General features: G+C 45.2%; 12 protein-coding genes across 15 annotated transcripts; 8 read left to right on the plus strand and 4 right to left on the minus strand.

Annotated features, from left to right (window-relative positions):
- Positions 4,883 to 6,401, minus strand: LOC8055468 (peroxidase 57). 2 transcript variants are annotated; one of them, XM_002448780.2, is made up of 2 exons: positions 6,089 to 6,401; positions 4,883 to 5,977 (listed from the first exon to the last, which is right to left on the minus strand). In XM_002448780.2, exons 1-2 carry the CDS (start codon positions 6,335 to 6,337, stop codon positions 5,186 to 5,188), a joined length of 1,041 nt encoding a protein of 346 aa, XP_002448825.1. In that variant the 5' UTR covers positions 6,338 to 6,401; the 3' UTR covers positions 4,883 to 5,185. The 2 variants fall into 2 exon arrangements, with proteins under 2 accessions (XP_002448825.1, XP_021318444.1); XM_021462769.1 differs by having other exon boundaries at positions 4,883 to 5,914; positions 6,089 to 6,394.
- On the minus strand, positions 9,696 to 11,843 carry LOC8055469 (PI-PLC X domain-containing protein At5g67130). Of its 3 annotated transcripts, none has more exons than XM_021462714.1 (4): positions 11,688 to 11,843; positions 10,567 to 11,504; positions 10,234 to 10,457; positions 9,696 to 10,168 (listed from the first exon to the last, which is right to left on the minus strand). In XM_021462714.1, exons 2-4 carry the CDS (start codon positions 11,363 to 11,365, stop codon positions 9,917 to 9,919), a joined length of 1,275 nt encoding a protein of 424 aa, XP_021318389.1. In that variant the 5' UTR covers positions 11,366 to 11,504; positions 11,688 to 11,843; the 3' UTR covers positions 9,696 to 9,916. The 3 variants fall into 3 exon arrangements, with proteins under 3 accessions (XP_021318389.1, XP_021318390.1, XP_002448826.1); XM_021462715.1 differs by having other exon boundaries at positions 10,567 to 11,500; positions 11,688 to 11,793; XM_002448781.2 differs by lacking the exon at positions 11,688 to 11,843 and having other exon boundaries at positions 10,567 to 11,631.
- Positions 14,086 to 19,579, plus strand: LOC8055470 (probable receptor-like protein kinase At1g49730). Its single transcript, XM_021462746.1, has 9 exons — positions 14,086 to 14,346; positions 14,771 to 15,322; positions 15,410 to 15,688; positions 16,065 to 16,326; positions 16,405 to 16,457; positions 16,544 to 16,611; positions 17,764 to 17,853; positions 17,935 to 18,019; positions 18,283 to 19,579. The coding sequence occupies exons 1-9, from the start codon at positions 14,226 to 14,228 to the stop codon at positions 18,813 to 18,815; spliced, it is 2,043 nt and encodes a 680-aa protein (XP_021318421.1). The 5' UTR covers positions 14,086 to 14,225; the 3' UTR covers positions 18,816 to 19,579.
- Positions 19,974 to 21,892, plus strand: LOC110436242. Its single transcript, XM_021462747.1, has 2 exons — positions 19,974 to 21,117; positions 21,217 to 21,892. The coding sequence occupies exons 1-2, from the start codon at positions 20,428 to 20,430 to the stop codon at positions 21,529 to 21,531; spliced, it is 1,005 nt and encodes a 334-aa protein (XP_021318422.1). The 5' UTR covers positions 19,974 to 20,427; the 3' UTR covers positions 21,532 to 21,892.
- LOC8076511 lies at positions 25,366 to 28,831 on the plus strand. The gene is made up of 3 exons (XM_002447326.2): positions 25,366 to 25,572; positions 27,086 to 27,552; positions 28,381 to 28,831. The coding sequence occupies exons 2-3, from the start codon at positions 27,097 to 27,099 to the stop codon at positions 28,528 to 28,530; spliced, it is 606 nt and encodes a 201-aa protein (XP_002447371.1). The 5' UTR covers positions 25,366 to 25,572; positions 27,086 to 27,096; the 3' UTR covers positions 28,531 to 28,831.
- On the plus strand, positions 29,842 to 33,460 carry LOC8076512 (pathogenesis-related protein 5). The gene is made up of 4 exons (XM_002447327.2): positions 29,842 to 30,026; positions 30,096 to 30,200; positions 30,864 to 31,530; positions 32,123 to 33,460. Exons 1-4 carry the CDS (start codon positions 30,002 to 30,004, stop codon positions 32,253 to 32,255), a joined length of 930 nt encoding a protein of 309 aa, XP_002447372.2. The 5' UTR covers positions 29,842 to 30,001; the 3' UTR covers positions 32,256 to 33,460.
- On the plus strand, positions 36,952 to 39,900 carry LOC8076513. The gene is made up of 2 exons (XM_002447328.2): positions 36,952 to 38,184; positions 38,934 to 39,900. The coding sequence occupies exons 1-2, from the start codon at positions 37,410 to 37,412 to the stop codon at positions 39,644 to 39,646; spliced, it is 1,488 nt and encodes a 495-aa protein (XP_002447373.1). The 5' UTR covers positions 36,952 to 37,409; the 3' UTR covers positions 39,647 to 39,900.
- LOC8076514 (GMP synthase [glutamine-hydrolyzing]) lies at positions 40,374 to 44,176 on the minus strand. Its single transcript, XM_002448782.2, has 6 exons — positions 43,519 to 44,176; positions 42,881 to 43,131; positions 42,406 to 42,781; positions 42,138 to 42,269; positions 41,878 to 42,053; positions 40,374 to 41,289 (listed from the first exon to the last, which is right to left on the minus strand). The coding sequence occupies exons 1-6, from the start codon at positions 44,095 to 44,097 to the stop codon at positions 41,166 to 41,168; spliced, it is 1,638 nt and encodes a 545-aa protein (XP_002448827.1). The 5' UTR covers positions 44,098 to 44,176; the 3' UTR covers positions 40,374 to 41,165.
- LOC8055471 lies at positions 44,445 to 45,733 on the plus strand. Its single transcript, XM_002447329.2, has one exon. It carries the CDS (start codon positions 44,534 to 44,536, stop codon positions 45,620 to 45,622), a length of 1,089 nt encoding a protein of 362 aa, XP_002447374.2. The 5' UTR covers positions 44,445 to 44,533; the 3' UTR covers positions 45,623 to 45,733.
- On the plus strand, positions 46,411 to 51,947 carry LOC110436309 (small glutamine-rich tetratricopeptide repeat-containing protein). Its single transcript, XM_021463027.1, has 11 exons — positions 46,411 to 46,615; positions 47,284 to 47,543; positions 47,826 to 47,859; positions 47,978 to 48,114; positions 48,500 to 48,566; positions 48,801 to 48,900; positions 49,501 to 49,664; positions 50,167 to 50,213; positions 50,317 to 50,364; positions 50,586 to 51,081; positions 51,561 to 51,947. The coding sequence occupies exons 1-11, from the start codon at positions 46,540 to 46,542 to the stop codon at positions 51,569 to 51,571; spliced, it is 1,440 nt and encodes a 479-aa protein (XP_021318702.1). The 5' UTR covers positions 46,411 to 46,539; the 3' UTR covers positions 51,572 to 51,947.
- On the plus strand, positions 53,923 to 55,580 carry LOC8076515. Its single transcript, XM_002447330.2, has 3 exons — positions 53,923 to 54,170; positions 54,254 to 54,642; positions 54,895 to 55,580. Exons 1-3 carry the CDS (start codon positions 53,941 to 53,943, stop codon positions 55,293 to 55,295), a joined length of 1,020 nt encoding a protein of 339 aa, XP_002447375.2. The 5' UTR covers positions 53,923 to 53,940; the 3' UTR covers positions 55,296 to 55,580.
- LOC8076516 (auxin response factor 13) lies at positions 56,718 to 60,533 on the minus strand. Its single transcript, XM_002448783.2, has 3 exons — positions 59,261 to 60,533; positions 57,655 to 58,191; positions 56,718 to 57,202 (listed from the first exon to the last, which is right to left on the minus strand). The coding sequence occupies exons 1-2, from the start codon at positions 60,287 to 60,289 to the stop codon at positions 57,664 to 57,666; spliced, it is 1,557 nt and encodes a 518-aa protein (XP_002448828.1). The 5' UTR covers positions 60,290 to 60,533; the 3' UTR covers positions 56,718 to 57,202; positions 57,655 to 57,663.

A 61,763-nucleotide genomic window follows, 5' to 3' on the forward strand; every position in this document is an offset into this window, starting at 1 on the left:
GAGGATCTTGGAAATGTCACTCGACAGGTGCCACGTCCCACCCAACCTTGTAGAATCCTATTAGACATGCAATATGTAGATGCTAGTGCTTTACTTTTATGCAAATGAATTGAGAAAGGTTGCATGGTAGAAATGCTTGTGAGCCATTGCCTTGTTGCAACCTATAACCCTCGCACACCCGCTGTTAGGTTAGACGCTTGCAAACTACTTGCTACTGCTTCTACTACGCATTATATCTGTGATGTGATGCATTGTGGAGGATTGGATGTGAGTGGATCAGGCACGTGGTGCCGATAACTGGTTAAGAAATGGATAATGGATTTGGGGAGATCTTGGCGTGTGTCTTGGGTGTGTGGTGAGGGTCGAGTCGACCGAGCAGGATCTACGACGAGTCTTGGGACAAGTCTTGCCGGAGGACGCTACCTGGGCGTTCTCCACGAGAGATACCTGTGGCGGGTACATGTGACAGGGAGAGGTCCCGGAGTGGAGTGTCTTCGTGGGACGAAGCACCGGGATGGGAGGTGCTGTTTAGCACGGGGTAATCGGATGTCCCGTCGAGCGGGGCATCGGTTGGCCCCTCGTGAAGATGTCCTGTTCGGTCACCCTAAGGACTGAGATGTTCTGAGAACCGGTTCGTAGGAAGCCTTGCACCCCACTCGCTCTTATGGGGAGGAGACGGATGTACGACCAGTTAGGGCGGTGCCACTACTACTAGGTTGTTGGTAGACAGTGTAGGGAGGTACGGGCATGAGGACCCACACCCTCCTAAGACAGTGTAGTGACCTTTGGGGGCCCGGTACTACGCCTCACTGTCTCAGCGTACCGGTGGTACTCCGGTATGGTCTCAGTTCTGAGTGGTAGGGTGGCATCGTACTTAGTTGGAAGGCAGCCCGGCATCAGCCTAGGTGGGGCGCACCACCGATGATGGTGATCTTGTGGTTAGTGCAAACCTCTGCAGAGTTTCTGGTTGATCGATCGATATATATGCCGTTTACGGCTATGGACCTTTCCTATGTTTCCGCTTCATTTGACTAGAGAGAGGAGTCTCTTCTACCTTCCCCTGGGTTTGTGTTGGATCCGGCGTTGGCCGTTGAGGCAAGGCACGAGTGGGAGTCGTACTTGCCGCCTAGAGAGTGAGAGTGTGGTGAGATGTGTGTGATGGGATGGATGGATGGATGTGTGGATGAGATGGAATAAAACTTGATGAATTATTATTATAAAATATTGATGAACTTGCATAGGAAAAACTACAGCTATACATAGGCCTCTTGATATACCCTTTGCATTTCCACCTACCACAAAGCTACGCAAAAGCATAGGGTGGGAGCCAGTGGCCAGTATAAATCGTACTGAAAATTGTTTAGCAGGTGTTGAACGAGGTCTATGACGATAACTAAGGTGAATAGAAGGATTAGGTGGTCTCGTTCCTGCGCTCAAGTTTGGTTCGGAGATGAAGGCTACGCCCGCTGACAAACTACGCCGACTCTGATGATTGCACGTGAAGGAGGAGCCTTCACCGGATACGCGCTACATCGACTCTGATAAAGACCCGTGTGTGTTTCCGCTAGAAAGACGATGTAATAGGTTTGTTGACCAAGAGTTGTAAAGTAAATGTGTTGTAATTTTGTTTCTAACGATGTATGACTATGATAAACAGCTGATATATGATAATGAGATGGTTCAATTTTTGAATTATTACATTATAATTCGAATCTGTGGATTTTTCTCTTTTTGGAAAAATCTAGGTCGTTTCATATATGCTCTTGCCCTAGCTGAGGTGGAGATAACATTGGACTAGTGGTTCTCGGTTTGGCATGGAGCTAGGGCTGGGTGCATCAGTTACAATGTTATTAACGTCAAGTAGTCTTAAACCTTGTTTAGTTCGCGAAAAATTTTGGGTTTCGCTACTGTAGCACTTTCGGTTTTATTTGATAATTATTATTTAATTATAGACTAGCTAGGCTTAAAAGATTCGTCTTACAAATTACAACTAAACTGTGTAATTAGTTATCTTTTTTATTTATATTTAATGCTTCATGCATATGCCGTAAGATTTGATGTGACGAAGAATCTTGAAAATTTTTAGGAACTAAGGGGGTGTTTGGGACTACTCCACAAACTCCACTATGGAGCAGCTCCATAAAAAACTGGAGTTTGTGGAGTACCTCTTTAGGTGCTCTCACAACTCCACCCTTTTTTCTCGAACTGAGTGCGTGAAGCTGAAACCGTTTAGCTAAAAAACGTGGAGCAGAGCTGAAAACTGTGGAGCAGAGCAGTCCCAAACACCCCCTAAACAAGGCCTTACTTCTTGTGAGAAACATCAAGTAGTCTTAGCTCCATTACATTTTATAGCACTATTATTACCTATCGACTGAATAAGCTAGCCCCTATGCATGCATGCATGCATGTTGGAGTGAGCTAGCTTGTGGTCAAGTAGTAAATTTAAATTGATTGGTTTGGGTAAAACTCCCTATTTGATACGGCTCCATTTCACTAATAAAGCTGTTTTTGGGACTTCGGTCTCATGAACAGCTCTATCAGTGGAGCTGGAAACGTTTTGATAAATTGTCTGACAAAATAGCTTCACATATAGAGTTTTTTAAAATATGCTCTCAAGATGTCATGTTGTATGAGGTGAAGTCGGAAGAAACCACTATTTTTTTGCTCCTTCCCACTTCAAAGCTTTGTGAGAGCATATTTTTAGAGGTTTTGTTGATGGAGTTATTTTATTTTACTCTGTTTGGCAGAAGATGGCTCTAAACGGCTCCTAAAGCTATTGGAGAAACTCTGTCAAAGAAGGCCTATGTAATATTAATCTGGCCCATAATGAGAAGTTAAAGACTGGCCCCTACCCCAGTACTGTATGTAGTCCTAGAAGACTTGAAAAGTCGCACACTTGGGTGGTTGCAATTGCAGATAAGCACCGGATAGGATCAGACTTTGTTGGTGCAAGTCAAGTCAGCGGACCAAACGCCTATTGGAGTGTCAGTACAAGAAACAAGACTAATAGTTAAAGGCCCAATGGCACAACATGCATGTGCACACGCATGCATGTTGAGGGACTTGGCATTTGTGGGCCCTGTTTAGTTTCCCACCCAAAATTTTTTCATCCATCCCATCGAATCTTTGGACACATGCATAGAACACTAAATGTAGATAAAAAAATAAACTAATTACACAGTTTAGTTGAGAATCACGAGACGAATCTTTTAAGCCTAGTTACTCCATGATTAGCCTTAAGTGCTACAGTAACACACATATGCTAATGGCAGATTAATTATGTTTAATAAATTTGTCTTGCAGTTTCCTGACGAGCTATGTAATTTATTTTTTTATTAGTTTCTAAAAACCCCTCCCGACATCCTTCCGACACATTCGATGTGACATCCAAAAAATTTTCATCCTCAATCTAAACAGGCCCTAAGAAGAATTCATTTTTTTCCAGCAATTCGAGGAGGTATGTACGGTATGGATTCCCAGCCTTTTCTTTTGTCGTTACCCAAAACTTGTGTTGGGGGAACAGAGCGGCGGCTAACAAAGGCGCCGGCCACCCAAAGAGATGATGCCTGTCAATAATTATTTGGTCAGTAGAGAAACGATCGAGATTAAGCACAGGAATTACATTCAGGAGTGCCACGAGAGGCGAGGAGTTAAGAGGCCGAAATGATCGTTTTAAATTCTTAGAAATTAAAATATTATTTTAAATAAAAAAGTTGTCAACGGCTCCTGTGAACTATAAGATTTACTTTAAGATTCATGCCCACAAGAAAAGACTATAAACATGAATCTCAGAGTAAATCTTATGATTCAAAGCTCTTAGGGAAAAAAAACTAGGTTCCTCGATATACATGATATCATCTGCCACTGTCCGGACAAAACTACTCCAGCCAGTTTTTTTTTCTTTGGAATAACCGGCTGACTAGTTAATTGGTTGGAGGTGTTAAAATTTAATGGCTGTAGTTTTTTTTGTTTTATTTGACAATTAGTATCTAATCATAGACTAACTAGACTTAAAAGATTCGTCTTGCATATTATATTTAGCTGTATTTTTAGTTTTGTAAATAGTCTATATTTAGTACTTCATACATATGTCTTTTTTTATTTTATTTGACAATTAGTATCTAATCATATACTAATTAGACTTAAAGATTCGTCTCACATATTATCTTTAGTTATATTTTTAGTTTCATAAATAATCTATATTTAGTATTTTATACATATGTCAAAACATTTAATGTGATAGATGTTAAAAAAACAGAACCAACCAAATTAAACAGGACCTTAACAACGTGACAGATTCACTGCGCATGCATACTGCGCTGCATGTGGTACTACTGCGCTCCATAGTCTAGTATACCAAACCTGCCACTTGATTATGTGTTGTCTCTGGCCAATGCAATTCATGGACCCTCGCTCGCTCTCATCAGCTAGCGTTTCAACTTTAGTTTCAAAGAACGTGCCATTGCATGCATGCGTTGCTGCTCGAGTCGCTTTTCACATTTCTATATGAATAGTTATAGTATGCGAGTGGATCAAAATGAAATGACGCCGGGCGGTTAGTGGTATGCTTACCTTTAGCTTAAAAAACTGAGGCCATTTGGGCTGCTTAATTGGTTACACGTACGTTCTGGTCATGCATGGTCCCGCCACAAAATTCTTTACTTTCTTGCTGTGGGTCGGAGTTCTGAGTGCGATAACATGCACGCTAGCACGGGTACAGCGTTTTTAATGTTCCGTTCTGAGTAGTTGATAAAGCCGCCGCACACACACACACACTTCTATCCAGTATTAATTATCACTTTGTTCTAAATTATAAAATTAAAGTCGCTTTGATTTTTTTTATTTATCTATTTTGTTATGTATCTTAGATATAAAGACAAACTTATTTATAATAATAACGTGATGCATGCATGAAGCATCTGGTCTGGCTGGGCATGCATTCACATGATCGATGATCCATCAAACTACTAGCGTTAAAACACGTATGCATGCATATTGGAGTACATCATGCATGCTACAACCTGCCGAGTGCTAACACTGCACTGGCATTATTACAGTACCGATCTCGTCCATCCATCGATTCAGCTACCTTCTACCTTACTGATGGCTCACGGAAAGCAAACTTAGCATGAAATAATTAAGAACGTAGTACATGGATGCCAGACCATGCATGCATGTCTTATCATTAAGCAGAGGCTGCAAAGCCCTCGTCGCTGGTAGCGACGGCGGCGGCATCATCACCGGTGAGAGTGAGAGCACTGACGTCGTCGAAGCTGACGCGGCCGTTAGGCCTGAAGCAGTTGCGGCGTATCTCGCCGGCGGCGGTTGCCTTGATGCTGCCCAGCTTGACCATGGACTTGGCGAACTGGTTGAAGAAGGCGGCCTGGTTGCTGGCGAAGGCGGTGACGAAGCGGGCCGTGCGCCGGTCGCCGGCGAGGCCCTGGTCAGAGAGCAGTACCCCCTGGGTGCTCCTCAGCGCGACGAAGTACCTGTTGTCGAAGGCGTCGGGCGTGATGACGTCCAGGCTCTGCTTCCCGGTGCGACCGGCGGAGCAGTTCGCGGCGAGCCTCCGGGAGAAGTCGTCGTTCCCCCTGATGAAGCCGCAGCTGGCCTTCCCCACGGTGTGGCCGCCGGAGAGCGCGACGAGGTCGGCGGGGTCGGCGAGGCCCCTGCGGCTGAAGGTGCCGAGGAGCGTGCTCACGTCGGAGAAGGGCGACGGGAGGGTGTTTACCTCGGCGTTGGTGGCCGGCCTGAGGCTGTCGGTGCGGCCCTGGGGCATCGCGATGGACGGTCCTCCGGCCAGGCTGACGGCGTCGCGGGTGGCGAGCGCGATGATGTCGGCGCAGGAGACCGTGGCGCCGCACACGGCGTGCACCTTGGCGCGGATGCTCTCGATGAGCTGCAGCGCCCGTGGCTGTAGAGAAGCATTGGGACCAAAGGCCTTCTCGCCGTCCAGAAGGATGGACGCGTCGCACCCCTATAGTTTTATATATATATATATATATATATATATATATATATATATATATATCGTTACATATATAGTACTGTACATGCATGATACATGCATACAGAAGATATGAGGTACCTGCGGGAGGCAGTCATGGAAGAAGATGCGGAGGAGGCCGGCGGTGACTTGGACGTCCTGGCCTCGCTCGGCCTGCACGGCGGCGCGCACGATGCCCTCCAGCTGCGGGCACGACGCCGCGTGGAAGTCCAGCGACAAACCACCGTCAGTGTCAATCACCAGCTGAAGATGATCATGATGAGGCGGCACTACTGCGCCGACGACGGCGCCGGCCAACAGCAGGCCAATGGCCATGACAGCAGCAGCCATCTCTCTCGTCTTCTACTATAGCTACTAGCTAGGCTAGGCGCTGCTGCTACTCCAAGAGTGTGTGCCTACCTCGCGTCAACCAGCTCCCTTTTTTATAGCCAACTCATGCCGACCACCAGACCATTGCTAGAGGTTTTTTTTTTTTTTTTGGTACTGATGATGCCCCCTCCTACTAGCTGCTTCCACCGTTTCAAAATGTAAGGACTTTGGGTGTGTTTAAATTTAGTCCTTAATCTATAGCAGCCATGTTCTCATCATCCCCTGTTCTAGAACGAGAACTCAGAGTATCGTTTTATAACGTAAACGATAGCATTCGCGTTTTTGGAACGTACGTCTCTGGGAGGCTGCTAAGCCTTGATCTCGATGTTTGTTTGAGGGGCAACCATCGGCTAACTAACCATGTTGTATTGATTATGCCATCTTAAACTTCGTGCTTGATTGAAGACTGAGCTATGTTTTTTTTAAATACTCCCTTCGTACCTATAAAGAAAGTCATTAAGGACAATGATACGGTTTTAAAGCCTAACTTTGACTCTTTATTTCTATAAAAAATATCTATTAACAAATGGTATGTGTATATTTTTACAAAAGTATTTTTCATGATAAATATATTCATATAGTTTTCACATTTTTAAACTTAACAACTAAAAAATTATTCATGATTTATATTCACAATGCTTGGCTCAAACCTTGTCCAAAATAACTTTCTTTATGGGTATGGAGGGAGTATTCCCTTTGTCTAAAAATAAATATAATTTCTAGATATGAACTGGACAAGTCTTTATTCAGATTCATACTTAAAATTTACATTGTACTCGTATTCTTTTTGAAACCGAAAGTAATTAAATAGACCAGCATTACTATGTCACGCCATATATAACCTTGGTGATCACTGATCGAGTAGTTGGGTTTCGTGTGGCTAAAGAGTATCATTGTGGTTGTTGCGACAACTCAAGTATGCTGAAATATAAATGCATTGCCTTATACTTTAGCATTTTGATGAGCTTGGTCAGTTTATCTAATTAACTCAGTATGGTATGGTATTATAGAGCCAAAAGGTCTCAATTGTATTAAAAAAATAGTATAGCTTTATAAATGTGTCTCTTTCCCTCTCATGGTCATGCTGGTCCCTGCATGGCGGTAAATAAAGTACAGTATATGCAAAACCAGACAGGGTGGAGTTCCAAACAGATCAGAGCACTCCCAATGCAGAAACCATCATAGTTTCTATAGACATTAATTATGGTGTCACCTAAGCATTTTGCTGATGTAGCAAGGTAGTTATTAAAGAGAGAGAGCAAAAATCATAGAAACTGGATTTAACTTAGAAACCATGTCTACGCGAGATCTAAGACATGAAGTGATATGATTGGTTCAGAATGGAGAGGAGTAGTAACGATAGTAAAATGGCCACTAGCTGTCCAGTACATTATCCAGGCACGTGCATACACAGGGCGCGCATTTCTCGGCTAGCTCATGAACGACAAAGCATATTCATATGCAAATCAATTTGGCTATAGCTAGTGCCATGCTTGGACAATGGTTTCATCGATCGATATTATATTATCAGTGGATAAAGCAAAGCTTAGCTAGTGTAGTTAGGCAGTGAGTGAGTTGGGCTGGCGTTCCATCGAGATCGGATCGATCGATAAAAGGTGCCCAGCACCATATGCATGCATCATACATATACATACACATTTCGAGGCATGCAGTCGATCATGGATATGATGCTTGGCTGCCTGCGCGCACTCTACTCAAATTCCAAACGATATACAGCATACGCGAACAAGCTAAGGGAAGGTAGAGTGGATCATATATAATATCGATCATATTACTGTACCAACTACGAATTGAATCTAAAAGTCCTAGACCTAATCTTATTTAAGAAAAGGTTTCCCGCTTTATTATTGAAACAACAAAGCGTAAATTGTAGGCATGCCCGTGAAACTATTGGAAGTTCCCCTTACAGTAGTTCAAAATATTAATTTAAAAGATCCCGTGTTATTGAAGCTGCCACCCATCTATCACCATCCTCCTTGACCCTAAGATAATTCTTAATGGAAGTTTCATGACTCAGTTTCCAACACAACCATATTATTTTGAAAATATAGGACTTTTATGGGATGAAACTCTTTCTACTTCCATGAAACTCTTATCATCTCTCTCTTTATTACTACAGCGCCATCAACATATTTAACATGCATGAAACTCTCATAAAACCCATTAAGACTGGCCTAATCACTGCTGCCATCATATATATCATCTGCACCAACGAGGTCAAGGAAAGCCTCCACTTTCGGTCTAGGGATCCACCACTCAACGTTAAGAGTTGGGGTGGGTGGGGGGAGAGGGGAATCAAAGTATAATTGGTGGGCAAAACATCCATGCCTCCTCAAATTCATCATCTATATCATGGCAATATATGCACTGCTAGCGCTCCCACCATCCTTTTTCGACCCATCGTCGTCATATCATCCGTGACGACAAGGTTAAGGCCAAGCAGCCCCTACTTTCGGCATGCATGGGAGCCGCCGCTTAGCATGGGGCGAGCCAAAGCACGGTCAGTGGCAAAGCCCTGTTGTCTTGAATTCGCTTAGCGTGAAGAGAGGTAGGGTGGGGAGAGGTGGCGGTAAGAGTGGAGACGGTGCTCTAAACGAATACCCGCAGTTCTTTAGGACCCGGCCACTAGCATAATGAAATTCCATCGGACATAAGTTCGACGGTATTATTTATTGTTGTTGCAACACACAGGCACAATCCTAATATACATAAAAGTATAACACACTATTTGTATGCATGCATATGGAGGGGAAGCAAAACTGAGCCCTTGACGACTACTACAGCGATGGATATATTATGATGAGGTGTGAATGAAATATTCCTAGGATATATCACTTGACAATTTATTAGCTACTGCGTCATGTGACGCTCACGTGTGAACCCATGTATTTGAATTTGAATTCGTATTGATTGACCGAATGTTAATTGCATGTTATATATATACAGCCTATTATTACCAGAGAGCGCCAGCAGAGCATGGCAATGCAATGCATTATGCAATGGATATTGTGCTGTGTACACAAGTGCGCCGCGCTACGTGTGCTAGCTACCTGTTCCAACTCCCATATTTTCAAAGCTTGCGTTACTGTACGTTTCGATCGTACGTGCATATGGCTTATTTTCAAAGCTTATTAAGTGCACTCCGAGATCTATTAATCCACTTGAATTTATCAACATTATTTTTTTAGTTATAAAATATTTTTTATCTTACAATAAATCAGTATTAGCAGCAATTATTTTTTTCTGCTAGGTGAACAGAACAAAAACCCCTAGGTCAGAGCGACACGAGAAGAGATAGTGATAACAATGGAGAGCAATATACATAATTAAGCTCTGCACCATCACTGTTATGGCAAAATTCCTCTATATAATATGCTTGGTGTACCATCACTCTTATATATATACACAAAACTTGACAATGTAATTTATCATGAGCAGTGAGTAGCAGGCCTCTCTCATGAATATTTTCAGGCCAGGCCCAGCTGAGGCCCATATCTGCCGCGTCGGCTTCCCTTCCTTTTAACTATAACTAGTAGAGTAGTAATAGCTATTAGCAGGCCCAGGTGCCGGCCCAGGAGACGAAGAAATGGTTGGAGAAGCGGCGGCAGCGAAATCCGGTCCCGGGGCCGGAGACGGTGAAGAAGCCGAAGCGGGTGCCGGTGCCGGTGCCGGAGCAGAAGACTGCTTGCAGTAGGTGATGCCGTCGCGGCCACACTGGAGGCGGCCGTTGGCGACGTCGGTGGCCAGGGGAGCGCCGCCGCCGTTGCTCCTCTAATCATAGTTAGTGTACGGTTAATCGATTGATGATGATATTATTAGTAGTAGTATTAGCATACCATGTAGAAATCGACGGCGATGTAGTTTGGCCATCGGTTGGCGGATGCTTGGTAGCAGGCGTTGAGCCTGCTGATGAGCGGCGCGGAGTTGTTGCTGCACGCCCAGCTCTGGCTCGGGTTGCTGGTGAAGAAGTTGAGCAGCACCAGCGACTGGGCCTTGGAGTTCATCGGCCTCGACTCCGACCGCTTCGGGCAACCGCCATCCGACATGCCCTCGCTGCCATCTGCATTATTCGCATTGCATTTGCATGCATGCATGGTTTCCGAATCCTTCCCAATTTTCTATCTAAACCACCACCACCACAACAACAACAACAACAACAAGGTACTTACATTGTGTCTCCACGACGTAGTCCCACAGGTAGGCGAGCCCCTCCGTCCCCTGCTTCCCTCTCTTGGACGTGAAGACGACGAGTCGGTGGTTGTCGGCGATCATGTCCTTGAGCAGCGGCCAGTCGCCGCCGCCCTTGCTGGGGCTGGGCATCATGGACTCCGGGAACCAGTACTTGGACAGCCCGGCGGCGTTGAAGACGTTGCTGAGGGAGCCCGGCGCGGCGTAGTCCTCGAGGAAGATGGTGACCACCTCGGACGGGTTGGCGTCGAGGAACACCCGGACCTCCGTGAGCACGCTCAGCGCGGGGACGTAGGCCGTGAATGGCAGGCACTTGCCGTGGAAGGAGTGGCAGAACCAGACGGCGTCGTTGAAGTCGTAGGCGTCCAGCATCAGGCCCCGCACGCCGTTGCTCAGCTGGCTCGTCACCGAGTCCTCCTGGTTCGGCGGCGAGATGATGGCCGACCCCAGCGGCGACTTGGTGCCCACCACCGCGAACGAGTTGTGCGTCGTCAGCCACGCGTACCTGTTGAAGGGGAGCCCCGTGCCGTGCGTCTTGGGGTCCACGGGCGTCGTCCGCGCGCACGCCGCCGGCCCGGTCCCCGGCGGAGGCACGCAGGTCGTGCATCGCAGACCCTTGCCGCAGGATGACGACGACGACGACGACGACGACGCCTTGCACGAGTCGCCCACCAGCGCCGCGCCGGACGCCGCGCCCAACAAGGAGGCGGCGGCAATGGCCGTTCCCAGCACAACGACGACCAAGCAACGCCGCCGCTGCCGGACCGTGGCCACGGCCATGATTGCAAGGGGCGAAGCAAGTGTCCGGCACGTACGGCCGTGGACAAGGCCGGCTAGCTAGGGCAGCCTGGCATGGCACGTACAGCGTGTGTTCAACTGGAGGACGCCCGCGATCCATGCAGTGCAGCTGCAGCGCTGCCTGCCAAGAATAGATAGATTTACCTGAAATGAAATATACTTATTCTGTCTAATAGAACCCAGCAGCCCCTTGCTCATCATGACGATTTGTCGTCAATGTGATTTTGCTTCCTGATCTGATCCTCAGAGACAAACACAGTGGATCGGAGCTAGCATTCACCCAGGCCTTTAATAAAATTATTACCTTCTGCATGCTGTTACTGATGACTTGCTGTCCATCTCCCAGCTGCCATGCATTTTACCGGCTGGCTGAGAATGCTTGGTTATCCCTAGCTCCCCCTGTCGTTCCAACGAGAAATTTGTGTAGATTCAGAGGATGCATGTACAATATATGTGATCAGATTCAGGGCCCCGGGTTCATTCCAGATTCTATTATTCAGTTCAGGGTAGCCAGAGGGAAATAAACGACAACAACAACAAATCAACAAACATATACTAGTGGCGTGGTAGGGTGTTGGGTAGGGGCGGCATGCTGCTGCTTTGGCAATGCATGGCAATTAAGGCCTTGTTTAGTTGGCAAAATTTTTTTGTTTTTCGGTACCGTAGAATTTCGTTTTTATTTGATAAACATTGTCCAATCACGGAGTAACTAAGCTCAAAAGATTCATCTCACAAATTACAGGTAAACTGTGCAGTTAGTTTTTATTTTCGTTTCTATTTAATGCTCCATGCATACGACCAAAGATTCGATGTGACGGAGAATTTTGAAAATTTTTGCGAACTAAACAATGCCTAAGCCCCAGCTACCTCTCTCCAATCCCCATCGACCACGACCATATCATATCGCTCAGATTATTCTCTCAAGTGGACGGACGGGTGCCATACATGTGCAGCGCTGATATATAGGAGTATATATCTATATCTGAACAAGAAGAAGCTTACAAGCAGCAGGCACCTCGATCCCTGTCATTCTAATCTCACCGTCCTTTAATTCAGCAAATCTCTCGCGGTATATATGTAGTTACCTGCCTGTTACAGATTGTAGTAGTAAAGAAGCAAGCAGTTTGTGGATTGGAACATGTGAAAACCTAGTGACAGAAACCTGGTTTGCATTATGCGCACAGGTAATAGGACAGCAAGGAGGGGAAGCATTCGGAGAGCAGAGAGAGGCAATTATTCATAAAGAGCTAATCTCACATACCCTATGATTTATATTTTTGTGTTTTTCTATATATATTTGTTAAGTTTATATGAGCTAATAAACTGACTCTTGTTCAGTTGAGTGTCCTGCTCCATTTGAATGTCGGTACTCTATAATGCCATTTTGTAGAATGTAACTACAGTCCAGACTTATGTACTCCCTGCAAAGCAGGTGTACGTATCATCCTCTTGTTCATCCGTCTCCTCACCACGGTTTTTCTTTGTGAATGTGTCTCATTCATGTGTATACAGTGGATGGAGTATGGACCATAAGCATGCGGCGTGGGGCGCGTCAACCAACCACCCTCCCTGAAAAGCCACCGTATAGTATTCAAAGTTAGGTCATTGTCTGCCTGCATTTGGTTACTTACTGCTGACTGCTCTTAAACTCTCATTGTAATTAAAAAAAGTATCTCTTGAATTTTCTAAAATGAGTCAAATAGCCTCCTCAAGCAGTTTTGGGCGGTGATTTTGCTACAACAACGGTGGTATTGCGTTTTCTTTTTTTTCTTTATTTATTTATTTATGCTGAATCTTTGAAAAATAATAATAAATGGCAAAAAAATCATAAGTTGAAAAATCTAATTTAACTGAACTCCACATGAGTAGATATATACGGTGAACAATAATATAGTATGCTTTAGTATAATTTTTTTGTTGTAGCTTTAGATTTATAAATTATTCTAATTAATTACAGAAAAACATAAATCTAAAGTTACAATAAAAACTTTGTACTATTCCAAGTAATTACAGAAAACCATAGATCTAAAGTTAGAAAAAAAAACATTGTACTAAAGCATACCATATTATATGTTCACTATGTAGATTTACTCATATGGATTCTAACGAAATTGGATTTTTTATTTTATGGTTTTCATGTGATTTACTATGATTTTTCAAAGATCCAATAGAAATAAAAAAAAAGAAAAAGACAAAACAAATCGGCAATATATATGCTATTCTACACTGTTATACTGAATAGAATTTAGTATCGCTCAGTATTCGTGTTTCGGTATTGTTCAGTATTTCGTGGTCTGGAGTGTAGTGTTGGATGATACTGAACAATGTCCCATACTCAGTTTTTTCTGCTCAGTTTTGACTTGCGGTGTAGAATAATATTAGACATTTCTTTCGGAAACTATCACCCTTACTGTAATTGTGTGCAAATGGTTGGTTGGAATTTGATGTTAGGCATTTCTTTCGGAGGAAAAAAAAAACGAAGTCAAGTAGGAGTACTCATTGTGTAGGGTGTACCTGCGGATGGGTATATCCGTGATTGCTGAACTTGATGTGGAGCAGCGAGCAAGAAAGGCAGCCTTCTCATGTGACGGAAGGGTGGGGAGCAGCAGAGCAGCCTGCCTAGGGTGGTGGGCGACGCTACAGAACCCAACTCTTTTTTTTTTTTTGGGGTCACGGGGAGCCACCACCCCACCCGCGGTCTACTCCACTACTCGTACGCCGGAAGCAACGCGAAAAACAAATCATTGTCGCTCGCCACAGCCGCCGCCCCAGCGATCCAAAAACCCTCTTCGTCCCCTTCCCCCACTCCCCACTCCACTCCACTCCCTCGCGCCGCCTCCAAATGCCGGCGCTGCTGCCCTTCCGCCGCCGGTCCTCCCCGATTCCCCTGCTACTGCTTTTATCGCTCTTCGCCTCCTCCCCACTCTTCTTCTCCCCGAGCCCCGCAGCAACCGCCGTCGGAGGTCAGCTCCTTCCTTCTCTTCTCATCTAGTATTGCGTTGCGTATATATAATGAATAAATCGCATTATTTGTGATCCTCCCGTCATAGTGTTTGTTCCGTCATGTTTGGGGATCAGAATGCAATGTTTATTGTAGGATGTATATGATTTACATATGTCTGATTTGATTCATCTATAGGATGAGCTTGCTATGAGCTCCTATGCTGGACGATCGCATAAAAACAGCACCTTTGTACAAAACCCTACACATTTTACCCCTCTCACTGACCTTGTAGTTGATTCAATGCGGATTGCCCAACGGAGGCGATCAGGCAGTGGAGCAGTAAACATTGATTTTGCCCAATTTGTGTGTGTCCTATACCTTACCTATCATTAGGCCCTTACTGAAAGTAGCGATCTCCTTTTTTTTTTCCCCTTCTTCCACAGATTGCCCTCTGGATTTTAGCTGGGCAAACTTCACACTAGCTGCGGCCGCCTGCTCTGATCCGTCCCAGCGGGCGACGTGCTGCCGCTACATCAATGCGTTCGTTGCCATCTCCATTGCTCGCTACGCCAACGCAACTGGTAGGCTGGGGGTCCCTCCTGCCTTTGCAGAGATCTGTCTCAGCTCCGTGTCCGAGACGTTCAAGCTGCGGGGGATCCCCACTGATGCCGATGTCTTCTGCGGGCTGGGACCCAAGATACGGGTTTCGTATCAGTGCGCTGGGCGGGATACCGTGCTGGAGATGATGCAGTCCCCGAATTTCAACGATGTTATCGGGAGCTGCAGGGGCCCTCTGTCGCTGGATATCACCTGCAAGACTTGCTTGAATTATGGCATCGTGTACCTCCATCGCCTCATCGGTTCAGACGATAATGTTGGCCTGAGCGTGTGCCGCAACGCGGTTTTTGTAACGCTTGCGACTCAAGAGGGTATTCTTTCATACGAAGATATCGTCAAGTGCTTCTTTGGTGTGCAGGGAATCACCACATTTCCAGGTATTACTGTTATACTGCATTTTGACTATGTTCAATTCATGACCATCCACACCCTGTGATTTTTGTCTAACTCTGGGAGCACACCAGGACCAGCATCTGTTACATCGACCCCGGCATCCTCTCCAAATGTCACGGCTGATTCTCCACCCCCAAATATCAAGAGTCTTCCACAGAAACATCAGCAGCACTACCGGATTACAGTTATTCCAGGGATAGGGATCGGTGTTATATTGCTTGCTGTGCTGCTGCAAATCGTCTTAGTGGTACTGATTCGTAGAAAGAGCAGGGAATTGAAGAATGCTGAATTTCCTTCTCGGAATCCAGATAACACATTTCACTACAATCAATCCTGGAGATGCCCTGAAGGTTTGTGAACATGCTTGCATTCTACATAAGCTATGAACCAACAAATTTTTCTGTGTGTTCGCTGTCCCACCAATCATGTATGTTGTAAACTGATAGGCTCATTATTTTCCGGTTCTTATGTAATGTTGCCAACTCGCTGTGGGCATCAGAAACTTGGATGATGCCAACTGAGTGTGCTTTCTTGCATCAAGATTGTTGCAGGAAGCACTAACAAATAATAACAAAAACTGTCTGATATATCTAATGTTGACCTTTGACTTATCTAGTTTTGCTGAAGCTGTGGTATGATAGAGAAAAAAAACCAAGCAAACCGTCTTTTTATTATTATTATTATTACCTTTGTCTTTGATGCAACCACTCTGTTTACCTTGTTCAGGCCAATCACCAATGTTCCAAAGGTATAGCTACAAAGAAACAATGAAAGCAACGGATAACTTCAGCACAGTCATTGGAAAGGGAGGTTTTGGAACTGTCTGTAAAGCTCAATTTAGTGATGGCTCTATAGTTGCGGTGAAAAGGATGGACAAGGTTTCAAAGCAAGCTGAAGAAGAGTTCTGTAGGGAAATGGAACTCTTGGCTAGGTTGCATCATCGCCATCTCGTGACCCTCAAGGGCTTCTGTATCGAAAAGAAAGAAAGGTAATGTTCTTTCCTTATCACCATCGCGTACTCTAAATAACCTGTAGTGATACGAAGGCTTATATTTGAACCTTTCAGGTTTCTTGTGTATGAGTACATGGCGAATGGAAGTCTAAAAGATCACCTGCACTGTATGTTCTCATTTGTTTCAAATCTTGTGTATGCACAAAACATATATTTGAACATCTCTTATGTGGTCTTCTTTAAAATTTCGCAGTATCTGGAAGGAAGCCATTAAGCTGGCAGACAAGGCTACAGATTGCAATAGATGTGGCCAATGCTCTGGTAAGTTCGTCACTGCAAATTGAATTGCCCCATGCCTTGTCTTCTGTTCGTGCTTTAGTCAAAACACTAGAAAGTATCCTTTAGTCCTTTAGCGTTCAACTAATCATGCATCAAATTGTCTATCAACATGTTTTAGTAACTACAGTATTTGACTTGTTTATCAAATTGGTTTTACCTTTAAGCTCAAAACACTTTTCCTTAGTTTATTTGTTGTTGCTTTCTTGATGTTAACTATACCCACTAAAATGGCTACAGCATCTGGAATAAAAGCATTGAGTTGGGAGACTAGATTACAGTTTGCAGTGGAATTTCTCGTGATTCATGAGAACAACATAACTAATTATGGCCGGTAGCATCAAATCTAGCTGGGCATCTCTCCTCCCTCCTTTCACCAAGAGCAATCATCCAGGTCCAGGGCATCACTAGAAATGCCATTAAGTTGCTGAGATGCCTTATCACTGTATTGAATTCTGGACAGTAGTTTGAGATATTTCTGGGAGATGCCCCATATCTTAAAATCCTATTTGAAAAATCAATAAAAGAATTAGTCCCTTGGTGTGCACACACTATACTATATGAAGCATTTTGCCCCCCTTCAGGAAGAATGGTCCGTATCTTGAAGTCTTGTTTTGAAAATTGATTCAAGAATTTCTAGCTGTGACATTCCAGTAGCATTCAGGAATTAGTATTGGGCAATCCTTTTAGAAAAAAGAAAAACAAGGTCCGCCGTTTTTAATCATCTAATGGATACAGTTCTATTTAATTAGTACAAGTATGCACTTCTTTTATGGTTATATATCAATGTAAGTTTGCTGAATAGACACATATTTTCCAGCTCATGTACATACCCTGCTGATATACTATTCTAAGCTATTATTGTGTTTTGCCCTGAGGTTCGGAAGAAGTATATAAGGGTAATAGTTTTGTGGTGTTCATTTATGACTCTATTTGTCTTTTTGAGACTTCCGTGGACCTACTTCATCTTTGCATTTGGCACTGCTATCCTGCATAATGTTTTCTACACATGTATACTATCCTGGAGTTCTGTGAGCTATGTTTCATCGGTTCCTTCTTATAATTTGTTGTGTGTGAACAGATTCAAAGATATGAATTGTACTGCATGTTGGTGATTTTCATGTCCTCTTGTTTCAGGAGTATCTCCATTTCTTTTGTAACCCGCCACTCTGCCATAGAGACATCAAATCGAGCAACATTCTTTTAGATGAGCATTTTGTTGCAAAGGTATAGTCTTGTGATGCACCGTTGTAACCTTTATTAGTCATGGTTAGTGCTTGCTCAGTTGTTCCTCACTCTTGTACTTAGGTTGCTGATTTTGGCCTTGCACATGCATCAAGAACTGGAGCTATCAGCTTTGAAGCAGTGAACACGGATATACGAGGAACCCCAGGTGAGCTCTTGCAATGTGAATCAGTTAGAGAAACTATAGAACAGAACAGTTTACTTTCATGCTCAGTTAGTTGCCCTGAAAATCTACATAAGAAATGGAAACGGCTTTGATAGGTAATGCTGAACTGCAGCTTAGGTGAAAAATAAGTACCCCTTACCGCAATGAGTTCAGTACTCTAGTGAACACATCCAGGAAAGGCTGCAGACTAGCTACTGATAACTGGTAATCTCGCTCATCTGTCTCTTATAATGAATCAACTGCAGGGTACATGGACCCTGAATATGTGGTTACTCAAGAGTTGACAGAGAAGAGTGATATATACAGCTACGGTGTGCTTCTTCTGGAGCTTGTGAGCGGACGGAGAGCAATACAAGACAACAAGAACTTGGTTGAGTGGGCACAGATGCACCTTTCGTCTGGAGTGATCTCTCCTGAAATTGTAGACCCAAGGATCAGAAGCGCTGTTGACGTGGACCAGATGCATCTCGTGGTCGGCATCGTGCAATGGTGCACCCAGAGAGAAGGGCGGCAGAGGCCCTCCATCAGGCAGGTTCTGAGGATGCTCTCGGAGAGGCTGGACCCGGGGAATGGCAGCTTTGGCGAGGGCATGGAAGACGCAGAGGGGGGCTTTTATCCCCGGAGCAGCAAATGTGGCGCCCATCAGCGGAACGAGCTGGTCCCCTACAGCGGTGACATGAGGTCTCTGCATTCCTCATCGAGCACGACCAGATCTTACTGCAGCCGCAGCATGCTGCTTGAGAGTGGTCAGACTCAATCTCCCCCTGAAACCCTGTGATGAAGAGTGCTCTCTATTTGGACATGGCCGCAAAAATGTCAGGGTATGTGTCGGTGGTGGGAGTACATGATGCACTTGCAGTCTGCTGTTGAGAATTCAGTTTTGAGGCAGCAATATTTGCCACAGGAACTAGCTTGTGTGATGTAAAGGTAACTAGCTGGCATGTGGCAGGAATCTCAAAAAAGAAAAACAGAGAAGTAGTGTAATCTGTATGCTAGTTGAGGCGAAGTCAGTCGGAAGCTGGGGGGAAGTGGAACCAGACGAATGCACGTCTGTTTGGTTTTGCAGAGACTGTTTGAGAAGGCAAGGCATCAAGGTTTTGCACTCTTTACTCAACTGTTTGTGGTATTGGCATGCCAGTGTGCTTTCTTTTCTTGCCCCCTGATTGCAGGTATAGATCTCGTTTTTTTTTTTTTTTTGAGTTGTGTCGGTGAATGGGTGTAGTGCTTGTTGGGCCACGTGGGGATGGAAGAGATTCCATGCATCATCGTAGGCAACTTGCTGGTGATTGTGATTGCTGTTTTTTTTATTTGTTTGGTTGTTAGTATATTATATCATGTGTCTGTGTGTGGGTGGGAAGCGGTAGGTGCAGTATTTTTTTGTTTGTTTATTTATTTATTTGGTTTTTGTTTTGTAAGAAAAAGGAATTGTGAATTGTTGTTGATTGGAAGGAACAAGTGGCAGTGAATGAACAACACATGTTCCATGTGGTTGTTGGTCATGTCCCTCTGGAGTTTTGACTGTGGGATGTGTAAATTGTTTCAGTTGACTAACAACCATGCTCAGTTCAGTTGACTAACAACCATGTTGTGTAAATTCAGAACCATTTAAAGTGTTCCAAGATGTCACATATGGAACGGACAAATTCCGAAGACACATATAGCTCCATTTGCAAAGGTAGAATAGAAGAGAAAAGGAAAGAGAGTGCATATTTTACATGTGAATTCTGTGAACCGAAATGCAGATAGTCCAGGTCGTAAGGTGAGTCTGAATTTTGTGTTGCTGTTTGTGGAGAGAGAAGATGGAAAACCCAAGCGGGTCGGGTAGTGGCAGGTGGGTGGTGGCTGGGCTTTGCTGGACCGACAGACACAGGAGGAGGACTGGGCATCCAGCCGCAGATGAACTGGCGAGGCTAGTCTGTGTCGCAACCGACGAATCCGGCACACATGCTGCTGCCCGAAATGCCGAGGAGCGGACTACCTTAGGCTTATTAGCTAGTGATGAAGTGATCCCGATCCGTGCAGCTGCTTGGCCTTGGTAAGCTGCTCTGCTCACTCCACCGACGATTTCAGTTGAGCCAACTAATAATAATCCACTCGCTTTCGCCCTTTCTCCTCCTCCTCCTCCTCCCCTGTTTTCTTTTCTTTAATAAATAATCCATCCATCCATCCATCCATCCATCCGCGTACTACGCGCCTTTGCCGATCCCGCCGCTTATTTTACTAATAATACTCCTCTCCTCTCCTAGTAGGGGAGTGAGTAGTAGTTAGTTAAGGCCACCCGCCCACCCCAAGCAGCAGCAGCAGCAGCCCAGATCAAGCAGCAGGATCTGCCATTCTTTTGTTTTGCCTGCGCTTCAGTTGCGTTACAGGCAGGCAGGCAGGCAAGCAGGATGCCTCACGCCAAGACGGACTCGGAGGTGACGAGCCTGGCGCCGTCGTCGCCGCCGCGGTCGCCGCCACGGACCCGCGGGGCCGTGTACTACGTGCAGAGCCCGTCCCGGGACTCCCACGACGGCGAGACGAAGACGGCCACCTCCGTGCACTCCACCCCGGCGCTGAGCCCCATGGCGTCGCCGCGGCACTCGCACTCGTCCGTGGGCAGGGACTCCTCCTCCAGCCGCTTCTCGGGGCACGGCCACCACAAGCGCAAGGCCGACAAGGGACACCACCACGGCAGCAGCAACAAGGGCGCGCCGGGCGGCAAGGGGTGGCAGGAGATCGGCGTCATCGAGGAGGAGGGGTTCCTGGACGACGAGGAGGAGCACACCCGCATCGTGCCCCGCAAGTGCTACTACTTCCTCGTCTTCGTCCTCGGCTTCGTCGCGCTCTTCTCCTTCTTCGCGCTCGTGCTGTGGGGCGCCAGCAGGTCGCAGAAGCCCCACGTCGTGATGAAGAGCATCCGGTTCGACAACTTCATCATCCAGGCCGGCACCGACGCGTCGCTCGTCCCCACCGACATGGCCACCACCAACTCCACCGTCAAGTTCACCTACCGCAACAAGGGAACCTTCTTCGGAATCCATGTCACCGCCGACCCCTTCCAGCTCTCCTACAGCCAGCTAACGCTCGCATCCGGAGACGTAAGCATACATCCATCCATCTTGCACCAGATTTTTCGATTTTTTGATGACAAAAACACATGACGACTCATCATCCACGATCCATTGTCTGGCATTCAGCTCAACAAGTTCTACCAGGCTCGCAGCAGCAGCCGCACGGTCAGCGTCTCCGTGGTCGGCAACAAGGTGCCGCTGTACGGCGGCGGCCCGACGCTGACGGCGGCGCCGGCGGCCGGCGGCAAGGGGGCGCAGGCGACCACCACCACGGTGGCGTCGGTGCCCATGGTGCTGAGGACGACGCTGCACTCGCGGGCCTACGTGCTGGGCGCGCTGGTGAAGCCCAAGTTCACCCTCGCCGTCGAGTGCAGAGTGGTCATGAACCCCAGCAAGCAGAACAAGCCAATCTCCCTCGAGAAGGCCTGCCACTACTCATAATTAATTACATTGAGCTGTTCCTTCTCCCTCTTCTTCATTCTTCGTCTCCCCTTCTCAGCTGCTCAACAACACAGGAAACTATCATGCATATCCTTGCTCCACATCGCCATGGCCACGCATCTCCCAATTGTACTGTAATGGAGTATTTATTTCTTTCTTTTTGCCAATTCTTTCTCTTCTCTTCTCTTCTCTTCTCTTCTCTTCTCTTCTCTTCTGTGTATTATTAATTTCTTCTTCATTTTGTGGATCATCATATACTATTACTACATATATGACAATATGCATGAGATCAATGAATGAATCAATATATGCTGGATTATATTGGGATGTGTGATGCCATGGCTGCATTCCAAATTCCCAATGGATCGCCTCGCCTGGGTATCAAAATTCAGTCATGGCAACTCATTCATCTATGCATCATGAGAATAATGTTATTATGTTCATGACATCGAGATCCCTCTACAATTCAGTGCTCTTTGTCAGTATACCTGCAGCCTGCTGCAGGTACAGACACAGTACGCTCCAACTATTTGCTGTAAACAGGGTAGCTGCTGGCTGTTACAGATTGATTAGTGAGCCTTAATTGGCTTCCAATGCCGATGGATTGATTTGCATTGCATTGCCTATTTGCCTACCAACACCATATAGCAACATGCAGCGCAAGCAAGTGCTGAACGTACACCTTCCTTCTCTACTAACATTATGCAGTCACTGTTAGCGACTGACTACTCTCTCTACTCTAAATTACTATACAGTAAATTCTTTTAATTTTTTAATGCACAGGTTTTCGACTAACAATTTTCTACACCCGAAGGGTACTTGCTAGCTGCATGCTGGATGCAGTGGATGAGCTGTGCCTGTGCGCGTACCTACATGGATCGGCACATGTGTATGTGGTCCAGTCCGCATCAAACGATCCATGCATGTGCCTTGTCAACATCCCAACCAATATCTTAGCTGTCCCTCATTCATTTCCCTTTTCTTTTGCTACAGTAAATACTAGAAAAGGTCAACAATCATTTTGCATTGGCACTGAGCTTTTGCATGTAGATGGAGGAGAAAGAAGAGAAACGCTTCATAGCTTCATAGGAACAAAATGAATAAGCATTGTTTCCAAAAGGTTGAAACCGCATGAAACCCCCACTGAGCACCTTTAGTTTGTTTCATCTCAAAAACTAAAAATAACCTATGAAACTTGCCCCGGAGATTTCTTTATTTTCCTCTTCTTTTTGGTTGTCTTCAACATATGTACACCCCAAGCTTTGACCTATAAAAGAGATTTGAGGGTCGGCACATACTCATGCCTAACTAATTATACAGTTTATCTGTAATTTGGGAGACGAATCTTTTGAGCCTAGTTAGTCCATGATTAGACAATATTTGTCAAATACAAACGAAAGTGCTACTATTCCTATTTTACAATTTTTTTGGAAGTAAACAAGGCCTACACACCAGAGACGACACTTCTCCCAATCTTCTCCTTCCTAAACCGCGTTCCAAACCCTATTTTCCTCCGGACGGCTGACCCGGAGGCGGACCAGCAGCTCTCCTCTCGGCTTGTCTTGGGCGACTGTCGGCCGCATATCTATGGGTAGTGCACAGCGGCTAGGCAGTCTGCGGCCGGGGTAGCGCTGCAGTAGCCAGGGCATCATCGCGCTCGCCACCTATCAAGGCCCGCATTGGCGGCCACGCGGTAGGTGGTGAGCGCGAAGATTTTCCAAAATTTTTCAGATTCCCTGTCAAATCGAATTTTTAGACGTATGCATGAAGTATTAAATATAGATGAAAATAAAAACTAATTGTACAGTTTGGTCGGAATTGACAAGACGAATCTTTTGATCCTAGTTAGTCCATAATTGGACAATATTTGTCAAATACAAACGAAAGTGCTACTATTCATATTTTGCAAAAAATTTTAAAAGTAAGCAAGGCCTAGGTGGTGGCAGAGGCGACAAGCGCACCTAGAGGAGGCTAGCAGTAGGCTCGGCCGGAAGGAAGCCGTGCTATGGGTGCAACTAAAGTTGAAAACGGACGGGAGGAATCCCGTTTCATCCACATCCGTACCGTATTTTCCCGTTGATTTTTATTTTTTACGCGATAAACAAAAATGGAATCGAAAATGAGACGGAGTGAAATAGGAGCGGGACCGAAAACGATTGAGTGTTTGTCCATCCGTATTTGCGGAATCCCGTTTTTGACCGGGATATCTCATTTTTCATAAATCTAGGAAAGTAGCCCAACCCAACATAGCCCCTAAACCCAATATGGCCCAAAATACCAAACCCTATCCTATTCCTCTAATCCTGCTGACCCAACATATACAAATACACGTCACACATGAACGCTGGTGGACTACTGCAATTTTTATTTGTGAATACCTGTTGTATTGCTGTGTGTCTATTTGTGCCTTATGAGCAGGCGATGTGTCATATCTCTTGTCTCCTACCATGTATAGATAATTCATATTTGTGTGATGTATAAATAATCAGTATTGTATGAATATTAATGTGGTGACTGGTCACTAGTCAGTGCATATCTGATATTTGGTATTGCACTTTAGTCTCTGTATTTGAGCTATCATATGCAACTTACATGTTCCGATTTATGTTTTCGTTTACTGCTCGTTTCCGTCTATTTTCTGATTGTATTTACACATTTTCGTATTACCATTTATCCCGCTACCGTTTTTCGCTCCCGGCTATCCGGCTTCCGCTGCTGTTTTCGTCTAAAAAATATGAAAATGAAAATAATAGAGTAATTTTCTATTCATTTCTGTTCGTTTTCAACTTTGGGTGCAACTGGAGGCAGCAGACGGATGGTGGAAGGAGGATGGGCAGAGACGATGCACAAGGTTACATAGACGATAATCTTAGCCTAAAGGAGGTAGAGGCAGCGCTGGTAGGCGAGAGGTGCTACAGAAGGTGGATGGATAAGGTTACATGGAGTGTTGACTTAGGCATTGTTTAGTTCGTAAAACTTTTTTGGTTTTGGCAGCTGTAGCATTTTCGTTTGTATTGACAAATATAACCATGGACTAACTAGACTTAGAAGATTTGTTCGCAAATTATAAACAAGCAGTGCAATTAGTTATTTTTTTATCTATATTTAATACTCTATGTATGTGCCGCAAGATTCAATGTGATAGAGAATCTTGAATTTTTTTTTGATTTTAGGCCGAACTAAATAAGGTCTTATTATGTCAGGAAGGATAAGGTGCAATAGGTAAAGTAGACTAGGCTTTTTTAACATTTCTACTTCTATAAAACTTTAAATTCATATTTTCTTATTTTTATTTATCAATAAGATAATAATATATGTAGATATATTCATATATAGAAGACTAGAGAATTTCTAAGGGGTCACCTATGGATACCGCCTAACATTTTTTAGAGTTAATTAAATACATATTATTAAAGTATTACAGTTTGAAAAAATATATTATTACTATTCATGATATTAGATACATATAAATATAATTTCACACATCTCTAGAATACTATACCACACATTTATTATAATTTTAAATTAAATTTTCTTTGTCTTCTTCTCTTCTCCCTTTTCTCTCTCATCCGTTTGCGTGTGCTGATGGCCTTGTTTACTTTTAAAATTTTTGATAAAATAAATATTATAGTATTTTCGTTTGTATCGGATAAATATTGGTCAATTATGGACTAACTAGGTTCAAAAGTTTAATCTCGTAAATTACAGACAAACTGTATAATTAGTTACTTGTTATCTATATTTAATATTTTATATATATGTACGATGTGACGGAAAATTAGAAAAATTTTGCAAATATTTTTGAAAAACAGGCCTAAATTGCCCTTGCCCGCACGCCCCTTGGCCCACCGCCTGGAGCCCTGGACTCGTCTCGCCCGCGGCCGATCTCCTCCATCGGCTCGCCGCGCCGCAACCCGGGAGGAGATTGCGCTCGGTCGAGCACCACCTGGGGTCCAGCATCCTCGCGACCATCTCCGGTACGGCGTCCGCCCTCTGCAGCCCTGGTGTCCCTGCGACCGTCGCTGCTGTCCTAATTCATAGGTAAAAAAAAATCGTGCGCCCAAACCCTAACATAGTATTTGTAATCCGATCTGAATCTAATTACAGGTGTATATGCATGTATATGCCTACTAACTTCGATTGCTTTGCAAAAATTACTGGGTGTACATGTGTACACCCATGTCCTTTAGGCCCTGTTTGGATGTAGTCGTATTCGCATCAATCCACATGTATTGGGATGGATTGAAGTGGAACTTGAACTAAATTCCACCCCAATCCACTTCAACACATGTGGATTGAGGTGAATCCGACAACATCCAAACAAGGCCTTACTGGGTCCGCCCCTGACCCCCAGCCCTAAATACACAAGGCCGAGCTCTGTTTGGTGGGAAGGGCAACGCATTCTGTTCTAGATGTGAATTTGCTCCATCGCCAGGATTGTCTAAATGCATATCTGGCACTGTATCGTCTTGTTCTTTTGAACTGATGAATATGTGGAAGATTGGAACCGTATATTCTATAGCATTTCCTATCACGCGTGTCAGAAATATTATACCATTTTGTCATCTCCATGAGCTTTACGGGATGTGCCCCTGGTTTACTGGATTGTTCATTGGATTATACTGAATCACGTATTGGACTTTTGTCTGTCCATACCATAATATCAAAATCTAAGGATATTTCAAGTGTGGATTTGATAAGGCTTCAACTCCAATTTGATAACTTTATGGATGATGATAGTTGTACGAGCAAATATAGCCAAAGGGATGGTCACAGGAGCCTTAGGAGCACCTTAGGTTCTGGGTTTGACTCCCATGGGAGTGAATTTAAACAGGCTTTGTTCCTGAGTTATACCTGTAAGCACATGAGTTGCTTTCAGTGAGATGCACATGGCCGCATACATGTGCCCTGGGCGCTTGATGGCACGTCCAGGGCAGCCGGCCTTCAGGGTGTTTCTCAGCCTGCACGTGAGATGCTTCTTCTTAATGCAATGATGCGGGAGGTAGTCTTTCCATTAAGCTTGTTGATTCTTAAATTGATTTTGGAGATAACAACTACTGAAAAGAGTATTATATGCAATTAGTCCATCTACCTAGGAATAAGTTGAGAAATAGTATAAGTGATAAGCTATTGAATGACTGTTGTCACATTTATTGAACAAGATGTTTTCTCCAAGAATTTGAATTGTACTTTTTGCTGTTTACTGAATTGTGGTTTCCTGGTTCTAATAAAATTTATATCTGCATACTAAATGTTTGGCAAATTACAGTTGCACACCGAAGTCAAAGTTGGATTATTATTGTCTAGATACACCCTGCTTCCCTGCTAAAAAAATCCTAGCCCGCCACCTAATGACCAACATGCAAGAGAAACAGATTTGCTATGTCAAGTTGTCAACAATACAAAAATATGTTGTATGTTCATCACATTTCAACTTTGAACCCTATTTTGCTTTTGTATACTGTTCTCCTTAGTTTTCTTATGTATACTGGCTACTTCTTGCATGGAATGTTATAGATTGGAGTGACCAAGTGTTGTACCTTATCTTCAACAGGTTGCCCCCAAATGGAGACTTCCAAAGAACAGGCTTCCAAGGACTATGCTGATTTCGAGGAGAAAGTTAAGAGGACGATATATATTGACCAGCTTTCTCCTCAAGTAAAGGAATCAGCCATCAAAGCTGCTCTTGCACAGTGTGCAAATGTTGTCAGTGTGGAGTTCATTGTCAACTACACAATCCCATATGAAATCCCTTGTGCTGCATTGGTGGAATTGAATGATGATGTGCAGGCTAAGGCCGCTGTAGACTTGATGAAGGATTTCCCATTCATAATTGGTGGAATGCCAAGGCCTGTAAAAGCTACCCATGCCAAGGCTGAGATGTTTCACGATCGCCCTCCTTGCCCTGGCCTTAAAAAAGATTTCTGCTGGGTAAAACAAGGAGATAAGGACTATGAAGCGATGCAGAAATTGAAAAACCTTGCAAAGAGGCAGGAATCTGAGAACATGGCTCTCATAAAGGTAAATGTTTAGTTATTTTGTGACTGCTATGGGAAAACAGTCTTTGTGCCTGCCCTTTTTAGTGTATGGTTGATCATGTTCATGTGTTATTTGCTCTTTTGTGTTGTACTCCCTCCATTCCGAATAATAAGACACTTTGACATAGTGTATGGCTAAGTGCATAGCGAACTAGAAAAGCCAAAACATCTTATATTTAGGAATGGAGGGAGTACATTCGGTTAGCATAAAAATGTTGGTTTTACTTGCTGCTATGTTATTTTCATGGTTAGACCAAACAAGAAACATAGAGACCCCAAGTGCTTTACATTTATAATCTTTTATTTTCAGAAGAAGTGGAAAAGTTCCTTCGATTAATCTTAGGATATAATATAACTATTGGGAACTTACGTCCATATGGAAGTAATATCCATTCCATAGGTGATATTAACCTTGAGTTTTAATGTGCACAAAAATATATGATTATTTTGTTCATGAACTTCATCCCTTTGTCATGCTATAAATTAGCTGTTTGTGGGGGCGCCTCAAAGGAAGAGGAGACTATACAAGAGTAATTGTGATGAGGCGCGGATCAGTTGTTAACAAACTCATATTGGATAGGCAAGTGCATATGCACAACATTTATCATAATGTACCAATACTGGAGGCGAGTCTCTTACAAAAACTGTGCGCACTCGTCAGATTGGTGCTGTCCAAGTACTGTATTTGTGCTTAACTACAATAATATTGGTTGTTTTTTTGGTGTTGATGCTGTCACTTTGATGTTAAATTGAGAATATTATATTATTGCATGACAATGCTTGTGGACCTGTTTTTATTTTTTCTGCCCAGAAACTGTTGGAAGAGGAGAAGGAACTAGCGAATCGGCAACAGGAGTTACTCGATGGAAACTGCAAGAAGTACGACATGCTGGAGACTCTGGTGCAAAACGGGACCATGAAGAACCTTGCTCAACGCTATGGAATTAACTTGGACGACTAATGAGTCATTATTTTACATTTTCCTTAACTGGTGTGATGATGGAATGGTACATCGATAAACCACATCATCATGCGTTAGTTCTGGTCTGGTAGCTGGACCCCCTCTGGTGTAAAGACTGTCCCAACTTAGTTAGCAGGTGTTGCGTTAGAAGCAGATAGCGGGAGGCAGCCGTAGTGTAACCATTTTGTTTCTATGGCCAGTGACATGGCAGAGGAGTATCAGCTGCTGTCTCGTGTGTACATATTGCCATCTTTATTTTGTCCAGGCTCCGATCTTCGAAAGCAAGATTTTCTTGTGTCAATTTCCTGTGAGTTTCGCAGGTTTCGTTTTTGATCGATTTTCTTCAGGCCCGGTTTAGCACATTTCACATGTTACTGATGGATCTTGTCTAGAATTTGTTATTTTGTAATGTACGTTTAGCTGGTATATAAACGATGCCCGCTAGAAATCCTTGGACTGCAAGACGAAATATCAAAATCGTGTGCCCGATAGGATTAGGAAGAGGACGCGCCGGCTGAAAATCGTCGTCCAATCGAAAAAAAAAAACGATTTCAAAATTTGGGCCAACCTGAAGACGAAATATCAAAATCGTGTGCGACTTTGAACACGGGCGTCGCATTCGTATCCGCGGACCACATCTGGTCGAACGGATGGAGGGCGTGCGGTGGTCACTGATCGGAGCGGAGGTCGCCTGGCCGGACCGACAAGGTGCGGGGCGGGAGGCGGAGGCGTGGGCGAGAGGCGCTTCTAATTATTTAATAATATTTTTTATAATAAATTTAATAAATAGTATTTTCAACAATGACTTATGGGGCTTTTCAGAACAAACCTTTTTATTCAGAACCAACCACTCTTGGAACGCTGTGCTGGCTTAGCTTAGCATGACTGCAAACTGGCAAAATGGTGCCCGACAACTGTTAATAATACTCCTTAGATAAAATTTTAAAGTCGTTTTTCCCAGTAAATGACATTATGTTATTTCTGTAATTGAGCACGTCAAAGGGTATAATTTTGTTAATTTCAATGAGAAATGTTAAAACACACATACAGAAACCACATGAGCCCGAATTGCTAGGGAGCATGACACATTATGACATGTATATATGTTAATTAATGTAACCTTAATTTCTTTTTGGTGCTTATGCTAACAAGCATTTGATTTGGATGGGTTCACAGAGAAAATGGTGGCTATGCAATACAAGAGTCTGGTGAGCTACGTACATCTATGCTGGTCATATCATGTTGTTCTGATTGAGTAGACTGACGAGATGCTGAAAGCCAAGCATTGGATAGGAGCATGGAGTAGAACAAGGAAAAAAGGAAGCCTGGTAAGAATGGAATTGGGTTCGGAATCGGATGTGGAGCAAGCAAGGAAGGAACAATTGAAATGGTTGCTGCTGTTGCTGTAGAAGCAGGAAGAAGATGAGTCTGCCATGCAAGCCAAGACAAGGTTTTTACCTTGCTTGCTGCTATGGAGAAGAGAGCCTCCCTATCACGTAAGTACGTATTCTCTTCCTCCCCGTCCCCATGCCCATGCTTGCTATTAAACCTGAAGCTCTGTCCAGGTATCTGCCTTTCGTTTTCATCCATGTCGTTAAACAAGGGCACAGCCATGGAGAAGGAGAAGAGAGCTCTGCTGCCGCCTCTTCTGCTCTGCTTCCTACTCTCAGGTACTGTACATTCCTCTCTTCTTTCTTGGAAAAAATGAACAAGTGCTGCTCTCTCACTTTTCCCTGTCTGCCGAAAGCTAAGGAATGCCACCCCTCTTTTTCCTTTTCCTTTTTCAGTTTGCAGTACCACTCCAATTGCTCCCTGTGGAAAGCAAAAGACATCTTGTCTATTGCACAATGCCACTATTTTGTTTTGTCACATCTTTTTTTCCCCCTCATCTCGGAAACTGCCAGTACATATTGCTGAATAATGACCTCCTGCTATGCATCTAGACATAATAACATATATTTAGATGAGAAGCCAAAACGTTTTATAATTTGGAAAGGACGAGGGAGTATTATAAATGTGGGTACCTTTTTCTTTATAGATTTAGTGAAACATATATAAAACTGTTTGAGACTTCTTAAAAAGCACAAATTGCATCCACGGAGTGAGTTCGCATCACATTGGACTGAACAGACAATGTGCAAACTGATTCATAATGTTTCTTCGACTTGGTGTGGTGGGGGTCAGTTTACCAAATTGTTACTGTACTTTTCTTAATCTTATAAGTAATACTAAGATACAGTACAAGATAACAAGATGTCAACAAATTAAATGTAGACTTGTATACATATTAGAATGCTTATATGGTGAGAGAAAAATAATTTGCATGCATGCAGGCGTGGCGCGGCGTGCTGAGTCTGCCCGCGTGTTCACCATCATCAACCAGTGCAAGACGGTGATCTGGCCGGCGGTGACGCCTGGCGAGAACTTCGGCGGCGGCGGGTTCGCGCTGCGTCCGGGGCAGTCGATGATGTTCACGGCGCCGGTGGGATGGTCGGGCCGCATCTGGGGCCGCACGGACTGCAACTTCGACGCGGGCGGGAACGGGTCGTGCGCCACGGGCTCCTGCGGCAGCGCGCTCAAGTGCGGGTCGTCGGGCGCGACGCCGGCCAGCCTCGCCGAGTTCACGCTGGCGTCCGTGGATTACTACGACGTGAGCCTTGTGGACGGCTTCAACCTGCCCATGGTGATCAAGCCCGTGAACGGGCAGGGCAACTGCAGCGCGGCCGGATGCGACGGGGACCTGCGGCTGAGCTGCCCGTCGGAGCTGGCCGTGAAGGCCAACGGGCGGACCGTGGCGTGCCGGAGCGCCTGTGACGTGTTCGACACCGACCAGTACTGCTGCCGCGGGCTGTTCGGGAACCCGGCCAAGTGCCAGCCCACCTTCTACTCCAAGAAGTTCAAGGCTGCCTGCCCCACCGCCTACAGCTACGCCTATGACGATCCCACCAGCATCTTCACCTGCTCCAACGCCGACTACGTCATCACATTCTGCTCCAACAGGTATATATTATAGGTTCAATCTTGCTTGCTGCATGCAAATTAATCCCCATCTCCATTGCCAACTAAACTTATATATGTGCTCTCTCTGCTGCAAGTAACGCTTGCATGCTGTTCTCATCTGAACATGCAGTGTTGCTGAACCTTATCCTTGCACCGACCTCTGAAATTGCATACACACTTTCCTTACACTGCCAAGGAATCTGATTCCAACTTGACGCGATCGTCATGTGCATTTGCGTAGCGAAGACATGGAATCGTAGCAGATTATCATACATATTAGTAGATTCTAGAGATGCCACAGCAAAACAATGCAAAGCTCCCCTCTGCACTGTTTTTATATATCTGACGAAACTGTTGTCTGATGTGCTGCTTGCTCTTGTCAATTTTTCGATCGACGCTACGATTAAAGTTGATTAGAAATTTGGTTATGATAACAAGCTAGCGGCATTATAGTTTGTTGCCTGCATTCTGATGATGTTATCACTTATCACAAACTGTCTTGGCAGGGTTTTGCTCCCAATTAGTCTCAAGTAGTAGTAGTAGTAGTATGATCAACTGACAAATTCTGTTTTTCATCATTTCTGTGTTTCAGGAAGCAATCAGTGTGCTCGTACCACAACAACCAGCTTGCCTGTAGTGACTCGAGCAGATCTTTGGCGATCAGCATGTCCAGGCTCATGCTCGTGCTGCTCCTCAGCTTTTTGGCTTTGCAGTTTTCAGTGTAAGCTAGCTAGCTAGGAGGATCGATCGCATATTACTGCTGCTAACTGTTTTTCTTCTGACTTTCTGATCGATCGAGGAACAGAAGTACAGACAGGTGATTTTATTTGTTTGTCAAATACAGCAGGCACTCCTCTCAAACTGATGAGATGAGACTCACACGCACACACATACGTACATGCGAACATATATATATTTCTATATATTATTAGTGATTCTTGACATGCATAGAGACAGCATAATAAGTGATTCTTGTTTGCTTGCTCCTTTGTCCCTTTTTATCATGTATGTAATAGGCATGTGGTTCAGTCAGTGCAAGTGCAGACAGCAGCACTGCACCAGGCAACATGCATGGTTGCAATGATGTAACTAAATTTAAAAGAAAGCATAATATCCAAGCTAGCTACGGGTTGTGTATAACAATGTTGTGCTGTGTGTGGATTTGATTAATTTCAGCCTTTCAACTGGTCACCAAATATGTGGTTTATAATATTGATGTTGTTGGCACATACATACAGTACAACCGATCTCATTTGAAGCAATGCAATATAGGTATAGGTTAGAAGGATATGATGGCACAAGATAGCTGATGCTATGAAGAGAGTAGATAGGTTGTCCCTGAAAGGCGCTGAAACTGAAAATAGCATCTAGTCCGATGGATCTAATAATTAACTAGCTAGCTAGGGGGCCAAACTGAAGATTGGTGAGCTGAGTGGGAGAATCGATCGTCCTGAGGACAGAGACAGAGATACGCTGGATAGACATGGGCTTGACCGGAGAGATGAATTGAAGATGACCAACAGCAATGCAAGCTAGCACAACATGCAGTGGTGCTGCTGGCCTGCAGGTGCCAACAAAGAGCCCATAGCTAGCCCAACAGCCGTGCATATGCCCGCTGATCGATATGATGATGATGTACTACAATACAAGCATCGATCATAACATGGCACATGCGGCAATCGAGTGCGCTGGAACCCAACGGCCGGCCGGCCCGGAACATCTCACATGCATGGAGAGATGGCCGCCGCGCCGGATCGGAGATACATATGGATTGGTTTATCAGCTAAGCGAACAAGACGTCACCAGCGGCAGTATATTGTTGCTGGAGTGTGAGACTGAACTACTATTCAAAGGGGGTTTCAGGTTTGAAAGATCAATCATGGTTGGTTGTTGGACTGCCGTTTGTTTCCGGCTGAATTAGCATTGTGATTTCGTGGTGGTCCCACTCTATGAATAATTGGGAACCAAAATGTGCATGGTACCTGACAAAGATATAGCTAGCTGCGGTAATGTTAGGTTAGGGTTAGGGAGAGCACGCAGCATTGATCTCAGCAAGAATATATATAATTCTCTCGGGTGCAGCAAGAACAACTCCAAATCCTATCAATGTACCTTTTGTTCTCTTGAGTTGAACATTTATTTCTAGTTCTGGCCAAAAGCAAGTACCTATAAAATGTAGATAAATTTTGGTTGAGGATAGCTAGATTATTCAACATGAAAATTGTTTCCAAAACAATTAACCATATTTATTTGCAAATTATTTATCGTACCTGTTGAAATCGCTAGTCAGAGTTTAACTTTATTTATACATATGATCCATAGGGGGGGGGGGGGGGGGGCTCTTCTTCAGCCTACAGACAGCTTCACACTCTCCACAAGGTGCATCCATGACAAAAAAAAAAAAAATCCTATGGGGTGCTAACTGCTAAGGGGGACTTCATGGGTTCGGCGGCCGTAAAAGGGGCTAGAGCTTCCCTGATATACAATATATATAGGCCATATCAACATATATTCTAAATAAATAACTTACATTTGGAGCCAGTTCTCGGAATCAGCGTCTTGTCTTGAGATTAGCATTTATGTTTGAACGGTGTCATGCCTTAACAGTAGTATAATGTACTGGCTTATTGCGTAATCGAGTTATGCTTTGTTACTTTTGAGAGCGACAGTGGCATGGACCTCCATGGATGATTGCGCCTCGTGCTTCCTCCTTCAATTCCTCCCTCCCTCAGCTCGCTTGTTTTGGCTCATTGCAGCAGATGCATGCCACACTGAAACTCACAGCAACATAAAGCCATCACTTTGTTCAGAAAACTAAATTTAATTTACTAATACTCTCTCTGTGGTATAGTTTATAACTTCAAATGTTTAGCTAAGAGTTTTAACTGTTGCAATACAAACTTGATACGGCTGTAATGATCAATTCTCCTATTCAATTAACCATAAACGTTACAACATTAACATAGATGAACCGTCAAAGTATAGCTCGAGAGCATATCAAATACGTCTTATAAACTTGCCTTGTTCGTTTGAGCTTATCTGTCGAATCTACCAGCTATTTAACAAATCAACAAACAATATTTTTAGTGATAATATTTCAGACAAGCGCTCTCAACCGGATGGAGTAGCATGTGGTAGCAGTCCAAATGCGTGGTGGGCTATTCCTTTTTTATAACTAACGAGGAACGACTCAACAAGATAGAAGAATCATGTGGCTGATCGATGGAGGTTATTTATTAAAAGTGCAGCCTTTGCAGGAAACTTCGCATGCAAAAGAAGCATAGAGCCCATGCATGAACAATTTCGGGATTCTACATAGGCTGCAGCTACCAGCTAGGGGCCGAGACATGTCCGGGACACAAGATAAAGCACAGCATCTGAGTGAGTGATCTCGCAGTCGCAGCATACATGCATGCATGATGAACACACACACACACACACAGGGGGCAGCTGGTTGTGAAATTCAGACATGTGTATGTGTGTGTGCATGGTGAAAAAGGAATTGAAAACAAAACGCAAAAAAGCAGCTTAGCTCCCCTTTATTCCTTATTCCGTTGGTTGCTGATATGCTGATGGGATGGCTTTTTAAGATGTTGGCTAGCTGCTGATGGCATAGGATATGCATGTATGATTGTCTCCTCTAGTCCTCTCCTCTGCAGCTCCACATTCAGGGATGACTATGCAGGTCAGCAAGTGCGACTGCAGGCATGAGGCAATGGCCTTTTCCAGTCTTCTGTCACGAGGACTGACTGACTGACTGACTAGTGGATCAGCACTGAAATGGATTGCAGCCACCAGCGGACCAGCCCAGCATGCCCATGCCTATGGGAGTGGCCGCCCGCCGAGTGGGGATCCATCATCCATGCTGCTGGAGCTCCCAAACCTGCTTGAATTTAGGGTAGGGTCCCCAATAAACAGAGGGGGAAAAAAAGATGCAGCAAGCAGATCAATAGACATCACATTTCAGAATCATGCATGCACGCTGCTGCAACTTCCCCTGCCATGGCCCCTACTGGCGCCATGTCATGCCATGCCCTGTACTGAACTAGCAGCAAAACCACTCCAATGCGAATCCGAATAATCCTGCATGTGTTGTGATGTGGAGTCGCTCTCATCGTATACAAACATCACTCCCTGTCAGATACTCAGGTTTCAGTTTCACCGCTCTGCCTGCCTTGCTTATTTTCTGCATGCCAAAAACAGAATAATGCAGTTGCCGCTTTCTAAAAAGTCAATCAATCAAACGACCTAAAGTTTGATCAAGTTTATTATACAAAAAGATTACTGACAGTCATGATACTGAATAAATACTATTAGGTTCACTATAGAATAGATTTCCCAAAATAAAATCCTGTTCCTTTTCTGAAGCCAACAGGCAGGGGCCCGTGAAAAGAAGGTGCCAATTTTTTTTTTTTTTTTTTTTTGAAACAGAAGGTGCCAATTTTTATTGAACAGATAAGAGAGGAGTGTGTGACACGATAAAATCAGAACCAGCTATGGATGGCCCAAACCAAACCAAATCCGCCCAATCACAATCGCGCTAAGTACACATTTGTAACAAGCAAGCTGCTTGATTGATTCCTTGTACATACTGTAATAACCACCATTGGGGCCTGCCTGCATCAACTTGTTATTCCGCCGCCTCTGCTTTTATTCCAGATCTTGCATGCTAGTTAGTAACGCCACTAGTATCCAAGACCAAGAAACGCCAGGGTACAGTACATGCATGTGCTCTTTTGGACTCGATCAGCTAGCTCATTAGTAGTAATCAAGTACGTAGCGTGCCGGCATTGGTCATCTAGAAATCATCAAGATTTTTGTCATTTGGATCTTATATACTACACTCCAATGTCTGTATGTACGTTCATCCATTCATCCTCGTCTAGGCGGGCAGAGGCAGTAAACGGAGTGCGTGAGTCTGTAAGCACATTTTCAGTGTTTGCATGTAACTTAGGCTTGTTCAAGTTGTACAACTTGTTCAGAGTTAGCACACTTGAGTTGTTTGTCTTCCTCCAGCAAAGCAAAATTGAGATTTTTACCGCACTCCACTTGACGAAGCGTTTTGTTCGTATTCATGTTTTGAATTTCTCCAATGCTAAGGCCATGGCTCATCTATCTAGAGATGTTTTGAATTTCTGTTCAACCTTGGTATTGGGCATCGAGCTAGTTTTGTTCCTATATATTCACTGTGAGATGCGACGAATATAATCTAAAATCTGGAGCTGCGTAAACAAACCGAACAATATATTCACTGTGCTAGTAGCTATAGAGTACTTGGGACGCCATCAAGGCATGGGATCAAGAACACCATGGATGTGTTTGTGCCATGCCATAACATGCCGTGCTGGACAACTCATTTATTAATCAAGCCCCGGCCCCGCCATTGTTAGTGTTAGCTAGCTATGCATGCCCTTAATCCAACGACTAAATTACCTGGAGCATAAGCAGGTGCAGAAGCAGAAGCAGAGCAGAGCAGGCTCCTGCTCCATCACCCTCATCAGATCACTCCACAAAACCAAAAGCATAAAGCTGCAGCAATACAAAGCGTCCTCTTTTTTCTCCTAGCCCTCCTCTTCTCTCTTCAGTCTCCTCTCTTGAGATAGAAACACAAGTAGCAGCACAAGCAGAGCACCATCCATTCACTCAATTCAGCACACACATGGACATGGACATGGACATGGAATGGTCCATCTTCGCTTCACTTTCATCATCACCATAATCCTTGTTACCTCCTCCTCCTCCTCCTCTCAAGTAGACTAGAACTAGCTAGTCACAACTCCCAACATGAACACATAAAGAAAGGGAAGAAATCCCAAGAATAACAAGTCTAGGACTAGGAGGAAGCTGAAGAAAGCTAGCAAGTGAGCTATAGGATCGCAATGGTGGAACCGGGCAGATCAGCAGGCGTCAGGGAGGCCAAGAAGAGCAGCACCACTTCCAGTTCCACCGCTGCGGCCGCCATGGTGAAGAAGAAGCTGACGACGACCAAGAAGAGGCCGGAGAAGGAGGAGAAAGCAGAGAAGAAGCAGAGCAGGCAGTGCACGGAGCCGGAGAGCCCGTCCTACAGGTTAGCGCTCAAGAGCCTCTTCTCCTGCAGAAACAGCCACGGCCACGGCCAGCACCACGCGCGGCCGCGGGCGCAGCAGGACACCGGCAGCAGGAGCAAGAGGCTGGGCTGCTCCGCGCCGTCCATTTGCAAGCTCAGGGACGACAGCGAGAGCAGGCACCAGAGGATGCCCGTGCCGCCTCCGGAGGATACCATGGGCGGCACGACGGCGGGCGAGCCCTGCAAGCGGCGCGCGTCGGTGAGCGGGAGCAGCGAGCGGTGCGTGAAGAAGCCCCTGAGCGAGTCCAAGTGTGGCACTGGCCGCAGCTCGTCGGCGACGGCGGCGAGCAGCAGCAGCAACAGCAAGCAGCTGCAGCGGGGCGGGTCGTCGCTGTCGTCCTCGTCATCGTCGGGCGGGTCGTCGTTCAGGGCCGGCATGCAGCTGAGGCGGCTGTCGGGGTGCTACGAGTGCCACATGGTGGTGGACCCCGTGAGCGGCAGCACCTCCATGAGGGCCACCGCCTCCACCATCTGCCCTTGCCCCGACTGCGGCGAGGTGTTCGTCAGGCAGGAGAGCCTCCACCTCCACCAGTCCATCAGGCACGCAGGTTGGTACTCTACTACTGGTACTGGAGTACAACTAAATTATTTATTTATGGAGTTGCTATATATTTCAGATGTATATAAGTTTTCACAACCAACTTTTATAATTTAAAAAATAATTTACAATTTTGTTCATAATAACAGAATTAATATTATCCGAACAACAACAACAACAACAAAAATCAGACAAATCCAGCAACCAAATTCAGATATCTTTTTGCAAAACAGGGTAGACCTAGGTCGTAGTTCCTCTTCTCCCCGGCATAATAATCATATGTAAGGCTCATTAATCACCACAGTGGAGACTGGAGACTAGAGTGAGGCGATGCTGGAAAAGTTGCTCTTTGGTCGGTGCTGCTGCTATGCTATTGCTATGCTAGCTTTGCTCATCTGTGCTGTCTTCAGGAGTACTGTTTGTGTGAAAGTGAGAGCTGCACTTTATTCTTGCTGCTTTTCATGGTTTTATGTAGTCCCCACGACTAGCGAGCATATATATGTTATGGTAGTAACAGTAGAAAGTAAAGCAGCTTCTACATTTCTTTCTGATGAGAAAATTGCTGCATTGCTTTCCTTTCATCATGGCAACAAGTGGTTGGCCGCAGTAGGATAGGAGATCCCTTTCTTTCTTTTTTCTTCAGTACCACTATCTATCACTATCAGATCGTTTGCAGCACATTGACAAGCCCGTCATGTCAAGTGCCGAAATTATGTTTGTTGTTTGACCACAACCAACCCAACCCAACTGTGAATGCAGTGTCGGAGCTGAGCGCGGATGACACGAGCCGGAACATCATCGAGATCATCTTCCAGTCGAGCTGGCTGAAGAAGCAGAGCCCCGTGTGCATGGTGGACCGCATCCTCAAGGTGCACAACACGCCCAGGACGCTGGCCCGCTTCGAGGAGTACCGCGACGCCGTCAAGGCCAGGGCCGCAGCTGGTGGCGGCGCCGGCCAGCAGCCGGTGGCGATGGGGGCCAACAACAGGCACCCGCGCTGCACCGCCGACGGCAACGAGCTTCTCCGGTTCCACTGCGCCACCCTGGCCTGCTCGCTGGGCCTCAACGGCGCCACGCACCTCTGCGACGCAGCCGCAGCCGCGGGGGGCTGCGCCGCGTGCGGCATCATCCGCGACGGCTTCAGCAGGAGCGCCAGCGACGGCGGGGTGCTGACGATGGCCACTAGCGGCCGCGCGCACGACGCCGTGCCCGTGCCAGTGCCGGCGGCGGAGGGTGAGGAGGCCGAGCGGCAGCAGCGGAGGGCGATGCTGGTGTGCCGGGTGATCGCGGGAAGGGTGAAGCGGCCAAAGGAAGAAGCAGAGCAGGCGTCGGAGGAGGAGGCCGGGCCCGGCGAGGAAGAGGAGTATGACTCGGTGGCGGGATCGGCCGGGGTGTACTCCAACCTGGAGGAGCTGCTGGTGTTCAACCCCAGAGCCATCCTCCCATGCTTTGTTGTCGTCTACAAGGCTTAGCTACCTTCAATTGGTTACAATTTACTACAGTCCATGCATGCTTCTAGTGTTAATGGGTTGGTTCCCTGTTAGTAAGTACTAATCAGTAGTACTCGTATTAGCTGATCATCACAAGTACAAGTAGATCATTCAGGTTCAGATCACTCCTGGTCCATGCAAATGGAATGCATGCATATTGTTGTATTGTATTGCACTGTATACACGGAGCAGCAGCAGTAAGCTAAGCTAGGACTAACTTGCTGTCTTTTCTCTCTTCTGAATGAGTTTAGAGTGACATTCATTTCAGCAGCAGTGTATAGTGTCACTAGCAAAGCATGTCATCCACTAGGACAAGATCAGACGAGGCATTATTCAGAGGTTGATTCCCAGCTTGGCTTTGGCTGGCATGCAGTGTCAACCCAGAGCATTGGTTACGGATCATCCGCACAAAGTTCTCTCACGCATGACACAAGAGATACCTTTGACTCATCTCAGACCATGGTCATCTAGGTTGAGTAAACAGTGTTGGTTTGGCAACACGTTTTCCCATCAACACGATCCAGTCCTGTTCGTTCAGCAGCACCATTTTTTTAAAAAAAAAAACAAAAAAAACTACAGGCTACAGGAAAGTGAAACTACACACCAGCGTTAAGTAACATGACAAACAGAGAGCCGCTTGTGATTGTGAGATACTGAGATTGCATACTAATAATAATAGGCATGCAGACAGTACTTGTGCATGTTAATCTGACTTCCAATAGCAGCAGCGGTGGTAGCTGTAACTCTGAAAAATGGCTTACAAAATCTCAATGTTATATGTATACATAACATAACATTGGTACATCAGTTGGGCTCACAGACTTACAAGATACTTCTTTACATGTCCCATTACGTAACAATTCATGATGAACCTAATTTATTGATAAATGGTCACATTTCTTCTTAACTGCCTTTTGTGATACTCGTGCAAGTGTACTTGATAAATGATACCATATGTTGGTGGATCATTTGGTGAAGCTCCTCACCACTACATGAAATTCATGTCTTCAAACAGATCAACAGCTGGTAACCATTATTGTTTTCACAACGAATGCACAGCTCTGGGTACCCCTTTTTTCACATATATTGCAAGATTCAGCTTCAGTAGAGTTTGACAATACAGCTTCAGTAACTGTCATCAGCCATCGCCATCATCCTACCCAGAGTTAGTCATGCAACGTGTTGAGAGTGGCATGAGTCGATAAGTCAGGTTTAAACTTTTGGGCTAACCCAGACCGGAGCAAAGAGCGAGAGAGCACGACACAGACACTTTTGGTAATAATACGAAAAACGAAACCAAGTCAGCTGCCAGCAGTAGTACATGCTTTACGAGGACAACCATCATAATAAAATCCTTCCACCATAGCATCATGAGGGTAGTTACTTCATCCCAGCATCAAAAGAGCCCAGCATCAAAAGATAAATTGCTCTTCCTTCCACCATAGCATCATGAGGTTAGTTATTTGTCCCATCCCACTTCGCAGCATAAGACCATCTGTTCCTACTCCCACTCCACCGTTGCAGGCGGCTTAGATGTGATGTCCTGGCAAACACGGTTTATGCCCCGCACATTGTTGCAGATCTTGTTTACCACATCTACCAGGAATGCATGGTCAAAATAGTACCTGAAAATTTTAAAAAGAGAATGGCTTGATATGAGAAAATATGCAGGATGCAGTCTACTGTTTAAAGACACATGCCTGCAGTTTACTGCTTAAAACAAACGCTATGACAGGGCAACAGAACTTAACATGACAGAGAAGATAGTTCTATATATTCCAACAATTTGTACGGCTCGAACGAAAATAATATCAAGACTAGGCATGCACCATCACAAGTTCAATCTGTACAACATATTCAAGATGCATCTTAAGAGGGCACCATTAGCACTTTGCAGTTGGAACACAGATTAGATGGCTTGGAATAAGGCAAAACCAGATGGTTGACCTTAGTAGGGAGCACCTAGAGAATTTCGGGTTGGACAACAAGGGCAACAAGTAAAGAAAAGGGCAAACCACCAAAGAAATGAAGAAATTTACTATCTCATGCAAACATTATTGGTTCCCAGACTCTAGAATGATAAGAGTGTGAAACATTACAGCAACAGACAATAAAAACTTATCTGTATGACTGGAACAGAATATTAGTACAACATATCTAAAGTTTGCTAGGGGAAAAAAGTGGAACAGAGTAAGAACTTCACTGGTACATACCAATCTGCAGTCATGCCATCCTCACTGGTGATTGCCCTTAAAACAACAGCATTGGAATGGGTTCGCTGGTCACCCTGAACCCCAACTGTTTGTACTGGCAGGAAAACAGCAAAGGCTTGCCATATTTTATCATAGAGGCCTGCATCTTTAATAGCTTGAACAAATATCTCATCCACCTGAAAGAAATAAATTGAGAAACTGCCAATTCAAATAGTGTATCCAAGGTGCTGTAGCATTTCAACAATTCTGAAAGTTCGAACCTGACGAAGAACCTCCAAAGCATTGCCTTGTGTAACATCACCTAGGACACGTACAGCAAGACCAGGCCCAGGAAATGGGTGTCGCTTCAAAAATGAATCTGGGACATTCAAAATACTCCCCAATTTCCGCACCTACAGACATTAAAAAAAACTGTAAGAGTAATAAAAAATAAAGGTTCCTTGGTTCCTTTCATCATACCATGCCTGACCATGCAAGAAACTAAGAAAATTACAAATTTATATTATTCAAATTAATTCAAATTGGTACCTCATCCTTGAATAGGAGCTTGAGTGGTTCAATGAGTTTTAACTTCATATCTTTTGGAAGGCCGCCGACATTGTGATGGCTTTTGATGGTGTGGGAATGTGTCCTTCCACTCCCAGGAGGTGGGCATGATTCAATTACATCAGGGTACAAAGTCCCTTGAACTAAATATTCAGGCCTTTTCCCTATCTTCTGTTCCAGCTTGTGAGCAAAGTCATCAAAGACAGCTATGAATTCCCTGCCAATAATCTTCCTTTTCTGCTCTGGGTCCTCGACACCCTTTAACTTGCTGAGAAATTGCTCTGAGGCATCAACACATGTAACTGGCAGGTGCAAATCACTTTCAAAGGTTGTCATTACTCGTTCTCTCTCCTTGTACCTGCAAATGAGGACTGTTTTAGTTTCATTGCACACTGATTTGAGATATGCACAAGTTCTATTCAAAAGATCATACAGAAATAAGGCAGCATATTGTTACCTCAATAGACCATTGTCAACAAAAACACAGTGAAGCCTATCTCCTATTGCCTTGTGAACGAGAGTGGCCGCGACCGTCGAATCAACTCCACCTGACAATGCACAGATAACATGCTCATCAGGGCCAACGGTGCTTTGGATGGTCTTGATTTCTTCATCGAGCACATCTTGCATCTTCCAATCAGCTTTGATCCCACAAACATCAAAAAGAAAGCGGCGCAGTGTTTCCATTCCTTGGGCTGAATGTGTAACCTTTACATGAGAAAGTTCAATACAGTCATGCTATTGCATCGACAGATTCAGCAACCAGATGGTATGCAAAGACAAAGCACGTTGCTGTGAACAGTAATAATACCAGAAGAAGGGACAAAACATGCAAAATATTATTTGTATTGGCAAGAGAGAACCAAATAACTGAGCTGCTGCTGCTCCATGCGATGAATGAACAAACTAGTCTGAACCGAGAAGACCAATACTTATCAATTTTTTTTTTAAAAAAAAAAACTGGTGAACTGATGAAGCAGTTAAACAGTGGACTGGAATGATTAAACAGTGCCATTTACTGTAGCACGACCATTTGTAGCTTAACAGAGATGACGTTCATCATACTAGTAAATAAGCACACATAACGGTTGCTACCTCTGGGTGGTATTGGAGCCCATAAAAGCGCTTCTCCCGGTACTCGATGGCGGCGACGGCGCCCTGCACACTGCGCGCAACCACCTCAAAGCCTTGCGGCAGCGTGACCACCTCGTCGCCATGGCTCATCCACACCGTCTGGCGCTTCCCCGTCTCCGCTTCCCCGTAGAGCGCGGAGGAGGCCGCCGTCACCTGAACGTCCATCTTGCCGTACTCCTGGCGCTCCCCGGGCACGACGGCGCCGCCGAGGGACTGCACGAGGAGCTGCATCCCGTAGCAGACGCCGAGCACGTGCGCGCCCGCGGCGGCCGCGAAGTCCAGGAACCCCTCGGGAAAGGCAGGCGCGCCCGGGGCGTGGACGGAGTGGGGCCCGCCGGAGAGGATGACGGCGCGCGGGCGCAGGCCCTCGAGGGAGGCGAGCGGCGCCGTGCCGGACACGCATAGGGAGAGGACGCCGAGCTGGCGCACGCGGCGGGTGATGAGGTGGGTGTACTGCGAGCCGTAGTCGAGGATGAGGACGAGGTTCTGGCCGGTGCCGGCGGACACCGGGAGCACGGAGGCGGCGGCAGTGGAGCCCATGGCGTTGGCGGCTGGGAGCAGAGGGGGTTAGGGTTTGAGGGGGTGCGCGCTAAGTGCTCGTGCCGAAGCGTGTTTCCTAACTACTATAACTATTATATAAATAAAGAAAAGAAAAAGATGGGGAATGGGTGATTTGTTCGGTCCAAGCCCATGCCCAACTAGTAGAGTAAACTGGGCCGTCACGTCGAGGTTACCCGGGCCGGGCCACCGAGCTGGTTTGATTTCGTTTCCTTCCAAAAATTGGGGCCTTGGGCCAACCCCAGGACAAAGCGATTCGGACACGATACCGAAGTCGAGTCGGTCACTCGGCTGCGCGGCGCCCACCGTCATCTAATCCCTGCCGCACAAGAGAGACGACCTTAATAAAAAATTACAGTATGATCCATCCATCCTGTAGCTGTAGCTGTAGGAGTCAGAGTCAGAGTCAGAGCAGAGCATGGCAGTCCCAAGATCAAGATCCCCTTTTGCCACCAACAACCCCCCATCCATGGCCGCCGCCGCCGCCGCCGAGGCAGGGATGCAGAGGGTGCGACGGAACAAGGACTTGAGGCACATGGAGCGCGTGGACGGGCGTATGGTGAACATCCTCCAGGGCCTGGAGCTGCACACGGGCGTCTTCTCCCCCGCCGAGCAGCAGCGCATCGTGGACTTGGTGCATGACCTGCAGGACAAAGGCCGCCGCGGCCTCTTGAGAGGTGAGCGCACCTACTCGGAGCCCCGCAAGTGGATGCGCGGCAAGGGCCGGGCCACCATCCAGTTCGGCTGCTGCTACAACTACGCCACGGACCGCGACGGCAACCCGCCGGGGATCATCCGCCGCGAGGAGGCGGACCCGCTGCCGCCCCCGCTCAAGTCCATGGTCCGCCGCCTCGTGTCGTGGCGCGTCCTCCCGCCGGACTGCGTGCCCGACAGCTGCATCGTCAACGTCTACGACGTGGGCGACTGCATCCCGCCGCACGTGGACCACCACGACTTCGCCCGCCCCTTCTGCACCGTCTCCTTCCTCGCCGAGTGCGCCATCCTCTTCGGCAGGGAACTCAGGGTGGTCGGACCCGGCGAGTTCGCCGGCCCCGTCTCCATCTCGCTGCCCCCGGGCTCCGTCCTCGTGCTCGCCGGCAACGGCGCCGACGTCGCCAAGCACTGCGTCCCCGCCGTCCACGCCAAGAGGATCTCCATCACGTTCCGCAAGATGGACGCCGCCAAGCTACCGTTCGGCTTCAGGCCCGACCCGGACCTGCAGAACCTCCAGCCCCTGCCTCTTCCTGCTCCTGTCGTCCCTGTCCGCCCGGCGGTGGTGACCAGCAACCATGACATTGACAGCCCGTCGTCGAGCAGGCCCCAGTCGGCTAGTTCCATTGTGAGACAGGGGATTGTTACAAGAGCACAAGCAGGGCCCGCTCCTGCTCCGATGACACAAAACGGCGGGCCCTTCAGCCTGTCCTCCGATGACTTTCCGGCTCTCGGTGCTTCCTCGCCGGCAAAGGCACCGGCTGCGGCTGGCAGGGGAAGCAGAGGAAGGCGATAGAGAATTTAGAGATTAGTAGTGCTTATATTCTTGTTAGACAATTTGGTCAAATTCATGCATTCTTTGTACAAGTACCTACCTCAAAGAAGACGGAACGGTGTTGTTAGGTTTGATCGTTCACTTGTTACAACTGCCCAGAATTCTCCTGCTTTGATCGTTTATTACTCGACTCGATCACGTCACTAGTACTACGGTTGAGTGAGTTTCCTTTTCTTTTTTTTTTTACAACAGATGTCACTTTTTTTTATAGCTTATAAAAGATCGATCGTTACGACGTAAAGCCACATTAAACTAGCCGTCAGCTACTTTATTGCAATTTGACTAAGAGAAAAGACATTTCATCAAAATTGTTTTTGATCATCTTGATGTCTAGGACGAATTTCTCCTAAATGAGACCTATCTAGACCTTTTTACCACTTCTTTTTTGAAGTATTGATCACAGCCTTTCAATATTTGACACTGCACGCACATGAATTATTTAGACTCATTCAGGTGTTTTCCTCTCTTTTTTCTTCCAGTCTTAGTAATATTACTTTTTTTCATTCAGGTGTTTTGTGCATTCTTATCCTATCATCCACAAATTCATGCGTTCATGGAATTATGTGAAAATTTAACGCTGTTCGTTAGTTTTATATAAAAATAAAAACTCTTGGAGACCGTCGGTCCAAATCCAGATGCAAATGCAACGACGTTTAACGTTTTGCACAAAAAAAGAAAGAAAGAAAAAAAAAAAACCCTTGCACTAGGAGCTCCTGTGGCGAAGGCAGTGGAGTCAAAGTGGTGCCTCTACTCTAGGCAATCAATCAATCGTATCGTATACTAGCCAAAAGTAAAACGGGCCGCTCGCCCCGCTACTCCGCCGTCCGCCTCTCCGCCTCCTCCGGCGCCGGCGCTGCAGCGGCCGGCCCACGGAATCCATGGGCAACATGACCCGCTCAGACTCGCCCGTCTCCCGCCGCATCGTCCTCTCCTTCCTCGACTTCCTCAACTCCGGTTGGTACTCGCTCTTCCCTCTCTCTCTCCGTTCCACACCCACGACTCCCTGATCCGATCCCTCACCCGCGTCTCGTTTCGCTGCTACTCGGTACTTCGAGACCGTTCCCCTTCTCTCTCTGGATGATCCATTCAACCCACACAGCACACATGGTTTCTGCTTCTGCCATGGTCGTGGGGGCCTGGGAGGGGATCCAATCCCGTCCCGTGTGCTACCAAACCCATGAAATGAAATTAGAGCATCGCTTCCACTTTTTTTAGGAACTCGATGTGCATCCCATTTGGGATTGTGTATTCAAACCATAGCTCCACGTCTGTCACGGCCAAAACCCCCACCTTCTGGACTAGGGTTACAACTTACAAGTGCTTCTAGTAGATGGCAGTAATTCAGGGTCCTTTTTGGAACTGGTGGCTTTCCAAGGAGGTAACATACAGTCGTGGGCACGTTAGATGCTGCATCTCTGATTTCTGCAGGCGAATTTTAAACCCAATGAAATGTTAAACTATGCTATACTGCTGGCGAGAAGTTGAGAACCAATATATAAATAAGTTGATCGGTTTTAATGGAATTAGAACAACTGAAGCACATGAGTTGCTCTGGGTTTTGCTCATTTTATTTTTCTTGCTATTCAATTTTCTGACATTAAACAGCCATGTCTTCAATGCAGTCGAGTTAGCTCCTGGGGTTGATCCTGAAGCTCTTGAAGTTGCTAAGGATTGCCTGGAGTCCATTTTTAGTGTTAACTCATCAGCCACTCGTGAGGCGATACAGCCAGGACTGTTGCTTGAGCTATTTGCTTCTCTGGAAGCAAATGAAAGAGACCGGGCAAGAGCTGCTTTGCTGTCACAATCTGTATCAAACAAGCCATCTCAAAATGCGGGTACATCTAATGTCGAAGAAGACCCAAACAAATGCACAACATCAGATGTATGCTCTCTCTCTCTCTCTCACACACACACCTCATTTGATACATGAATTTGTGTTTCTGTTTAACAACCATCCTTTCCGTGCTGCCCCGCAGTCAAACATGTTTATTCATATTTCACATTTACTGACAATATCTTTGCACAATTTGTTCGATGTACATGTTACTCAGAGCTCCTATAACATATGCTGTATTGCTTATCCATAAAGTTTTGTCACTTTCCTCTAATAGCATTCTTTAGATATACTATCTTCTCATATCATCTTTCTGCTTGTCCTGATCAGAGTGACAGTCAGATGGAGGATACATTTGACCTAGGTATGACTATGGCATAAATTTTATTCAGATGTAGTTGCTTCTTGTTTATCTTGATTTCATTTGCAAGGTAACTAAAATTAACTATGTTCTCACAAACCCTATTTTATTCTTTGGCCAGATCATTCAGGGGATGAACTATTTGCAAAATTTTATGCTGCACTTGATGAAATCAATTTCTTTAAGACATCACCTGCTGGAGCTGAAGATCCTGGCCTACTTTCAAAAGCAACACAATACTTTAATGATGCATTACTGGTAAAATGATTTCTCTCCCTCTTTCTGTTTTTTCCCTTAGGGCCCGTTTGGATTCCTTCATTTTGGAGGAATTGGAATCTACTTAAGAAATTAGGCTATTTGGTTTGGAATTTGAGATTCCACAACTTTCCGAAGCTCACATATAAGCCTATCTCAAATTCATAGGGTGGGAGATGGGAAATGGATTCTTTCTTCTCCAGTAAAGTTGTAGACTTTCTTCTTCCCCAACTATAGTTCATTACAATGAATTCAATTCCAAGGATCCAAACGGGGCCTTAGGGAACTATTAGTTGGTTTGCACCTATTTCTCCCTTTTCTTGTCCTGATTGTTCTTGACTTGTTTGTACAATTATTAATTACGGACCTTTTTTTTGTTTCTGCTTAGGCGATGCAGAAGTCAGGAACGAAAAAGGCAAGCTTAGTAGACCTTGCAGAGTCCTTTAAATCAAGAGGTATGTGGTTCTAGTCATTCCATGTGTGTATTTTGAGTGACAATTTGCATTCCCTTTGTGATTCATTAGCTTGTGCACTAACGTGCAAATTCTAACTTGGTAATCTTTGCTATTTTAATGTGTAAAGGTAAAAGTCAATAATGTTATATTTCAAGCCTTCTATATGCATTAATAAATGAATGTCAATGTGCTTGGTCCTGTAAGCTGACTGCTTATCATTTATTTATTTATCAGGTAATGAATTCATGAGATCAAACCAACACCTTAAAGCGGTAGAGCTGTACACCTGTGCCATTGCATTGAACAAAAAAAATGCCATTTACTATTGCAACAGGTATGGACTAACTGGAGAAATTATGGCTGCGAACTCGCGGGTTGCAAAAATTACTATGATAGTTTTTTTTCTTCTCGTGATAATGTGTTAAATTGATAGAACAGAAAAGATACATTTGATCCCCCCTCAGTTTTTCATGTTTAATGTAGGATGGGATCTTGAGATTTAAGAACTAATGGCAGTTTAATAGTTAACTGCCTGAACCAGTTCTTACTTTTATGGTGTTCCTGTTCTATAACTTGTGATTAGATAGCAACTCTCAGTACCTTGTACCTGTTATTAGTTCTTCCTAGAAACTCAACATCAGAGCTTAGAAGGCTTTGGAGGAGGGGGGACTTGACCAACCTAGGTGTGGCAGCAATGTGAACAAGTAGAAATAGACAGCCAATTTCAAGTTGATGAGGACTCAAAGCTGGGTGGCAGAGGTGTACGCCGACACTTCTCTCCAACTAAGCTAGGCTACCCTTGGTATAATGAGTTAGTTAGAAGCCCACTGAGAACTTTTCATTTCTGGCAATGAAAGGACTCTTTAGCTTTTGTTAATCCATGATGTCATTTACTTGCTTCCACTTTGATGTAACATGTACATGCCACTTCCAGGGCTGCTGCATATACCCTTCTTAATATGAACAATGAAGCTATTGAGGACTGCCTGAAGTCAATTGAAATTGACCCTAGCTACAGCAAAGCATATAGCCGACTTGGATCTGCTTATTTTGCTATGGGGAATTATCATGATGCTCTGTACAAGGGATACTTGAAAGGTATCTGTTGGTGTGCTGCCCTTTTTAACCTTTTCTACAGTTAGTAGGTGCAGTTGCCTGTGTTGTGTCTTTTATATGAACTGTGGATCTAGATGTTGAACTTTTGTTTCTTGAGGAACTTTTAGCATACCATGGCATCCAACCAAAACCAACTTTCTTCCTTAACATCTGGACATCTGTACTTTTATAGAAATCTAATTAGAAAAAAAAAATAGTTCAGTTCCCTGTTTAGTCCTAATCAAGTTCCACAGCCAAATCCATACCATACTTTCTTATGGTGACATGCTTTAAGCACTGTTTAAACTACTAAAGTCTGGATCTTCAAATTTATTCCAATGATTCCTGATATTCCAGTTATAATGGGTTTTTCACTTTTCTTCTGCCTGATCAAACTAACAGTAACTGCTCCACTTGTTCGTCCTGCATGTTTTTGCACTATAGTGTTATGTTATATCCAATAATGTGTGGAATGTATAGTTAATCTACTTTGCTCTTCTTGCAGCCGCTGAGCTTGATCCTAGTAATGAAAATGTCAGGCAGAATATTGAGGTAAAGTTTTTCTTTTTTCTACTTTATTTTCATTTGGAACTTGAGTATGGAAAGCTAATGTACCTTTTTTTTCTCCACTTTCCTCTCTGTCCAATAAACTTAGGTCGCAAAAAAGAAACTGGCTGAACAACGAGTCCCACCAGAAGGGCAGGTACTGTCACTAGAAATTTGCCTATACCTCTGAAGTGGAGTTTAAGATGTGTCCTACAAATAAGCACTATTTTTTTTTATTTTTTTTGTAAAATGAAATACTTCGCTTGTAAAAAGGCTCCTAGTTGGGATGTCTACTGAAGATTACGTCTTTATTATGTTGCATGCTTTTATTTTGTTCTTTGGTCTAAATTGACAGCTAATCCATCATCTTGTTTATAGAACACACATGCACGCCAAGCTCAAGGACCACATCCAGTATTTACAAGTAGTGGTGTTCCTTTCAATCTGTTTCCACCAGGTAGTTCTCCAGGTCAAGAATTCTTCGCTGGCTGGTCATCTGATATTGGTGCACCACCACCAGGACATTCCATAAGTATAAATTTGAATGACATTTTTGGTCAAGCAAGTGTCAATGCTGGCGGTCAAGGATCAAGTCAAACAGGGAATTCAAATAACCATACTCCACCTGCTTCGTTCCCAACTGGTGCTGCTGTTCCTCCCCCCTTTGCCTTCTCGGGCTCAGGCAATGAAGGAACTCAGGCACGCCAAGCTTCTAATGGACATGAAGGGGAACATGGTGAACCAGGCGTACACAGGGATGATGGCATCCATATAAATGTGGCTGGAGCTAGACCCGAGCAGGCTGCGGAGGCTTTGAGAGCTGTGATGCAAATGCTTGGGCCACACATGACTCCACATGAAGGTGCACCTAGAGGTTTGATACTAATCTGCTTCATTTACAACGTTTGTTTCTTTTGAGTTAAGTTTGTCAAGCTCATGCTTTGAGCAGAATAGGGCATGTCTTCTCTAGTTATCTTTGAAGGAATACTAGTGTCTTATTTGTATCGAAAAAACAATCGTTTCAGTGCATTGAACAAAACACCATAGATACTAGGTGTTATCGCTGATCCCAATAAAAGGAAGGAATACTACTGCTTGCATTACCAAAGGAATGATTGTTATAGTTATGTACATGCTTCCAGTTTGTCTTTTGTCTCTATTAGTTCATTGTCCAGTTGGGGCGAAAACGAAAGTGATAGTACTGAATTCTTCATGTACAAGTTTGGTAGAAATCTTATTATTCATTGAAAAAGAAGCTATTTTTTTTCTATCATGCGGGGCACTGTCCTAGAGTAAGTTTTGAGCAATAGAACGAGTTAAAATATGAACTATTCTGTCATGTTTGCTGTGCAGGACCAGGTTAATACGTGGGAAGTAGGAAAATGTGTTATGCGGCGTATTGTTGAATTGTCGTCTGCAAAAGTCTTATACAGGACATTATTTTGTCTTTCCATCCTGATGAAGAATGGAATATCTTGTGCACCTTATAGCAGTATGTCTGTGCTAAAATTCCACCTTAATGGTTGCTGGCACATTTTGCTCAACTTACCTGTTCGGTTCATCTTGGCGGAGATGTATCATTAGCTATGCTGAGTCTTGTTTGTTGAGATTGTCTCGTGATTTGTGTATACCTGTTGGTCCATCATGTGATTTAAAGCCATTTTGCCCCCCTGTTTTTTGGCTGCTTGTTGGTTGCCAATTGATACTTTGAAATATTTGCAAGGTTGGTAGTTTTTTTTTTTTTGAAGAGTGCAAGGTTGGTAGTGAAAAACCTGTGACTGGAATGAAGTGCATGCATGATCATTATTGCCTTGCTTGGATAATTGTTGGAGTTGCAAATCATCACCAGGAGGGAAGTTATTATTAAGTTACCAAGCTGAGTATATACCAGTTTGGAGATGGCATACATTCCAAAGGTTGTCTTTACTGCTTTGGTACCAGAAAGAAGGTAGGAAATGGGTGATGGGTGGGCCTGGGCGAGCTCACTTCATTTTGGAGTATACGTTTGTGTAGATAGATACTGTAACAAATGTATCAAGAATCTAGATAGATTGTGTCTTCTGGGCCGAACCTAGGAATGGCTAAAATCTGTTTTTTTTTTTTTTTTTTTTGCATCATGAGATGAGACCGCAATACCACTCTGCTCCTGTACTTGAACGTGTTTTAGGGACAATCCGCCCGCCTCCTGCAATGTGCAGATGAATCATTCATGTTTTAATGCTGCAAAACGGATGAAGTTCTTGGTCATAGTACCTGTTGGACATTGGGACCGTGTCCTACATAATTTCTGTGAGGTTTTAGAAATTATGAAGTGAGTCTTTGTGTTAAACTTTTAATGTCTTTTCATTTGAGCTCAAGTCCCCCAAAAGATATTTTGCAAAGGTGGATATGCAGTTAGGTAGACGACGCATGCAGATGGAGTTGGGCATGCATGCATTGACCGGACACGTGGACACGCGTGTGGATGATCGCATGCAGCACATGGCGGTGGGGCATGAAATGCATTTGCATGGTAGAGACCCCGGCCTGACCCGCGTACGTACGTGTTGGTAGCGGTCGCGGCAAAGGCCGGCGTTCATTGAGGCGTTGTAGTTCACCTCAAAAACTAAAATGTTTTTAAGATTCCCTATCACATCGAATCTTTCGGTACATGCATGAAACATTAAATATAGACGAAAATAAAAATCAATTGCATAGTTTACTTGTAAATCGCGAGACGAATCTTTTGATCCTAGTTATTTTTATAATTGGACAATATTTGTCACAAACAAATGAAAGTGCTAAAATTTTATCGCATCTCAACAAGGCCTGAGATTTGAGACGTGGACGCAGCACGTTGTGTCACTGGAAGGACCATGCACCCACGTGCACCACTGAGAGAGAAAATTAAAGGCAATTTTCTTTTCTTATTAGAAACATGGCAAATTATAAAATTCACTTGCTAGATCACCTGCCATAATCATTGGTTTACCAGTAGAGTAATTTTTAATGAGCTTTTAGAGATACTCTAACGGTGCGTCAATCAATCAATATAAACGGTGTGCAATGCAATGCATTGTGTAGCAGTAATGTTGGTAGCTGCTAGCTAGCTAGCTGGTCCTTTTTCTTTTCTCCATCAAAGTTGGACCATCCATCCATCCATCCCATCCATGACCATGACCCACCGGTTGCATTGCATCCCATTCTTCAATTATTATTAGCATTTCTCTATCTATTTTTATTGCAACAACAAATGTTGATTATAAATGGAATATTGTGTAGTGGCCATGCATGCATTTAAGGTAAACGGATGGGAGTGAGAGCATAATTAGGAACAACGCTGTTGTTGATTGGTCACTTCATTCATCTGATCTATTTTTATTAGTGATTTCCTGGCCTCTTTGAACATTAAATATAAAACACAAAGATGCATGCATGAGAATTGAAAAAGGTTGTAAAGTAGAATGCATGGCTGACTACCTTGTTTAGTTCACCCCAAAAAGCGAAATCTTTTCAAGATTCCCCGTCACATCGAATCTTACGCCACATGCATGAAGTATTAAATATAGATGAAAATAAAAACTAATTGCACAGTTTACCTGTAAATCACGAGATTAATCTTTTGAGCCTAGTTACTCTATGATTGAATAATGTTTGTCAAATAAAAACGAAAATGCTACAGTTCCGAAAACTTTTCAGTTTTCGGAACTAAACAAGGCCACATTCAGAGAGGGGAGGTAGAAGAGCAGACTGCATGCAGTGCAGAGAGAGAGAGAGAGAGCTGGGCGGGCAGGCACCATCCTCCCTCCCCAGTCCCCACAACACAAGGCCACCCAGGACCGGAGGGAAGGGAAGGGGCGGCCAACCGAAGAATCCTCCTCCTCCTTACTTGCGCGCAGATCTCCATCCGTCCCTTTGTCTTTCTGAGGACTCTGATTGGGGAGGAGTGAAGCTTGTTTTCTTCCTCTCCGATCCGGCAATCCGGTCAGTGTGTGTGTGTGTGTGTACCATATCGACGTCCATTAAATTGCAAAGTAGCAGATCGAGCTAAGCACTGCAACAAGCAGGGAAGGGAAGGCAATCCGGCCAGGCATGAACAAGCAGCAGCAGCAGGCGTACGGGTACGGGCATGGGCAGTGCGACGTCGTCCCAGGCTACTGCTGCTTCCATCCCAGGGAGGTGGTCGTCGGCGTCTGCGCCCACTGCCTCAAGGACCGCCTCCTCCTCCTCCTCGCCGCTGCCAACAGCAACGCCGGCGACGACGCCGTGCGCCGCAGGAGTAGGAGCAGGAGCAGGAGCAGGAGCAGGAGCAGCAGCATCTCCCTCCCCAAGGTCTTCGCGCTCGGCTCCTCCTTCCTCCAGCGACTCGACTCCCGACACCACCACCGGGGGCGGGGGGACCCCGACAACAACTGCTACTCCGACGACGACGACGACGCCGTCGCAAGCCTCGATGGTACGTACAACACCATCATATCTTGCATTATTAATTTATTTAATTAATACTCCTACTGGACTGGAGTAGCAGTACGTGCCATTATACTAATTAATTAATGTCACCGCCGCTGCTTGCTTGCATTGCCTTTCATTCATCGTCGTCGACCGTATCATAATCCGATCCATCTGCTTGCTTGTTTCTTGTTCGTTTGGCAAATAAATCATTCAATTCAATGGGATGTGTAAAAATTAACAAAACAAAACAAAAAAGATTCTTTCATCTCCATCAAGTTCGAGGACAACGGCAAGGCGACGTGGGACAGCCAGAGCCAGCACAAGGCGGCGGCGGAGGAGAAGGCCGATGCGGAGTCAGGCAAGCCGGCGGCCGCCGCTCCCGCGACAAGGTCGTCGTCGTCGTCGACCGTGGTGGTGGCGGTGGAGCACGTCAAGCGGGGCGGCGTCACCCGGTGGCGCAAGCAGGTGGTGGGGCGCTTGCTGCAGCTGGCGCGCTGGAGGAGGTCGTCCAAGGCGGGCGGCGCAGCGGCGTGCCACGTCGCCGGGCTGGACGGCAAGAAGGCCGCGGCGGCGGCGGAGCGGTCCAAGGCGAGAGGAGGGAGAGGCTGGATCCGGAGCCTCACGCGGAGGCGCGCGCACGGCGACCGGGCGTGGTAGGTCGTAAGGTCTGGCCGGTCGGCGCCGGCGGGCCATGGTGTCCGATGGATGGATGGATAGATCTCCCGTTCCTTGCTTCCATCGAGTGTTGTGTACGTACGTACGGCTTGCTTTGCAATTCAATTGCTTGCGTGTACAAAGTGAGTGAGTCTGCGTGAGTGCCTCCTCTTACCTAGCTACAGGTACACTACTACTTCGTCTGTTTGTGCATACAGTTTGTAATAGCGGTGACCACACATATGAATCAATCATATATCCAATGATCATCATGCAAGAATTATACTACTCCCTAGTGTAGTTACTCCCATGTGTATATGTCTAGATTTACGGATCCAACGAAGTATATGTAGACGTAATATATGATCATACTAAATTATCTAGAGTAGTATGTATATCAAATATACAAGTATACATGAAGCATATGGTTATACTTATTTTATATAGTACTATAGTGATATTTTAGTAATATATTAAAAGGTATAGTCTCATTTGAAAAAAAAAAAAATCACGTCCGAAGATTTGAAGTAGAGAGAGAGATACTCAAATCAAAAACAAGAAAACAAGAGAGAATGAGGATTGTCCTTGATGCTGATCAGGGAGTGATGATCTCATATCAGTATATATGATGATTATTTTATTAATCCAACCATGTACTGTGTGGTTTTGATGATGACAAAAAAAAAACAAAGGAAAAAATATACTACTTTACTACTAATGCTGGCCTGGCTCTGGCTGTATGACATGAATTTGACATGCATGTAAAATTGGAAATGGTCTGGTGGTGGATGGAGCTTAATCATGCACAGCTGCCTGCCTGTGCCTGGTCTAGCAGCTAGCTGTTGCCTGTTGGCGTGGACAGTGGTCGTCGGATCGGATCGGATGTCTGTTTGCCTAATTATATTGCTAATGCAAGATTTGCTTGTCAGCTGAGCTGCCTGTGAATGTGATTGAATCGGCAACAAGTAATGTACCGACAAGGATGGATATGGGCAGACAGACGGTCCAAGATGGATGACATGTCCCAACGACCTTTTCGCCCCCATCACAATTCATTCACAAATGAGAGCAACTGGATCACACCATGTCCGTCCATGCAGATGCAGCAACACTCTGCTTTGCATTGTTAAAGTCAGAAAAGAAGATGCATGCATGTATATGGTGAATGCCCCTTTTCAAGAGCAGCAAATCAAATAAAGCAAATCAATGCAAGGCAAAAAAAGGCAAACTAAAATATAAAAGAAAAAGACCATGCGTTGCATCTTGACTGCCTTTTTTTTTGGGAGAGATGCATGCATGCACGCACTGGGAAAACATTCGGCTGGGCAGGCAGGGCAGCATGTGCTTGAGGTGGTGAGTGTCTTGCACTTGCACATGACTTCACATGAGCTGATCCAGACCACACAAACAATTAATGCCACACGATTAGAGCCTTGCCTTAGGGGAAAGGACCAATGACCCATACCATTGTTACCAAATTAAACCCACATATAGTTCCACACGATGTAATTGCAATTTGCAAGCAATGGATTACAGTACAGCAGAGCAGACGAAAGCGATACGACCAGCTCCCAGAATTGAATCAACCAACCAACGGTAGTCTAATCCAAACGGATCGAGAAAAAAAAAGAATCTAAATGCAAGTGACAGCGAATGAAGTGCGCGCACCTCCACTGTAACAGGTAGCAAAAGGTGATGTTACTAAACAACAGCCATGCGTGCTACCCCCCTCTCTCTAGCTAACAACTAATAAGGCGCTGCTGGGGTTGCAATAGTAATACTCCCACATCCTACTAAAGCTAGCTACAGATAAACTGCATGCATGCATGCACCAGAGAGACAGGCACTTGGTACTTTGGTAGTAGAAACCCAGATGTAGAGGTAGTGATACTCCCAGTCTTATCCGGCATCTGCAAAAACATTGCAAGTTCAGGGTCAATTAGACAATTATAGATAGACTGTGTTTTTTTCATCACAACAACAATTTGCCTCTGCAGCTTCTTATGTCTTTGCAAAAATCACTATTTAAATTTCCTATGCTTCCATATACACTATATGTTCTTCTTTGAAATTTATCCAGATTTGCAAACCATAAAACTTGAAGCGCAGCCATCGACATTCTATTCATACTATCATTCAAGCAAAGGGGGTCGCCTCCATGAGGCTCTGCCGGTGGTGACAGGAGCCCATGATGATGAAACAAATCTTAATTTTGGTTGATCCATCAGAATATATGAGGTTCTGTATGTAATAGCATTTGATGAGCCCTCCCCCCCAATTCACCTTGTATCTGACCCAACTTAAACTCTCTGCATTTTTCATTGCAACAACCAATAGGGGTGTTGAGAAGATCATACCATACCTTCAAGTATTAGAAATCTTTTCCAACATTGCCATCAGCCATACCATCACCATTAGTAGCACTCTGCACAACATGGGGTGTGATTGTGGCGCCAAAGAGCTGTATGCTCTTCACTTGGACTGGAAGCTCTGCTGGACGCATGCTTACTGAGTTGTTGGGAGGAGAAGCACCTTCAGGATCCAGAATCTCAGAGGAAGCACTGGGGCTTGTACGCGGTGGCATCTGAAAGTCCGTGTTGGTTAGGGGGAATAGCAACTGAGTCGTGAGCATTGCAGAGGATTCAGAGGGTGCAGCACAAGGGCCGGTGTGCCTGGCTCCCTGCATGCCAGCAGGAATCGGTGACCCCAATATCATAGCCATGGCCTGGCTTTCAGGTCCGATCAGTGGATAAGAGACATCTCCAGGGCAAAGAGGCGCGATTGGGTCGCAAATCCTCACTGTATTTGGAAGAGGAGGGTATGCAACAAGCTGGACTTGCCAAGCATTCACAAATCTGCTCAGTTTTAGTGATAATGGAGAGGAGTCATCCCAGTCGATCTGCAGTTGTATCAAGTGGTAATGACATCAGTAGTGATCAAGTAGGCAATCAGTAATAATGGGAAACAAACAAGACCGATCCCTTAGCTCTGACTGACAAGGAAATAATCTTCCCCTACTAATAATAAGACAATAATATATTCAGTTCAAAAAGAATAAGGCTGTAATACAAGAGGGTGAACTGAACCCACACAGCAAAAGATATAGCAAATCAGTTACAGCTCGAAAAAAAAAAGAGAAAGAAATAGCAAAACAGTATAATAAACATATTTAGCCCTGGCATTTTCAACAAACAGATGGAAGCAACAGCACAAACATAGGAACTGGCTAAAGCCGATTGGGCTGGGAATCCGCGTGATGATAAGGAAGAATCAAATTCTTTGGCAGGGACCGAGTTTTTTTTCCCCCTAAAGTTTGCAGGAGGGATACAGGCCTACGTGCAGTGCACATGTCAAAAACTGGCATGGTTTCTTGTAGGAAAACAAATTAAATTAAACAGGGAATGAAGACCGGATGCATGCATTCAGAAATCAGAAGTCCGGTATGAAGCCGGAAGTGGCAAGGCTGACAGGCATCACGAGTCACGACAAGATTAAAGGATCAATATACAGTTTGCAATTGAGCAGAGTATTCCTACGTACTTGGCAGTAGTATGGACAAGCTGGAGCAGACAGAGAAAGGCAGCCCTACAGTACAGGCTACTAGAGTGGAAACAGAAACAGACATGTGAAGGTATCCAATCCGACAGAAGAACCACCGGCAGGCCCACAACGCAATCGGAATCCCGATCGCAATACAAAAAGACACTGATCGAAAACAACAAAATCTGTTTAGCACGAGCGACTGGCTTGAAAGCTACAGGTCAAGATTGTTGTAATGATAGCTTTGTAGTACTTGATTTGATTGATAATAAGTACTAAGTAGTAATTAATAATTGAATAAGGCTAGCATCATTAGCATATAGGCGGTCGGTGATTCCGGTGAACACAAGACACGCAGGTCGTCAGGTTGGTCAATGGCAATTGGAACTAGATGGATGGAAGGAAGACGAGAAGACGAGAATTCAGACCTCGAGCGCTCGCCAGATGTTTTGGTGGAGCGCCTTGACGTGGCCGTCGGCCCACACTGTGCGCCGCGTGTCCTCGGCCTCCATGACCTGCATGCGCACCTCCGTGCCTGGCTCCCAGCGGGTGGCGAGCGCGCGCTCCACCTCGTCGCGCGGGACGACGAACTCCCCTGCGGCCTGTCTGGGGAAGTAGGTGACGGTGAAGGGCCTGCCCTCGGCGGCGAGGCGCGCGGCTTCCATGACGTCCTGGGGCGGCACCCGCGCGCGCGCGTTGCGGGGCGGGGGCTGCTGGTCCTGGTTGGCGTTGGCGTTGGCGTCGGCCCCGGGGAAGACGAGCGGGTACCTTGGCGTTCGTCGCAGGCCTACGATGAGGTCGCCGTTTGTGCGGCGCATGAAGACGACGATGTCCCCCGCGACGAGCAGCTTGGCGTTGACGAACCTGCTCCATCCGGTGGTGAGCAGGTGTCGGCGCGGCGTGCCGCGGTAGATGTGGCGGAACTGCCAGGGATTGCCCCTGGTGTCGCGCATGACGAGGTTCTGCACGGGCGGGTCGGCGTCGAAGTCGAGCGTGGGGAAGATGTGGTCGGCGCAGTAGCGCGGGACGGAGAAGCCGCCGCCGTTGTTGGCGTCGCTCTGCGTGAGCTCCTTGGTGAAGTAGCTGAGCTCCTGCGGCTGCGGGTGCGGGGGGCTGTCGCTCTCGCTCTCCTTGGTGGTGGTGGTGGGGTCGGGACCAACAAGAGACGAAGCGGCGGCGGGGGCGTGGTGGGGGCCTGGACTGAGGGAGATTTTGGCGAACACCTCGTTGGTCTTGTCGTCCGCGCCGAGGGTGAGGTTGGTGACGATGCAGGGGAAGAGGTGCGGCGCGGGGATCGGCGCCGGGAGGTGCGCGGGGCACTGCTCGGCGTGGCCGTGCGGGAAGTAGTAGACCTCGGCGCCGACGGTGGGGAGGCGGGAGAGCGGGACGGCGCAGGCGAGCCAGACGTCGCGATCGACGATGCCGTCGGCGGGAGCAAGCGGTGGCTGCGGCGCCATTGTCTTCTCTTCTGATCGAGTACTACTACTAGGGTTTGGGCGAAGCGGAGGGAGGAGGAGATGCTGCTGCTCGATCGCCTCGGGCTCGATCGGGGTGGAACAAGGAATTGAAGATTCGGAAGGAAGGAAGTGCAAGAGATGAGAATGAGATGATGGATATACTACTACTCTTACATCTACAATACATGTCGCTGGATATGATGAATTCAGATGACGATGAGACCGGAAGAGAAACAGACACGCCTGCCTTTTTTTTTTCTTTCTTTCTTTCCTTTATTTATTTATATTATTCGTGCAGTTTTCATCTCAGAATTTTTAGCTCATGTTTTTTCTCTTACATACAGTTTATTACGAGCGAATAGGAAGGAGATCCAGTCGTAGATCTTAGAGCAACTCCCACGGATATGCTATTCATGTTGTCTAGGCTATTTTTACATTTTTAAAGCAAAAGTTAAGCTCCAACGGATGTGCTATCTGGTTTGCTAAAATAGCAAGTTTGCTATTCCTAAACTTTCGCTTGTCATATATAGCATGTCGTCCTCACTAGCTATCCTATACAAAGACTGTTGTGGAACTCTATGCTTTGAGTGAGTTTTTTATTTTACACGATGGTTAAATCTTGTAATTTAGAATATAATTTTAGCTAGTCTCTTGGAGATGCTCTTAGGGGATATTTGGTTGGGGTTGGTAAAATTTAATAGGTACCGTAGTATTTTCGTCTTATTTGAAAATTATTTTTCAATCATAAACTAATTAGGCTTAAAAAGTTCGTCTCGCAAATTACTTTTTTATTGTGTTTTTAGTCTCGTAAATAGTCTATATTTAGTATTCCATATATGTTCAAATATTCAATGTGATGAGCAGTAAAGTTTATCGAAGGAAAACCAAATACCCCTTAATAGTATTATGGATCTCCTCCCCCTCTCTCTCTATATATGTTGACTGCTCTTCTTGTCTTCTGCTGCTAAACCGCCCGCCCTTTCTGACAACCGTGTTTTTTTACACAGCTTGTGCATGCCACTGCACCCTAACGACAAACTTTAGTCCGACCAACCATATTTCTCTTTGTATAATAACAAACAAATAAATATACAATTCCATATATATCCTCTTAATTATTTCCTTTCGTTTATTCTCCATATGCATGTCCATTGTTTGTAACAAACAAAACAAAACAAAAAACAAATGTACACGATGCGCGTTTCTAGTATATTATTGTTTCAAACTTACTTCATTCTTTTATCTCTTTTTAATTTAATGCCTCTATTCTCGTCTACCATTTTTCGCCTTTCAAAGAATTATGAACGTGTTTTTTTACCATATATAATTCTTCTAGGTACTTCAATTCCTATATCATATAATTTGTGGGCAAGCATACTTTGATAGTCTTGCATTTTTAGTTCTGTAAAATAGACTTGTAGAAAAACAAACGGAAAATGCTATGGTAAATAAATGAAAATGAAGAGAAATACAC

This window comes from Sorghum bicolor, chromosome 6 (genome assembly GCF_000003195.3).
Source record: "Sorghum bicolor cultivar BTx623 chromosome 6, Sorghum_bicolor_NCBIv3, whole genome shotgun sequence".
Lineage (NCBI taxonomy): Eukaryota > Viridiplantae > Streptophyta > Magnoliopsida > Poales > Poaceae > Sorghum > Sorghum bicolor.

Excerpts from the sequence above, each read along its gene's own strand:
- LOC8076514 (XM_002448782.2), bottom strand. The coding sequence starts at position 44,097 with ATGGGCTCCACTGCCGCCGCCTCCGTGCTCCCGGTGTCCGCCGGCACC. Across the intron at positions 42,782-42,880 it reads GTTGACAATGGTCTATTGAG|GTACAAGGAGAGAGAACGAG; the intron begins GTAACAATATGC and ends CCTCATTTGCAG. Across the intron at positions 42,054-42,137 it reads CTTTGGAGGTTCTTCGTCAG|GTGGATGAGATATTTGTTCA; the intron begins GTTCGAACTTTC and ends TATTTCTTTCAG.
- LOC8076515 (XM_002447330.2), top strand. The coding sequence starts at position 53,941 with ATGCAGTGCAGAGAGAGAGAGAGAGAGCTGGGCGGGCAGGCACCATCC. Across the intron at positions 54,171-54,253 it reads CTCTCCGATCCGGCAATCCG|GGAAGGGAAGGCAATCCGGC; the intron begins GTCAGTGTGTGT and ends TGCAACAAGCAG. Across the intron at positions 54,643-54,894 it reads CGCCGTCGCAAGCCTCGATG|ATTCTTTCATCTCCATCAAG; the intron begins GTACGTACAACA and ends AAAACAAAAAAG.
- LOC8076512 (XM_002447327.2), top strand. The coding sequence starts at position 30,002 with ATGGAGAAGAGAGCCTCCCTATCAC. Across the intron at positions 30,027-30,095 it reads GAAGAGAGCCTCCCTATCAC|GTATCTGCCTTTCGTTTTCA; the intron begins GTAAGTACGTAT and ends AGCTCTGTCCAG. Across the intron at positions 30,201-30,863 it reads GCTCTGCTTCCTACTCTCAG|GCGTGGCGCGGCGTGCTGAG; the intron begins GTACTGTACATT and ends GCATGCATGCAG.
- LOC8055469 (XM_021462714.1), bottom strand. The coding sequence starts at position 11,365 with ATGGCCGTGGCCACGGTCCGGCAGCGGCGGCGTTGCTTGGTCGTCGTT. Across the intron at positions 10,458-10,566 it reads CTACGTCGTGGAGACACAAT|ATGGCAGCGAGGGCATGTCG; the intron begins GTAAGTACCTTG and ends CGAATAATGCAG. Across the intron at positions 10,169-10,233 it reads TCGCCGTCGATTTCTACATG|AGGAGCAACGGCGGCGGCGC; the intron begins GTATGCTAATAC and ends AACTATGATTAG.
- LOC8055471 (XM_002447329.2), top strand. The coding sequence starts at position 44,534 with ATGGCAGTCCCAAGATCAAGATCCCCTTTTGCCACCAACAACCCCCCA.
- LOC110436242 (XM_021462747.1), top strand. The coding sequence starts at position 20,428 with ATGCCTCACGCCAAGACGGACTCGGAGGTGACGAGCCTGGCGCCGTCG. Across the intron at positions 21,118-21,216 it reads TAACGCTCGCATCCGGAGAC|CTCAACAAGTTCTACCAGGC; the intron begins GTAAGCATACAT and ends TCTGGCATTCAG.
- LOC8076513 (XM_002447328.2), top strand. The coding sequence starts at position 37,410 with ATGGTGGAACCGGGCAGATCAGCAGGCGTCAGGGAGGCCAAGAAGAGC. Across the intron at positions 38,185-38,933 it reads CCAGTCCATCAGGCACGCAG|TGTCGGAGCTGAGCGCGGAT; the intron begins GTTGGTACTCTA and ends CTGTGAATGCAG.
- LOC110436309 (XM_021463027.1), top strand. The coding sequence starts at position 46,540 with ATGGGCAACATGACCCGCTCAGACTCGCCCGTCTCCCGCCGCATCGTC. Across the intron at positions 48,901-49,500 it reads GCCATTTACTATTGCAACAG|GGCTGCTGCATATACCCTTC; the intron begins GTATGGACTAAC and ends TGCCACTTCCAG. Across the intron at positions 50,214-50,316 it reads ATGTCAGGCAGAATATTGAG|GTCGCAAAAAAGAAACTGGC; the intron begins GTAAAGTTTTTC and ends CAATAAACTTAG.
- LOC8076516 (XM_002448783.2), bottom strand. The coding sequence starts at position 60,289 with ATGGCGCCGCAGCCACCGCTTGCTCCCGCCGACGGCATCGTCGATCGC. Across the intron at positions 58,192-59,260 it reads ACATCTGGCGAGCGCTCGAG|ATCGACTGGGATGACTCCTC; the intron begins GTCTGAATTCTC and ends ATACAACTGCAG.
- LOC8055468 (XM_002448780.2), bottom strand. The coding sequence starts at position 6,337 with ATGGCTGCTGCTGTCATGGCCATTGGCCTGCTGTTGGCCGGCGCCGTC. Across the intron at positions 5,978-6,088 it reads TCCATGACTGCCTCCCGCAG|GGGTGCGACGCGTCCATCCT; the intron begins GTACCTCATATC and ends ATAAAACTATAG.
- LOC8076511 (XM_002447326.2), top strand. The coding sequence starts at position 27,097 with ATGGAGACTTCCAAAGAACAGGCTTCCAAGGACTATGCTGATTTCGAG. Across the intron at positions 27,553-28,380 it reads AGAACATGGCTCTCATAAAG|AAACTGTTGGAAGAGGAGAA; the intron begins GTAAATGTTTAG and ends TTTTCTGCCCAG.
- LOC8055470 (XM_021462746.1), top strand. The coding sequence starts at position 14,226 with ATGCCGGCGCTGCTGCCCTTCCGCCGCCGGTCCTCCCCGATTCCCCTG. Across the intron at positions 15,323-15,409 it reads GGGAATCACCACATTTCCAG|GACCAGCATCTGTTACATCG; the intron begins GTATTACTGTTA and ends GGAGCACACCAG. Across the intron at positions 16,327-16,404 it reads TGTATCGAAAAGAAAGAAAG|GTTTCTTGTGTATGAGTACA; the intron begins GTAATGTTCTTT and ends TGAACCTTTCAG.